The sequence below is a fragment of the Neopsephotus bourkii genome, unplaced genomic scaffold (genome assembly GCF_033783945.1).
Source record: "Neopsephotus bourkii isolate Nb327-2 ecotype Australia unplaced genomic scaffold, CSIRO-AGI_Nbou_v1 NB_1630, whole genome shotgun sequence".
NCBI classification, from domain to species: Eukaryota; Metazoa; Chordata; class Aves; order Psittaciformes; family Psittacidae; genus Neopsephotus; species Neopsephotus bourkii.
The window spans coordinates 11,583,602-11,655,690 of NW_026902105.1; the positions used below are offsets into that span (position 1 = coordinate 11,583,602).

Below are 72,089 nucleotides of genomic sequence, written 5' to 3' on the forward strand. Positions count from 1 at the left end.
CAGTTTGCAGTAACTTTTCATCCATAGCTAACCGCACCTCAAATTTGCAGGTGATTTCAGATGTTTGAGCACTGATTGCTGTCAGGTTTGCTCAGTGCTTGATTAACCTAGTTGGGCTTTGCACTGCCCCATGTAAGTTTTTATTCCTGCAGCAATTTAGTCAAACAAATGCTCTGATGATAAGGGAAAAAAATATGTGCTGAATGTTTGTCACTGCAACTTGAAGCCAACAAAGAACCTGGAAAATGTTGCCATTATGCTAAATCCTTTGTGTTTCCACTCTCGCCCCCTGGTTTGCTCCTCATTAGAGTTAATAGCACAAACTTCTATTCTAGCAGCAGAGGTTGATTCTCCCTCTGAAATAAGCAGCATATTTGTTTCCTTGGAAAAGCTGTGGTATGAAATCGTGCCCACAGAGAGCTCCTCTTGAATCAGTGTGACCAATAATTAGGAAAATAGCACAAAGCAACACACTAACAACAGTGGAAATTTGTGTGGGATGTAGTGAATGTTTCAGCTCCCCAAATGGGGTGAAATTATATCTTCAAAATATAAAAAGAGGTAATTGCAACGTTTAAAAATGAAAGGTTTCAGGTACTCTGAAATGTTCAAAATGAAAGGGACCAATTAGTCTGCAAACAGAGCCCCTTATTTCACTGCTATATAATACAAAATCTGAGCTATGTTGATTTCAGCAAGGAGGTAAGATCTGCGACAATGGAGTTTACATTTTCACCCTCAAATAAAGCCAAGCGATTCATCTGCAATGACTCTGGGCTTCTGATATAAATCAGGTTGGTCTCATTAATTCAAATGAAAAGTCCACAGGCTTTTATTTAATGAAAATAGCCTCTCAAGCTCAGTTTGGTTCTACTGATTTCTTGTCTTTTTTATTTAGCTAGGTAGTTAACTTTGGTTTTGTTTTAAGCTGAGGCACTCAAAGCCATTATCTCCCACTCCTATTCCAAGCACTGTCCAGTTTACCATTAAATAAGAACTTCTGTGTATGTTTCCTCCATTATTGTGGCTGTTTCACCAGACCTTGATCAGCAGCAAGAAAAGACATGCTGACTCCAAGGGTCATTATTAAACATTGGTTCAAGCCTCTAAAACCTTCAGAAACCTGGAAAAATTGAACTGCCACACTCCAGTGCTCAGAGATTTCATTTACACTCCTCAAGCCCTTTTGGAATGATGAACCATGCAGCTTAAAACCACACACTTTGTAAAGGGATGGAAGATAAGAAAACTGTGAAGATAAACAAAAAGCAGCCAGTCCTTTCCCCAGGTGTAAGGATGCAACTGTGCTTAACTGCCCACTTTAATCTCTCAGGAAGGCAATTGCAGGACAGCCGGCTGCTTCCCACCCCTTCTCCAAAATCTTGGGTGGAAAGGCGCCTTCCGTGCACAGCTCTGGTGCAGAAAATGGTGTTTCTGTTCCACATTGCCAAGAATGGATGCTCTGTTGAGCCCTGCTTATGGGCAAAGGAGAGAAGTCTCATCTTATTCCCACAGCTTTCCTCTCTGCAGTGTATCAGCTCCTGCCTCAACTCCAGAGCATGGCAAAGCAGAAGTTGGAGCAGTAGGTCGGGTGTGAATTGGAGACTGTTAAAGTTAGTCTTGTAATCAGATCTGTTTTCCACTTGCAAAACTTAGAACAGCGTTGGTGTCCTAGTGCATGACTGGTGTTTGTGGACCCTGACATGGAGGCAAAGAAAGAGTTTGGTGGATTGAGGCAACTGGCAACTAAGGAAGGTCTGCTGGCTATGGAAGGAAATAGGAGACCCTTTGTGGAGGGGAAAATGCTGAATGATGTTTGTAGAGATATTTCCTTTTGCCCCCCTCTTTAAAACCAGCTCCACAAAGCACAACAGCTCTTTTTCCCTACTTACAGAATAGCTGAAGTACCAGTAAAAGAGTAAATAGGGAAAGGGACAACCAGCACAGACCTGAACAACCTAACACTGTCATTGCTGTTATAAGCACTGGGAGAAGTACTTTATCTTAGCTCAGCAGCTGTGCTGCCTCCTGCCTTGGGGCCATGGGGAGTTTTGCCACCTGTTTGTTAAGAAGCAAGAGTTCACCATGTGTCCTTGCTGAGTGTCTTGACATGTTTTATCTGTGATGGCAACCAGGCAGGGACCAGGCTTCTCTTGCCTGCATCTTGCCCTACAAACGCATCTCATTCCTGGATGACTATAGTAGGTTCCTGGCAAGAACCTGTGGCTAAAACTGAGTGGAACTGGAGGAGTAAGGAAGCCTTAATGAAGCTATAGAGCCACCTTAGCCAGGCATGATCTGAAAAATGAACTCACCAAGCTTTAGCTGGGTTGGTTAGTTTTAAGCTGGATCAATTCCCCAGTCCAGTATAGGAAGAAGTGTGAGGCAGAAAAGCCCCACACTAGCTGGGGTTGGTGCTGGATTTAAGCATCTCTATAACACAGCTTGAGCACAGCTTGAGGAGAAACCCTTGTTCTGGCCAGCTCATGGATTTGCTGTTGGAAACGGGTGAGAGCTAACTAAATAAATGGCAAAAACTGTTGTAATGTATGTGCCACTGATACAGTGGGTATCCTCACCAAGTAAGTTTATGCAAACACCTTTATGTTTCTCTTAATTCACTGGAAAACTGCTTTTCATCTGGAACCTGTAGTTTATGAGAAGCTTTTATCTTTGGTCTTGTCACAGGCATAAGATTTAGGTGTGGGACGTCATTAGATTCAAAACTTAGTTCAAATTTCCTGGTTTTGCCTCTTGTCTTGGTTTGAAAAAAATGGCCAAATGTTCAGAATAAACAAAAATGGATGAAACATAAAATCAACATTTTCTCTTGTTTGCTTTCAATAGAAGTCAGAATATAACGATTTTGCTTGGAAATCAGAGCTCCCTCAAACAGCTTCTTGAGTTAAATTAGAGTTCAGCACAGAAAAAGGCTTGAAGATACACTGATTGCTTCATTTTACTTTTTCAGAAAGGGGCTCTTTGCCGGCATGAAGCTGAAGAAGAAGAAGAAAAAAGGCGAGAAAGGGTTGACTATTGCAAACAAAGATGCACTGGGTAAGGCCTCATAAATCAACATTGCAACTGGGAAGAGCAGGGGGGGGATTATATTATATCTAATTTCACGTGAACTCATTTGAATTATGTCTTAGGGCTTAGTATTGATAAAAAGGGCAGTAAACTCTTTGACACTCCTGAGTAAACAGAGAGCTAGATCTTTCTGCATTACCTGTTTCCTTAAGTACACCTTCAGATTCTGTGAGTTCAGAGCACTGTATTTGGTAAAAGTAAAACAGAAATGTCAGTCTGACTCTTACCATAGAGAGATTACATGCTTTTGAAAGGTTTTCTTTCTATTCTAGAGGTAGATAATACATTAATTAAACAGGGGAAGTTTAGGTAGATATAAGGAAAAAGTTCTTTACTGTGAGGGTGGTGAGGCAGTGGAAAGGGCTGCCCGAAGAAGTGGTGAATGCTCCATCCATGTCAGTGTTCAAGGCCAGGTTGCACAGAGCATTGGGTGACATGGTCTGATGTGAGGTGTCCCTGTCCATGGCTGGGGGGGGGTGGAACTTGATAATCTTAAGGTCCTTTTCAACCGAAACCATTCTGTGATTCTATGATTACAGGTGTATAATTTCTCCAAAACATCTTCTTCTTCTAGAAAACGTAAGAACACAACCTGAGTATGCTCTGATGGCTGGATGGGCTGTCTCAGTAAAGCTGTCACCTTCGTTTAGTAGCAATTCTCCTCTTAAATGTAGAGCAGCTATTTTATTTTCTTTTTTAACTTTAATAATTATATTTTTAATTAATTGGACACATCCATAAGACATGCAGAGTCTCCTATTTCTTTCCCTAACAGACCATTACTTTTCAAGCTAAGGACACATTTCCTGCACATCCTACCACTACCATTCTCCTATCACCACAGTCCTGCCATTCACAAAAACTGGTAGTTCAGCCACAACAAAGACTTCACCATTTGTAGTTTTATTTTGCAGTCAGTGATGGATTTTGAAAACATGGACTATTGTGTGTTTAATGCAGCCTGTGAATTACAGTGTTGTAATAAACCAGCCATGTGCGTCTTGACTCATTCTTAGGCAGAAACAGGAACACATATTTGTGCCATGAACATTATTTACCTAAGAACAATGGTCCTTACAGCAAGGGGTTTGGGCTTTTGGAACAGAGGAAACTAAAGTCCATTGAACTTCTTGCTAATTACAGATATGTTGGAGTTTTTTTTATCTTCTGCTCTGTGAAATATGCCATGTTCTACAAGATAGACTGTACTATAATTTGCTTCAAGTTTTCCATGTAAGCATTCAGATATCTCTTTATTTCATATGATTCTGTTTGAATCAATGGATAAATTGGAGTCCTTCTGCTGTACCTTCCTCTATTTTATTAATGTCTTTACTGCTGATGTTTGCAACTAGCAAAAATACAGCAAACACCAGTTGTTTCTTGTCTTCACTGGGATTTGGGCTTAGGAGGTCTATTGGGGGGATATGTATTAGGGGAATGTTGTCACTGAACCATTTGCATTTTCTGTTCCTGGATTCATACAAGGGGAATAATTCCTGCTGGTTTGTTATGCACAAACATATATATGGTTATTGAGGGGAAAAAAGGATAGTGATTCAGATTGCAAAATGTCAGGGAAATAGAGATGTAAAGGGAAAAAAGCGTGGTAGAGTTTACATCTCAACAGAAACAACATGGAACTCACATGGTGATGCCTGTCCCCCAGCTGGTGGGAAGTTTCATCTGATTTATCCTCAAAGCAAACAAAACAGACTACTACAAGCCTATAATCAAACAGCATGCACTAGAGTAAACAGGATATGGAGGGTAGTCATAGGAACTTGATGCTACACATGCAAAACCATAGGCAGACGCCTTTGCCTCAAGGACTGAAAATTATGCAATGCCTAGATGGATACAGAGACAAATTCATCTTCCCTGTGTTCCATGGAGGCTGGGGAAGAGCCATTGGGGCAGTTGAGGAGCATATATGTTGTGTGAGATTGCTAGTGGTGTAACTTTCATGGAGGTGGTTCATTCCTGGCTGCCTTGCAACACAAGCAAAGGTTGTGTCTGTCTGTGCCTGCCTGGTGGTTTTCCTCAGAGTAGGGGCTTGTGGAAGCCAGCTGAAAACCAACGTTCAGACCTGGTAAGAGCTGCCCAAATGAGTTTTACTGTACATGGATAGTCCTTTGCTACTGTCATCAGTTTCTAGACACCCCTCAAGTGACCATACCTTTGCAAAGAGACAAGGAAACATCACAACCCTTAGTTTAGTTTTGTAGTGGGAGCACAGTGCCATGAATGCTTGTAGAAAATGCACTTGTGTTTCTTTTCATTTTATGCAAGGTTACCATAGGGTATTGTTGGGCAATTTATCTTTACTGTTGCAGGCACAACTTGGCAGCTTCTAGGCCAGAAATAACTGATACACAATACAAACCACTACTGTATCACTATTTGTGATACCCAAATAATTAAACCTTCAGTTCATGCTGATGAATTCACTGCTGTGCTTCAAGTTAGCTTTTTCCTAGTAGAAATCAGAGGTAGTTTTGATTTCTTGATTGTTTTCTTCATCAGGTGATCATGGTGAAAGTGCAAATCTTCAACATGGCACTCTTGGAAGACAAGAAGAGGGAGAGGAAGACCTAATGAACAGCGATGCCTTGTCCAATGTTTTTGGATCCCTAAGCCCAAAGAGGAAAAGGTGATCCCTTGTGTACCTTACTTAACATCCTCCTAAACACCATTTTCATCCTTCTTAGGGATGACGTTGCCCTAGGATAATACATCTGCTGACAGAAAATCCATTTGCTGACAGCACTCTTCCCTGCACTCCTCCTCTCACATGACAGAGTGGGATGTACCTGTCAGCAAAATAGAATCGGTTCAAGACAGATCATCACTATATGCTATCCAGTGCAGGGAGAGATTGAAATGTATGCTGAGAGTGCCTCTACTGTGCTTATAATGAACTCTGTTAATGAAAATGATCCAAAGGGGACAGCAATCTCCATACCCAAGAGCTTGTGTAGTTGTTCTTTTCATACAGGGAAGGAATAGAGTCAAGTTTAATAGGATCAGCAAGTGAAATCCTTCCCATATATGGCAGATAGCTGCACTGGTCTGTGGATGCAAAACATTTTCCTATTACCAAGTATACAAGAAAGACAGAGATGATCTCTGCTGATAAAATCAAGCATAATATTTCTCAGCAAAGCTACCTGCCATAAACAATGCTTGCTTAGTGATGAAAAGTCCTACCAACACATGTCCAAGTACCAGCTCTTGCCTAGAAGTGCCTAATGACTTGTTCTGTCATTTAAACAGGGCAAAGCTGACGGCCAGAATTCATGAAGAGGAGATGAAATCCCAGAACTACCAGGTGAGCAGGATGATGGCCCTTATGTGCCTGTGGCATCCCCAGGCAGGCTGGACCTGAGCCCTGGAGTTTGTGTGGTGTCCTTGTGCCCCACAGATTGCCATCACCATCATCGAGGCCAGACAGCTGGTGGGTGAGAACATTGACCCTGTGGTGATCATCGAGATAGGTGATGAGAAGAAGCAAACAACAGTAAAGGAAGGCACAAATGCCCCTTTCTACAATGAGGTAGGTGCTTTCTTTTGGAGAAGTCACTTTCTTCAATGGCTCTGGGTGGCCTCCACCACTGATAGCTCAAAATGTGATGAACTAAATTTGTGGCACCCTACTGTCTGAGCAGGGAGGTCCTTCCAGGAGAAGTTTGAATTTCAAGCTCAGCTAGAACCAGCAATAGCTCCCTTGGGTTTAACTTTATTTGCTCTTTTTCTTCTCAAGCACTGTTCATCCCCTTCCCAGCACCATCCACTGCGTCCTGTCCTACTACCACTGCCTCTGCGTTTTTTCAATTGATCCATTAGGGAGCTTTGTCAAAAAGTCCCCCTCCCCCTGCAAACCTGTTTTCTTTTACCATTTCACTGTTTCAGTCTTTCCTTGACATGTGTTGGTCCCAGCTGGTGATAAATGAGACCAATACAGTTGCCCAAGCCAACCTTTGTGCTTTCTTCTGCCTTCGGTGCCTTTTGGCAATACTTTCTGATGCAGGACGAGGGCCACAGGCATTAGTGAAGGGCAGTGCTGTGCAGCCATGCAAGGAGGAAAGTAGAAAACAAATCTGGGCCACAGCAGACATGATCCAGGGAGCAAGGAAAGGGTTTTGCTTTGTGCATCACTGCCTTCCCAGTACACCGAGTGTCTCACGGGGGCTTTGTGCAATAACCCCAAAAGCTAAACCACGATGCTGACTGCGCTGGCCACCAGCACAAGGACAATGCTGATCTGCTGTCCCCTTTCCCTGCAGTACTTTGTGTTTGATTTCGTTGGACCGCAAGTGTTCCTGTTCGACAAAATAATCAACATCTCTGTAAGTACTTCAGAAAGCTTAGCACAGTAAGTAAAGGTCATTGTTGTCTGTGTGAGAAAGAGGAGGAAAAGCAGCTGGCAATGATTTGTAGAAACATTACCTGTAAAGGAATATTAAGTGTGCATTTTCAGGGGCATTCATTGCTGGGTTGGCAATCTGCAAGCTACAATGTGAAAATTCAGCTTAGTTAACCCTTGCCACCATTGTCTTCATCACTCTAATTTTCAAACTGCCACTTATTTCAAATGATTGAGTTGAAGCTTGTGGCTTGCCTCAGTTCCTCAGACAACAACTGTTTCTAACTAAACTGTCCAGGTGCCTTATCCTCAACTGGCTATAAGCATGGAGAGTGGGCTCCATGTGGCCAGTGCCGTACACCACTGCTCACCGTAAGTCCTGGTAAAGCTACATGACATCTCAGCCCATATGGGAGACATACATGCTCTTGGACTTGCGGCATTAGATAATGATTTGTAGTTTGGAAGGCCAAGTCTATGGAGCCATGCTAATTATCTCACCTAAGGCTCATCACCACATTTAGCAAAGCTGCTAAGGAGTTAAGGATGATGTCAAGAGATTCTGGACAGTGCTGTATTTTTATTATTCAGAAATATCACAAGCTGTGCCTTTCATGAGCCGTTTTCTTTGCATTTCTACTGCCAGAAGTCCTGCCGCTTGGCCAGAGAAATGAGCAGTGAGTTTTTGCCCCAGGAAAGGTTCTTTTTCCCTGAAGTACTTTGTCCATTTCAAAGGAGTACACCAGGAAGGGGTCTATGCTGGCTGTGCTTGACAGAGACAGGCAGTGGTCAGGAGCTATAGCAAAGCTCTGTGCAAAACCTCTTAGGGATGTTCATTGTGTACCTTCTTTGCTGAGGCACTAAGAAAACAACTTTCTGCAGCTACAGAAATGAAACCTGTTCATTTACACATGGACAGCTGAACAACGTGAATTCATACCTGCATAAGGTGTCTGCAGATCTGACATTCAGGTATCCCTGAAGGCAGAGTTTAAAACAAGCTGACAACGGCCCATCTTTTGCATGAGAGTGGGCATCATCTCATTGTTATGACTTATATCACAGAGTATGGCCCTGTATGTGTTTCTGACATGGTTTGTATCAGCACAGTACAGAGGAGCCAGCTCTTGTGAGCTACTGCTGCCTGGGGATGTATAGTTATATTTCTTCAAGATCCGGCCAGTCTTTCCAATCTCAAATTCATTTGACAAGGATTCCAGATATCCACTGGTGGTGGGAGGAGTGCCAGCTTCCTGAACATGATGGGGGTGTGGGGAAATGTGTTATGATTACCTGCTGTAAATCTGCATAGCTTCATCAGGCTCAGCAAATGTATTTGATTTACAGCTGGTGAAGGTGTAGCACTAAGAAATTAAAAGTCATCTAGCCAAAAAGCTACTTTAAAAACCCCAACAAAGTAACCTAGTGCAATGCTTATGTATGCCGCTTTAAACAGAGATTCATTACTTTGCAACTTCATTTTGGAGAATGCAATATATCAGGGGAATAGAAACAAATAGAGGAAATATTTGTGTGTTTGGAGTGGAGAAAACCCTGAGGGGTGGAAAGTTTTCCAGCACTTGCTTAACAATCTCACCTAAGGAGAAACAAAGATTGGCAGCCTCCATTACCAGCAATTGCTCATGCACCGAATTTGCTTAATCTATGAAGATGAACTCACCTGCATGTGGAAGCTCAAGGAAAATAAAATAGATTAGTGCTGTTGTCCATTAGTGCAGCAGTTAGTCGAGCTGCATCCAAACCCTGCATTTGAGGGGAAAATGAGATTTTCAGTTTCTCAGCACCTGGTAATTAATCGATTTTTTTTCTTCATTTATATCTTCCACTTCATTCCAGCAGTCTTGTAGTAATGCCACATTAAAACTGAGATGATGCCATTTTCATGCTAAACCTGTATCTCCAGTACTGAAATACTCCCAGTTTCACACTGTGCCAGCTTGTCCTCATTAAGAGAATCTGAAGAAAATACTCTGGTCATCTATGGAGTCAATCAAGTGTAAAAATACACAAACCTTTAATTAGATACAATGTAGATGTGATGCTCCCTCTCTAAGAAGACAAGAGGTGTTTGCTGTAAGCTTCATGCTCACCTGCTTTGTTAAAGTAGAGAAAATATGATTAAAAAAAATTACTAGGAAAGATGCAGAGCATTTAATAGAAGCAGTGAGTTATTTCTTCTGTGCTTAAAAGCAATGTGTACTACAGGGAATAGAAACCCTCAGTGTTTCAGTGGGAACAGTGAGCATTTACCCAAGGGCACCACATTCTAATCCAGCCTCATAGGAGTGACGATCTGGTGCTAAGATGGGACCTGGCGTCATTAGGGATTGAGGAAAAGCAGCACCAGTGCATGAAGCATTGGCTTCACACTGACTGCTCTCCCACATGCATGTTGCTTAATTTTTAAGCTTTAATAGTAAAGCAAATAAACCGGCTCCTTTGCCCACTCTTGATTTTTAAGCCCTAGAAACTCTTTCCATGTTGAAGTGAGGAATCACCAGGGGCAACTGAGTGTGTTCCCTAAATCACAGGGGCACAGTGACCCCAGGCTTTTGATGGGGAATGATGTTATGTTGCGAAGAGAAACCTGAGTTTTCTGGTAGAGCTTGATGAAGGTGTCAGTGATCTTTATGACTCCATGATCTTAAAGGTCTTTTCCAACCTATCTGATTCTATGATTCTGTGTATGTCTCCTCGTCTTGAAAAATGCACACAATGAAGTCACATGAAAAATGGAGTGCAAAACCGTGGAAGTCTTGTATCCCCAGAAAAGATGCACAGGTCCAAAGCCAGGGTATGATGTCTTCCAAACTCTTAAAATGCCCTCAGAAGCTTGGTTGCTCAGCTCCAGCATTTAGATGGACCTTCCGTGGATGTGAGTGAGTCTCATGGGCTTAGTTTCTTTTTGCAGTTTAGCCAAGGTGCTAGAGACAATTCAGCGTCCTTTCAGGAGCTTTCCCACAGCCAAGAAACAGGTTTCAATCTTTCAAGCTGTTCTGAAACCAGATCAGATGTATTTATTGATTTATTGAGAAATACAGTTTCAGAGCCAGTCTTTCCTTAGAAGGTGTTGTTAGACTCTGCCTTGTCTGTAAAGTGAAGCACATGCATGTATTTGAAAACCAGGCACAGAAGTAATTAGAGTCAGGAATCATGACATAGGAAAATTATTAATTAAATTTGAATTGAATTAAATTAAATTCATTACTTAGCAGGAAGGATAAGGAGACAGGCTCGCTGGGGCCTGCTTGCTTTCTCGTTTACATCTATATGACTTCTTTGATTTTATTACTATTGTGGGGGATAAATCAGAATGAAGTCTTTTATGTGCACATTGAAATTGCAAAGAAACGCTCAGCTCTTTCTCTTCTGGGTGTGCTCTGTTCTTATGGCAGTTCAGCTATTGCACAGAAAGCGATAAGATTTCTGCAGCCTAGCTTGAAACCATTTATGCCCCACGTGCTTATATTAATTATGATTTATTTATAACTGCCAGGATAAGTAATATAACTGCATCTGCTCTGAAGACACATCCATTTGATTCCTGCTGTGTATAATCCTGGGACCTGGAATGAACCTGTCTGGTTCCACCTGGATGCAACTATGTTGGCTTCTAAATTAGCATAATATGGGGTAAAGGATAGATTTCAAATGCTTGCTGTATCTTCTGTGGCTATGTACACCTGGTTTTGGATGGTGCTGGAAGTTGCTGCTTATTACCTCTGAACTCAGTGGGATCTTTGGATTGCTCTTTCTATGCTGACTGAGAAGAACAAGCATCTTTAACCAGCCTTTTTCTGACAGGTTATGCACAATAAACTGATCGGGAGCATGCTGATAGGCTCCTTCAAAGTAGACGTGGGGACGGTGTATGGTCAGCCAGGTAAGTGGTGAATTTTTTGCCTTTTTTGTCATTAAATGAGAGGTGAGGCAGGGAAGAAGAGGAGAGGGAGGTGTGCTGCTTTTCCTCTTAGATGATTGTAGTTTATGCCAATGGATAACTGCAAGGTTTTTGGAAGGGTTGCTTTCCTGTTTGAGTACCAGAGTATCAGCCAGATTTTTGGCAAAAAGTTCAACACTGAAAACACCTTGACAAGTGGGAAGCACTTACGAAGGATGGCTTTTCTTTAGGGGGTCAGAGTGGGCAGCTGAGTGTTCCACAAAACCTAATTCCATTTGTTCATTACAGAGCATCCAAAGCTCTGCTGCATGTGTTGGATTGGAAGGGGTGGAGGGAATGAGAGCTGGATTGAGTGTGGAAGAATGGTTAGGAGAGCATGAGACGAGAAGAGGAGCAATGAGAGAGAGAAGATAACAAAAAGGTGACCATGATCCATTTTCAGAACTGTCCGGTGCCTGAAATTTGAAGCTAAGAAAAGATCACCTACCCTGGTTTTGGCCTTTTTTTTACAACCATCCAAACCCCATTCATCTTTCTCTCTTTCACAATTGCTCAGGACCTTGTATCTTCTCAGTCTTGGGGAATGAACATATTTAGGCCACTTGTTATAGATGTCACACAGTTACGCAAAAGGTAGAGTCATTCAGGACACCCTCTCTTCAGGGCTCCTGCAAGGGTCAGTAGAGAGAAACAGCTTGACTGAAGTGAGCAGTCTGCTTCTTCCTTTGATGGCTGTCCACCCTCCTTCCTCCCTTTCTCAGCTGGCTGCCAATGTTATGCCTGGCCACAGGTCTCAGCAAGGGTTTTGCTAACAGATTTCCAGAGACCTTCAATCAGTTCTTATCAATAAGTTGGCCTTTACTCACAAAGCCTTAATTCAGCTGCTGAAATCTCACCCAACCTTCCACTGGTCTTTAGTCACTGACGTCGATAAACATTGATAAAAGTGAGCTTGTTCCTGATGAGCTCTAGATCAAGCCTTTGTTTGCCTTTTTGGTCACACAACAGTTTGAACCCTCTAGATGTGCCTGGTAAACAAGTGTGCTTCAGCTTGATCCTTCTGAAAGCACAGATGTTTGCAGTGCCCTTTCTGGGAGTGGAGAGGAGAAGTATTTGCAATTTTAGCATTCTCTATTTGAGTGTTTAAGTTTGTCCATCTTACAGGTCATCAGTTTTGTGACAAGTGGGCACTTCTCACAGACCCTGCTGACATTAGGACAGGAGCCAAGGGGTACCTGAAGTGTGACATCAGTGTGACCGGGAAAGGTGATGCAATACAAGCTATGCAGAAAACAGCTGATACTGAGGAGCAGATTGAAAAGTATGACAATATTTTCCTTTTTACTGCTCTCTTCTTTACTAAGTGTTCATTGCTAGTTGCAGGGGGTTTGGACTAGATGATCTTTGAAAGTCTTTTCCAACCCAAACTATTCTGATTCAGTAAGAGTCCTCTACCTTCTTTTTAGTCCTTTCCTCACTAACTTAGGGTTACTAGCAGGATAATATTGTATACCTGGATGTTCTGATGTACTCAGTGAGAGTTTTTGTAATCCTCTCAACTAAAATGAAGGACATGTTAGGGTCACATCTCTGCAGCTGATAAGGCTGACCGTGCTCAGTGGATAAGTGCCAGGTTATCACTGACAGAAGGTTCCTTTATCTGAAACAAGTAAAATATTTCTGAAATATTTCTGAAGAGCAGCGAAGTAAGACAAAGAAATAAATTCATAGAATCATAGAATAGTTAGGGTTGGAAAGGACCTTAAGATCATCAAGTTCCAACCCCCCTGCCATGGGCAGGGACACCTCACACAAAACCATGTCACCCAAGGCTTTGTATAACCTGGCCTCGAACATTGCCAGGCATGGAGCATTCACAGCTTCCCTGGGCAACCCTTTCCAGTGCCTCACCACCCTAACAGGAAAGAATTTCCTCCTTATATTCAATCTAAACTTCCCCGGTTTAAGTTTTAACCCATTACCCCTTGTCCTATCACTAGAGTCCCTAATGAAGAGTCCCAACCCAGCATCCCTATAGGCCCCCTTCAGATACTGGAAGGCCTTCACACAGCCTTCTCCAGCCTGAACAGCCCCAACTTTCTCAGCCTATCTTCATACGGGAGGTGCTCCAGTCCCCTGATCATCCTCGTGGCCCTCCTCTGGACTTGTTCCAACAGTTCCATGTCCTTTTTATGTTGAGGACACCAGAACTGCACACAATACTCCAAGTGAGGTCTCATAAGAGCAGAGTAGAGGGGCAGGATCACCTCCTTCGACCTGCTGGTCACGCTCCTTTTGATGCAGCCCAGGATACAGTTGGCTTTCTGGGCTGCAAGCTCAAACTGGAGCTGGTTCATGTTCACTTTCTCATTGAGCAGCACCCCCAAGTCCTTCTCCACAGGGCTGCTCTGAATCTCTCTTTGCCCAACCTGTAGCTGTGCCTGGGATTGCTCCAACCCAGGTGTAGGACCTTGCACTTGGCATGGTTAAACTTGATGAGGTTGGCATCAGCCCACCTCACAAGCTTGTCAAGGTCCCTCTGGATGGCATTCCTTCCCTCCAGCGTATCAACTGAACCACACAGCTTGGTGTCATTGGCAAACATGCTGAGGGCGCACTCAATCCCACTGTCCGAGGAATGAGGAAAAGCTATTCCTTCTCTGTCAGATGTGTGTTCATGGATTCTTTCCATATCCTTAGATACACCCAAGGGTATTAGCATTCTCCTTGTAAAATACAGAACTTTAAGGTTGTAAAGTATGCTGCCAGCATACTTTAAATTTTACAGGAGTAATGTTTCTGGTCTGTACTGACTTACTGGATCATGTTCACAGAGTGTCACCAAGACACAGAGTGCAGCATGTGATCTACAAGGAAAGGTGTGAATGGGGTATGGTGATGGTTTCTTGAGCCTTAAGAAGAGGAGGTTCTGGTGTATTCTGTATGAAGAGTGCAGAGCCAGACCCTATTCAGAGGAGCACAGCAGAAAGATGAGAGGCATTGGATGCAAGCTAGAACAAGGGAATTTCAGAACAGAACTTTATTTATTTTTATCATGACTGTGATCAAATGGGGAGTCTCCATCCTTGGAGATATTCAGAATTTACTGGACAGGTTCCTGAGGAATCTGGCCTAACTGGGCCTGGTTCTAGATCACGGACAAGTTTGCTGAGTGATGCTGTATCATTTTCTCATGGTAACCAGAAAATGTTTAGTGTAGATGCAGAAAGAAATTCATGCACCTTTTTGTATCTTCTCAGGATGCAAGCTAACTTGAGATAACAATTTTGTTGGAAAAAACCATCATTTCACTGTCTTAGTTTTCAATGTTCAGGAAATGGCTTCTTTATTCTTTCAGAAACCTCTTGATCCCCAAAGGTTTTCCATCTGAAAGACCATGGGCCAGATTTTATGTGAGAATCTACAAAGCAGAAGGACTTCCGAAGATGAACTCTAGCATCATGGCCAATGTCACCAAAGCATTCATAGGAGACAGTAAGGACCTTGTGGATCCCTATGTGGTGGTCATGTTTGCAGGTCAAATGGTAATTGGGAACTTCTTGATCACAAATGCAGACTTTCTTTCCCATTAGCTGTGCTACAGCAGGTGATTATGCTGATGTCCTTCAACTTGTAGTTTCATAGATTAAGTAATACGAATGTTTCTGACATCAGAAAGAAATCTGTCAGTTCTTAAATTATGCATGAACAAAGCGATGGAAACATTTAATGCCAGTTCATCCAATACCAGCCTCACAGCAGTAGGTTAGATTAAGGCAGCAGGAGGGGAAAGAGAATTTTGTAGATCTGTTACTTAAACATCAGGTTACAAGAGAGCAGATTACGTAGTGTGGTATTAGGTAAGTGGTTCTGGTCTACCTAGAGTGAAAAAAAGTATATGCAGTCTGGATTTTAGGGTAGTGTATTGATTTCTGAATTATTCTTCTGTAATTCAGGACTCTTGCAGCTTTTCTGTGGGTAACAGAAGAGGAAGCATTTGATTAGTCTCTGTCTCAGTGTTGCCTGGTTTCATTGCTCCTGAGGTCCTTTGAAACCAAACATGGTGCTACAGAGAGCTGCTGAGAGGGGCGTTCTGACTTTGATGGAAAAGGAACACAGAGGAGCTCCAGAGGCCTGGTTCCTCTAGGCTACATCCATTAAACACCATGGCAGGGAGCTTGTCTTGATTCTTGGCTTAAATAAGAATCAAACTGGAAACAATTTTAAGCCAGCAATACTTCCTGTGTGCAAGGAAGTCTAAAGAAGAACTCCAGTTAGTCCTTTACAGATGTTTCAGGCATGAGAACAAGGCAGTTGGTGCTGAAAATGTGCTTTGTTGTAAATCCAAATTGCAGAATATTCCATCTCCAACTAGTATGTATTAAAATGGTCAGATACATGCAGCTATCTTAGGTTTAATAGAGGGCTGAAGAAGACACAAAAATAAGTCACTAATGTGGGTTTGCACCCTGGTGTGTAAAATATGGGTTTAGAGTTCCAGTTCTCCCCACCAAATGTGAAGGTAAAATATGGTGATATGGGTCTGCCATCTCCTTCAGGCTACAAGAAATAACACCGGTTTCTACCTCCCTGGGACACAGGCATATGCCCAGAATGGGAGCCACAATAATCATATTTTATACTAGATAAATTGCCTCATTTAAGGTATTTCCATTAGAACATGCAGCCTGGCAGCTGTAATGAATTTAATCTTTTATGAGGCAAACTGTGCTACATTACCATTACCCAGGTATTTCAAAAGCCATTTGAAGATGTGCAGTTTGCAGCAGAAATGCCAAAGTCTGGCTTCACGGATGTGCTTTGTGCACAAGGGCCCTATTCCCGCCTCTGCTGTGTGCAAGTGAGAATTCTTCAGACATAATGTGGTCTTTTACTAGCAATGAATGGGAAAGTAAACAAGCTGATAGAAAAGCTGAAGTACTTTCAAGATAGGGTATTTGTGCTTTAAAAATGACTGGAGAGCTATTGCTAAGTGCAGTTTGTGCTATACTCGTTGCCATTCTCCAGAGTCTGATCCCTCTGGGGTTAAGTTTGCTGGACTTCATTTCAGGGTCGGACAACAGTGCAAAAGAACTGTGCAGATCCAGTATGGCACGAACAGATTATCTTTAAGGAAATGTTTCCTCCACTCTGCCGAAGAGTCAAAATCCAGGTCTGGGATGAAGGCAGCATGAATGATGTGGCCTTAGCCACCCACTTCATTGACCTGAAGAAAATATCAAATGAACAAGATGGTGACAAAGGTAAAGGGGAAAATGTTCCAGAATATGCCCTAAAGAAAAATCTACTTACCTGGAATCTGGGCATGGCTAATCCCATTTTAGAAATGCCCAGAGCTCAAGCAAACATCCATAGTTTTTGTTGGTTCTGAGAAACCTTCTCTTGCTTAATTTGAAGTTATGTTACATTGTGCTCTACCACTGGTCTACCACTGACTTTCTTGTTACAGGGCTGCTGCATAATTTGGTACTTTCTTTGTGACTGTGGCAATAGTCTAGTCTTTTATGGATGACTGATGTACATTTATAGATTGTGTGGGTTTCTGTCAGTCAGTGAAAGCCCGAAGTGCAAATCACGGGTATATTAGGCCTGTGGTTTTGATCTACCCAGTAAGAGCAAAGTGTTTAGGTAAGGCTCAGTTGGGTGTTATCACAGCCCAAGGAGGAACATGGTCAGTTACCACAGCTCAGCAAAGTAACTCCATAATTTGGCAATTTGAATGTGTATCTGAGCCCTTAATCAGAAAATAAAAGATAAATCTTATAAATTGGGTAGTGACATGGGCTTGGGAAGAGTTTTGGCATGGTGACAAAGTCCCCATTCTGCTTTCGTCATGTCTCAACCCTCAGTTTATGGGAGCAAGCTCTTTTTACAAGAGATGCAAATGCCCCAGCACTTCTGGTATGAACACCTTCTGAGAAAGAGCTCCATCCTGGCAGAGTCCCAGGGACTCTGGGACAGGGCTCCTTGGGGCCTAAGAATTGCCCTCCAAAAGAGTTCTCTATATGAGGTGGTCCTCACCTGCATAGAAATTGGTCTATGTTTGGCTTTTGATGTGCAAGAGGCAAGATTTCTTGGAGCAGACAATAAGGAGTGCATGTAACCCCTAACAGAAATGCCATAAAAGGTACTTTATCTCCAGGGTTTTTACCTACTTTTGGGCCTGCCTGGATCAATCTGTATGGTTCACCCAGGAACCACAGCCTCATAGATGACCACCAGGAGCTTAACGAAGGTTTTGGAGAAGGGGTCTCCTTTAGGGGACGTCTCTTCATTCAGATTGCTGTGGAGATACTTTCAGGAGGAGCCCGTGAGTCGAAATTTTCAAGTATTATCAAGGATATCAAATTGCCATCTAAAGATAAAGACTTCAAAGCGCCCAAAGGAAAGGACAAAACTGAGAAAGCAGGAGAGGATCGCAAGTCAGCTTCTCCTTCAGATAAGATGAACTCAACTGAAGTGGAAGTCGAGCCATTTGATGTGCTTTCAGAGGTTGGTATGAGAGAGAAGGTTGATTGACATGTGGCTGTGAACCTCCAAGGGTGGCACTGATGTGTGTATTTGGATTCAGGTCATGTAATACTGCTTTTACCTTCTTCCTACAGCTTCTACATGCCTCCATAGTCTTGGGATCTTCCCATAATAATGCAGCAAAAATGGTGCATTAATGTATACCTGTAAGGCATAAAAATATCTCAAGCAGGACTTGGTTTCCATAAAACTTAGTCTCCTGTCCTATTGTCCCATATGCATCCATGTGTTCCTACTAGAAACTCATATGATCTATCTGTTAAATGACAATATGATTTATCTGCTAAATGACAGAGGGCCAGTGGGGGCAGATGGCAATTATGAAGTCTAATTTCCTACATCCGAGAAAATCAGTAGTTTTCAATTGGGGTCAATAGGGAATCACTCACATAGGATTTGTACTAATGCAGAGAGATACAGGCTAGTCTGTTTTATCTCCTCCTTTAACCCTGCATTGTCAAAGTAGTTTTAGATTGCTACTCTCCTTAGGAGAGCGGCTGCAAATCACTTGTTCAGTCTCCACAGGAATTTAGTGATGTTACATTCCTAATTCCATCTATTGTACTGGGTTACATTATGGGAAGGTCTGTGATATGATGCTTTGAGAAAGTTGTTCGGTCGAGGCAGAGTATGTGGGTTCAGTCCCTGAGCCAGTCCTTGAGCTTTGATTCTCTGCTCCATCACATCACTTTCTGGAAGCAACAGCACATTGGTACATATGCAAGCTCAATTTTTTTTTTACCCAATAAATAGGAAGGAAAATATTCCCCTAACCATTTTTTTTTCTAATTCAGTATATCGTTGGTCAAAATTTTGGCTTTTGTAGTGGGAGTCCTACTTCAGTGCTTAAGGCACTCATATCCTTTATTAGATCTAATTCTTGGCCTTCTGACACCAACTCTACAAGTAAGTAGAGGACTAATTATTTTTTGGTCTTGAGGTCTGGCCTTGACAAATGTTCTTCCTCGACCTGTGCTCTGGCATTGCTGGTATGAGTGCTAGCTGAAAGAGGTCAAGGAGTGTGTTAGTAGAGAAACAGCAAGGGTATTTGCAAGCTAATTTTATGAACCTGTGCCCTGGTCTTGCTTTATATACTCATAAAGCTGTCTCTCAGTTCTTCTCTGAAGAACGTGATAGAGGTGACATGATAATAAATGTATTTCTATATAGATTTTCCTTGAAATGGAAGAAAACCATTATTGTGAGTGGCTCAAACACTATGGTCTTAGGTTCTAGCTAAATACTCTAGATAGAGGAGCAAACCCTGCTGTAACACCAATAAATATTAAAAGTAGCAAAAAGGTTTTATCTCTGGCTACTATGCCTCACTTTCAAATACAAGGTGAATAAAAGGCAACAACATAATACAGTGATGCTTGATATTCTTTTGATTTTAATATTCAACCATGTTTCATGCTACAGTAGACTCAGTAATTGTATTACAACTCTCTGAAAAGAAAAGCAGGAACTGAAGGCATTACAAATAAGGTGAAAAATGTCTCATAGAGCCTCTGAGACAACAGAGGCATATTACTCAGCCCCACAGCACAACTTTATTGACCCATTCTGGCAGCAAGAAGATATTAGACATCTGCAATTTGCTTTCTTTATAATGGAAGATAGATATGTGTGTCGTAGTCTCTGAGCCTCGGCTTTACTAGGCATCCTGTACTTTGGGTTTATGTTCAGAATCATTATGGTGCAGGGAAGCTAAAGCTACTCTGCTGCTGCAATCTCTTTGTGGTGTTAGCTTTGATATGTGACACTGCTAATCCATTCACCGAAGACCTATGCTGTTTTACAGTCTGTAGCAGAGGTTTTTCAAAATTAGGAGATCATGGGCTCTGTCAAAAGCTGTTTCTGCTTTGCAGAAGTCGGGGAAACAAATATTAATTCACAGCTATGTTTTATTCATTGCCTCACTCAAACAAAAGTAGCTAGTACTTATCTTGCCTAATGGGCTTCAGTATGCTGATGTCCACGCTGCGAAAAAAGTAGGGTTTGCATTGGAGAAACTGTGGCAGTCACAGTATAAATCTGGGGAGAACTCAAACCATAAAATGTATCTCCTTTGAGCTTAGTCTTTGTTTGGGGCCAATAACTTCTTCCATTGATGACTCAAGAGCGCTAGAGGTGTCAGCTGGCTTCCTTGAGCGGGAGTGTGTGCCAGGGACAGGGAGACACTGGGTCTCCAATAGATTTAAACCGAGTCTAGCAGACCCATGAAACTCTACAAAAGGTCTTTTCACTTCTCGACACTTGCTGCTGTGCTTACAAATTCTGTCAAAAGCTGAAAACAAGGTTACTGGACTATTGGTTTCTGTGCTGTGATGCCAGGGAAGGCAAAGAGAAGAAGACGGCTCCCCACCCCACCTTTGGGCCTGTGTTTTAAAACACAGTGGGATAAACAGCTTGGCTTCAGTAGGCTTTTGCACAGGGCTACCATCTAAAATGTGAATACCAGAAATCTTTGTGTCTTACCGGTGTCGCTGGAGGCTGAGTGTCAAAGTCTTGACTTTGAGCATGGTCAAAGTCTTGATAGTACAAACACATGGGCAGTAGGTTCAAGTCACCCTGGGGAAAGCAAAGCTGGGCAAGCGCCCCCCTCCCTGGATGCATTACAACGGCAACATTTACTATTGCAATACAAAGAGAGACTACTGCTACAATCACTGATGAATGACTTATACCAGGATGGTGATGTTTTGTTGCTGTTGCACTAAAAGAGTGCCCTTGAATTGCCATAGGCGTATAGTTTGGATGATGGTATAAGAGTATGTGAAGATGCTGAAGCCATTTAATAGTGAGGCAGAGTATGACATGAGGGGTAGTGACTTCTATGTAGTTGATTATGATCTAACTGGACAATATTGCAAAACCAAAGTCATACAGGCTTATCTCTTTTTCCAATCATATTACTTTCTCAGAGAAGAGATATTACTTCTTCCTGCAGATTGTGCCTCCATGGAGTGATGTATCTATGACAGTAACACAGCTGCTAGATACTTACAGAGCCTCCTCTGTGCTGTAAAAAAGAGTAGAAGGTGAAATAAATGCTTTTTTTTTCCTGACCCCTTCTTATCCAATAGGTCTATGAAGAGAAATTTGAGGAATTCATTCTCTTTGGGACATTTTTTGAAGCCACGATGATTGATAGGAAGCTTGGGGACAAGCCAATAACCTTTGAGGTTTCTGTGGGTAAGTGTAGATTGGTAAGCTCTTCTCCAAAGCAGAGAGGGACTGTCAAGAGCAAGGGAATGCTACGTGTTATTGGTGACTGTGTCTCAGTGTTCAGGAGTCAGCTTCAGAATGGGACTTACATTTGAATAAACCCTTGATCTTCATTTCTCTGGATAGCAGTCAAGCTGGGCATACTGATACCTGGCTGTCTCTACTCTCAGATGCCCTGTATTAATACAAATCATCTCTCCCACTATATTGAGCAACTCACTCAGCATTTAGCCTCCTAAGCTCTTGGCAGACAAAACTCAAATAATTTACTTCAGGGCAGAGTTCATTCTGTGGTGCCCATTGAAGCTGTGAAGGAGTCCCTTTGCAGCGAGAATCCATATGGGCAGTCTTGGCCAACCCTGTTTAGCTACATGTGGGTCTGTATGTGTAGCACGGGGGTCCTGTAAAGCCAAGCCTCAAAATGCATGCACCAGCTTGTGCTCTAAGGTCCTCCTGGTTAAGTCCTGTTGTCTTTCCAAGTAAAGCAGGTCTGTAGAGTTTGAGGGACCTCCTCATGGTGAAGCTGAATTGTCCCCAGGAGCAGACTGAAGAGAAAATGAAGACATTTTCATGAATGTTGAGTGGATAGTTTCAAAGCTATTCAAAGTTTCAACTGTAACGCTATGTGTGCAGGGAGAGATGCCTGTAACAAAAAGGGCAATCAATGAGTGATGCTGATTCCTGCTGAAACTTAGGAAGCAGAGCTGAGAACGTCACTAAACTAACTCCTATAGTTGGGCAAGAAATTCTACTGATTCTTGTCAGAATTAGTACTAAAGATGAATCTGGCTTTCAATTCTGGCCTTGAATATCTACCAGCTACCTGGTAGTTGAAATTTGGATCCAAATTTGGCAAATGGCCATTATTACATGGAAGGCTGAACCAAAAGTTCAGATCAAGATGTTGTATGGGGCGATTTAGCACATCCTTCTCCTACAGGGAATGTTTTCTGCCTGTCTCCCATAAAGGCTGTAATTACCAGTCTGATGGATGAACCTCATTCCTAGTGCTAATAATTGCCCTTTAAGGAAAAATCCTATCAGAGAAAATGGCTGTGTCATTAGCAGAGTTTTCTGGCATTAGTCTTGAAGCTGAGGCCTCAAAGCATTGTTATTACTAACTCTGCAACTCTGTTATGCAATTTGCTTGTCTGAAAATGAGCTTTAGCACTTCTGAGACCAGACTTTGAAATGATCATCCATATGTTGCAAAGGAGACATACGTTTACTGTGTAAATCAAACATGTACTGGGGCTCCCAGGTCTAGAAATTTCACCAGCAGTATTGGTTTTGCTTTTGAATTTCTTCAGCAAAAACAGAAGGTCCTGGGGTCTAACCACCTGGGACTGCATCACTTAGTGACGTGGGGTAGTAAAGTAGGTATATATCTATATTTCACACAGGGCAAATAAGGAAGCACTGTCCTGGAGTCTGAAAAGTCACCGAGACTGACATACCTTGTCAGGACCTTTATAAACTGTGGTATGGCCAGAACAGCTAATGAACAGGGAGAGACAAGTACTTTCCACTGCTTTGACTGGTCATTCTGGGTATTCTTAAACCTCATTTAGTTTTATCCCTTCCAAACTAGTAACCTCTTCACTTGTAACCTGGTGTCTCTAGGTAACTTTGGGAATATCACTGATGGGGTGTCAGCAGGAGCTGGAGGGAAAAAGAAGACATGTGATGGAGAAGCAGAAGAAAGTCTGCTACCTGAGGGGGAGGATGAAATTTCTCATGACCTGGGAGTACCCCTGATATCAATCACACCCCCCGAGAAGCCACTGATCACAACTGGGAACAGGTAGGATCTGTGTTTCAAAAACTCATCATGCAGGACTCTGGTTCCTATTTTATAATCCTGTGGGACTTATTAATGAGCTCTGGCAGCACTAAGCAAGTTGTGTGAAACAGAGGCTTTAAAATCCGTAATTACATCTTGCACAACAGTAGATTTTCTAAGCTCCAGTGAAGTGAATGAGCTCTGAGCCATTTTACACTCGTCTTCAGATCTTGGCATCATAGGCTTTTGAACTTCTGGTGTTTGTAAAAGGGGTGTGTTTACCAAGTGTGCATTGGAAGGTTTTAGGAAAGTACAACTCCTTCAGTGTTATTCCTGGTCTAGTGCTATACTGTGATCACAAGTAACATCTACCCAGTGACCAGCTGTGCCTTGAAAAGCTGATAAGATTTTAAGCCTTCTTTTTCATAGAACCACAGACTGGCTTGGGTTGGAAGGGACCTTAAAGATCACCTAGTTACAACCCCTCTGCCATGGGCAGGGACATCTTCCACTAGATCAGCATCCTCCAAACCCCATCCAACCTGGCCTTGAACACTTCCAGGGTTGTGGAATCATCTGGATTCCCTTGTTGCTTCCCAACATTAACAGTATTTCAGAGCTTCTCTGCATGCCTTTTTTTGCCTGGCTTTTCTCCCACCCTGGAAAGTGCTGAAATTAGATCCACTGACTTTCAGGGATCCTACAGATAGCATAAGTGATCTTTGTGTTTGTTCTTCCTCATATTTACTGGGAAGAACCATGGTTGGTTAGCACATATGAACATGTCCTGTTGTGACTTCAGTTTCTGTCCCATGAAAGAGCCCAAACAGTTTTACTTTCCTATGACCCCCCCCGAATTCTGCTGTCACCTTTACGATCTGTTTCATACTTTGTTCTCACAGGAACTACCAGTACCTGCCGTACAATGAGAGGAAGCCCTGTATCTGTGTTAAGAGCTACTGGGGCAACCAGACCTTCCGTCTGTACTCTTCCAACACTCTGGAGAAAATGGCAGATCACTTGGTATGTGGCAGCCACCTCCCAGGCTCAGCAGAGTATGGCAGTGAGAGGTCAAGCTCCCAAAACAGGCCTTCAAAGTTTTCCCTGGCTGCTCGCTTTGCTGTTCATTCTGTGAAAGAGTAACTGATACCAATCCCTTCTCTTTTCCTTTCTTCCCCCCCCCCCCCCAAATTGCTTTGATCTGTTAGAGTGAGTTGAGTATTCCTGGCCACAATTTGTTAATTTCTTTTTAGCTGTCAGGCTGTTTTCTTTTCTCATAAACATTTCATTCTTTGCAAGAACAGTCAAACAAATAAAATATGAGATATAGAGTAAATCTATCTCCTATGGCTCTTGCTCTGATGTCTTCTTACCCAAGTCACATGGTTTAACCTGTATTTATGCTGGAGACTCTTTAAAGGACATTTTTTAGTTTCCTTAAAACCACTGTTAGAGATAAAATGTCATATCATCTCATGGGCCATCAGTGTGATGCCTTAGTCATAGTGTTTTCCCATAATGAAGTTTCTTTCTACCCTTGTTTGATGACTATGAACAGTCTCAACAAAGTAGTAATCTCTTGGGTTTTCTTAAGTGACTTCTAGTGTAGAATATTTTAATTTGAGGCACTCAGATTAAGAGTCCAATATAGCCTTCCTTTATCCTTATACACCTCAGGAGCAATAATACTGAAGACATACTTAGGCAAGGTTGTATCATGAGAAAGCTTATAGGTCAGCATTTCAAACCCAGGTAATTGAAAATTAAATATCTAAATATCTATATGGATAGATATGCTTGTCAGTGTACCTGAATACCCACAGATCTTGCTGGAAAACCAGCCACTTGTTTTTGGTTTGTAAGAACACTCAATTACAGTAGGCGTTGAAGTAGACCTTGCATATGGACTCAAGTGCCTACTAAAGTTTAAGAAGTTAACTCCAGCAGCTTGATAGATTTAAGCAGCGGGGCTGGAAACAGAGCCAAGAAGTACAGTTTTAACTCCTGCCTAGTGGAGAATGTTTCCCACTGATGGGTCTTGGTCGAAGAATCGAGAAAACAAAGCTGCTCCAAGCAGTGGTAGCTTGGGCTAGTAGCTGGAAAGACTGGGGAAAGGTCAAACTAAATTATACTGCTGGAGTCCTCTGCACTTCAAGCACAGTGATATGTCAAAGGTCTTGTTCTGTCAGGTTTCAAAGTTACAGATGCCTCCCTTATTCTTGCTAGCTAGCAGTGGATGTGGTCTACCTTGACTTCAGCAAAGCGTTTGACACGGTCTCCCACAGCATCCTTGCGGCTAAATTGAGGAAGTGTGGTCTGGATGATCGGGTAGTGAGGTGGACTGTGAACTGGCTGAAGGAGAGAAGCCAGAGAGTTGTAGTCTATGGGGCGGAGTCTAGTTGGAGGCCTGTATCTAGTGGAGTGCCTCAAGGGTCAGTACTGGGACCAGTATTATTTAATATATTCATCAACGATTTAGATGAGGGAATTGAGTGTACTATCAGCAAGTTTGCTGATGACACTAAGCTGGGAGGGGTGGCCGACACGCCAGAAGGCTGTGCTGCCATCCAGAGGGACCTGGACAGGCTGGAGAGCTGGGCGGGGATAACTTGATGAAATATAACAAGGGAAAGTGTAGAGTCCTGCATCTGGGCAGGAACAACCCCAGGTTCCAGTATAGGCTGGGGAACGACCTGTTAGAGAGCAGTGTAGGGGAGAGGGACCTGGGGTCCTGGTGGACAACAGGGTGACCATGAGCATCCAAACCGACACTGTGCCCTTGTGGCCAAGAAGGCCAATGGCATCCTGGGGTGCATTAGAAGGGGCGTGGTTAGTAGGTCGAGAGAGGTCCTCCTTCCCCTCTACTCTGCCCTGGTGAGACCTCATCTGGAATATTGTGTCCAGTTCTGGGCCCCTCAGTTTAAAAAGGACAGGGACCTGCTGGAGAGAGTCCAGCGCAGGGCAACTAAGATGATTAAGGGAGTGGAGCATCTCCCTTATGAGGAAAGACTGAGGGAGCTGGGTCTTAGTTTGGAGAAGAGGAGATTAAGGGGTGACCTTATCTAGTTTATAATAAATATAAAAGGGGGAATGTCACGAGGATGGAGCCAAGCTATTCTCAGCATGAAGGACAAGGCGCAATGGGACAAACTGGAACACAAGAGGTTCCACTTAAAATCTGAGAAGAAACTTCTTCTCAGTGAGGGTGATGGAACACTGGAACAGGCTGCCAGAGGAGGTTGTGGAATCTCCTTCTTTGGAGACATTCAAAACCCGCCTGGACACGTTCCTGTGTAACCTTATCTAGGTGTTCCTGCTCCGGCAGGGGGATTGGACTAGATGATCTTTTGAGGTCCCTTCCAATCTCTAACATACTGTGATACTGTGATACTGTGATATAGTGAATGATGGTATTATAACACTGGCAGAATGGCAAAGTGCCCTCCTTTATGTAACAGCTTTTTCACGTGTTTTTCACAGGAAGAATCATTAGAGCAAGTGAAGGAGCTGATCAAGGTTTCAGAGATTGCATCTGAGGAGAAAATGAGGATAGCCCTAAACAATTTTGTCAGTCAAAGCAGGTAACTACATTTACTAAAAGCATACAGAATATCAACTTTTTATGTTTACTGTAAGTCTGGAGCTAGGCAAGGAAACTGATGATAACAAAAAAAGCTGCAGTAAACTTACTGAGACACATATTTTATTTATTTATTATGCTATAAAAGCAAAGGTTTTCCCAAAGTGTGGTTTCTATTTATACAGCTAAAATAATTTATTGCTATTTTCAGTATTCAGTATTGACAGTTGACTGCTGACAATCACTGTCATATTATTTTGGCTTTCTGGATTCTAAGCATAGAACATATACGGGATAAGTAGAATTTAATAAAGTGTGTGATAAATATGCTGGACAAAGTTAAGATAAAAACAAAGGATTCCATATGCTGGTATAAATCACCCAACGAGCTCTGTGTCAGATTTGATTTGGCTCAGGATAGATATAAACCCTAATTTCTAGATATTAACCCTGTTTCTGTGACACGTGGTGCAGAATTTTTGGACTCTATTCTTTGATTCATAGAGGTGCTCAATATTTATTTTGGAGAATATCAGCATCTGTGTCTTGTGGTTGAGGTACTGCAGCAGACAGAGAACTTTTCATACCCATGTATTTTAGCAGCTGACGTTAAAAATATAGCACATGTAAGGCTCTGTTATTCTTGTGTCTTAGGGCCTTCATTACCATTGCTGAAAAGAGGAGAAAAGGGTCTAACTACACTGCTTTGGACAAAAAGAGACTCATGCTGTTCAAGCAAGAGCTAGTATGTGCATTTTTCATTGATACTATGATGTTAACTGAAACCACACTGGTTGTATACGTTTTAATTTCTATTTGATTTCACCATACTGGAATGCTTTGTAGTTAATGTAAATATAATATCCAAGAGCATTTTGTTTATTAATGAACCCTGCTGTCCTTACTAAAGAGCTGTAAAATACCCCAAAATAATTCAGAACCTGGTGTTTTAAAATACAGATAAGCCAGTATAATAATGAGCTGATTTTTCTTTTCCATGCATCTTACAAGGGGATGATGCTGAGTTCAGTGGAAAACCACCAAATTAACACTGCTGTTAGGCATTTAATTACTGCAGTGTGCTGAACTTTAAGCCTAGTAGTCTGGCATTTGGACCTAATCACTTCCAACACAGACCCAGTGAGAAGAAAAACTAGGTGGAGGTTGTCTGAACGTTTATTAGCTTTATTTACTGTTTGTAGCACTGCATTTGTCTATGAGTTCTTCCAGGACCAAGGCCTGATAGCTCTGGGTGGTAATCACATGTCTCTTGGAACTTCCATACATGCAGTACACATACAAAGAGAAAATGGGGAGCATTCGCGTTTTAAGCTATTCAGCTCCAAAGAGTTGATTGCTTTCTGTTGTGATAAAGACGGTAGTTGTTACCTTAAACCAACTGTCTCTATCTTCTCTTTTAAACTGGAATCAAAGACTATTCTCTCCTTCTGTGTTCAGTTCAAACTACTCGATAATGCGTAAACAAAATACATAGTGTCTTTCCTGACTGCAGGAAGCAATGTCCAGTGATGCCAAGGGAATTGTTCAACAGCAGAAAAAGAAGATGCCACTGGATGAAATGATGCGTGAGACTCAGAGCTTCATAGATAAAATTAGATTCTTGGCTGATGAGGTAATCCACACCGAAATTTTAACTTAAATAAGTTCATCCCATATGTATACTGGTGTCCTGGGCACAGCCCACTTTCTGACCTGAATTCCTGTCTGCATTTGTGTGGACATAGCAATTTGGGCTGGTATGAGATATGGGGTCCCTATATTATTCTTCGCTGTGTGGACACTGCTTAGACATGCTATTAAGCCTGAGAACAGACATATTTGGTCAGGCAAAATCCAGCCAGTGCAGCGTTGTCCCTCTGAGAGCTGCCTATGCTAGCAAACTAAACAGGGCCATGACTATTCCCTGGGTCAGAGAGCAAGTGGCACAGCCTGGCATGGTTTGTAGCCTATGCCCAGATTCTCTTCCCTCCCAAAAGAGAGTGATCTTGCTCACCATGTCTCCTGGGAACAGCCCCTGAGCTGTTTACTGCTTTACTGCCCAGGCTTTGCTTGAGGAAATGTTATTTGGACAGGGCAAAGTGATGCCATGGAGCATCCTCACAAGCAGAAGAGATGATTGTATGCCAGTGCTGAAGTCTGCTCCTGCTCCTTTTTGGTGTGCTGGTAGAGATGAAGTTGATGGTATTTCCATGGTAGGTACTTTTAGCTTATGCAGTCTGTGGGTAAGTTTCTGAGATAGTACCAAGGTTTTTAGTTTCAGTTTCTCCTGAAATGATTAATGGAGTGGGTGCTCCTTAATCTCTCTATAAAGCTCATTACCTTCAGCTGTGCTTAGGAGTAGAGGTTAGGGCTATAAAGCATGAAGTGACAGCTTCTTTTAGTCTGGGTGCACATCTGTCAGTCCACAGGAGCCATGAAGGAATCAGCTCTTGGTAGAGAGTGTTTTAACAAAAACAATAGTGGTGGCTTATGGAAAGAATTCAGTTTGAGTTCAATATTCCTCATCATTTAACAGCCGCAGAATACAGTGCCCGATGTATTCATCTGGATGCTCAGCAACCACAAGAGAGTTGCATATGCAAGAGTCCCAGCTAAAAACATACTCTATTCCCCAGCGAAAGAACAGAGAGGCAAGGACTGTGGGAAGATTAAAACCCATTTCCTGAAAGTAAGTCTGGGGTGCTCTGCAAATACAGGTAATGCCAGGGGACATTTGGTATTCAGATTTCTCCCAGGGATTGTGTTTTACAGGCTCATCTTTATAATGTACTAAAAAGGTGTACACGTTTATATCTGCCATCTATTGTTGTTTGCTTCTTACACTTATGCTTGTCCTTTAAACCCTGTATCACTGCTAGGCTTTCAGTGTACGAGTAATTAATTCTCTTGCTACTTGTTATGGCAAGAATATAGTGTTATTTATCTATAGCTGTACACATAGACAGAAGAGAAACAGCCTCCTTATTGGAAAAGATGCCAGAATGCAGCACACTGAGAGAAGACTGGGAGGAGATCAGCACACAGCAACTCAGATAGCAAGGAAACCTGGATATTCAGAGGCAAAACAGCAATTATTTATGCTTGCCATTTAGAATGTGCCTAGGCTCGTGCAATATATGTCCAAAATACTGTTAAGGTTTTATTAATCTTGAAAGAAAGTCTTAGTGGACATACTCCTATGAATGGAGTGTGACCAGGAGTACCTGGCAGAGGAATATTATGCAGTGTAACTGTTACTACCACCATCGGGGAAAAGCCCAAACACACAAGACAACAGTAACTTCGTATAATGACTTTTCAGTGCTTTTTTCACCTGAAGCTGCTGGGAGCACTCCCATAAAGCACAGCTAAAGAGCAGCTAGAAGTATGTAAGCTCCTGATAGGTGCCGTAGGTACTTGGTAAGCACAGTACTGTTTGCCTGCATGAACAAAAAAATGCCACAATTGACTCTCCAGCTCCTTCAATGTCAAGAATTACCTTAGAAACAGGTCATACTGAGCACTGAGCTTAGCAGAGCTAAACGAAGTGGAAAGGGAGAGGAAGGAAATAACAATATTGTTCATCAAGATTAATACTGGAATGTTTTCTGACCTGCCCAATAGAGTAATATTTTTAGTAAAACATGGGACTATTGGAGACAGCAGAACTGCATGAAATGGAAGCTGGGCTGATGTCTGGGAAAAATAGAGTATCAGCTGGCACTGACATTCTTGCAGCTCTTAGGCAGCCAGCACAAACCTCTGCATACTAGGCAGTATGCGATTTACATAGGCTTTCAAAAGAGCATTTTGTCCCTAAGAATCACAGAAGTTCCTTGTGCTAAATGAGTCTTAGGGCCACTCACTAGGGAGAAATGCCATTTATCAGTGTATCAGTTCAGGGAATTCTCCTTTATTTTAGTCTGGGTTGGTAGGATTCAGCATCCAGCCATCTCTTTCTTGTGGATTTGTTGGTGATGGGTGGATTTATTTCTTCAGTTACCAGGCAAGCGCCCACTGGGCTGGACTGTGCAGGCAAAGGTGGACATCTACCTATGGCTTGGACCTGCCAGCTATGCCCACAGTGTCATGGAGAATTTGCCTGTAGGATATGAGACTGAATTACCATCGAGCACCAATACAGGGCACAGTGCGATGCCCTCACCTGCCTGCCTGCTGTATAAAAGTAAGGCTCTGCTTTTTCTCCATGTTGGCAATTAAGAGACACGGCCCCTAATGCTCTAATTCAGAGGGCAGCAATGTTTATAATTTAAAGTAACTGTTCTAAAATGATCATGGCTTAGCACTTTTTCATTAGAAAAAGCTGGGTTTTTTTTGCCAAGTCATCAGTCCTCATACTTTATGGATGTCTGGGAAAGAAAGTATCTGTCCACTTATAGTTTCTGTTCTCCACCCCATTAGTCTGTCTCCTTGTAAGGAGGAAACATCCTTCGCTTTTCCTGAAGCTACTGTGTTGAATGGTTAGTAGATAAACCAGTGATGAGATTAAAACTCAGAGTTAATAACTTTGCAGTTACATTGGATGTTGATTTTAAGTGAATACAGAAGTCTTGCACAACTTCTGAGTGTCCCAGGTATCTCTTCAGCAAGACTGCTAGCAAGAGTTGCTGTTGTCAGATCCTGGTTGGACAGCAGGTGATGAATCTTCCCTTCCTACCTATGTGCTGCATCAGTTCCATGAAGCTGACATTACTGTTTTCTTTGCAACCCAGCCCTACATCTCTTCCAGCTGAGAGCCCATATGTACCAAGCAAGGGGGCTCATTGCAGCTGACAGCACTGGACTTTCCGATCCTTTTGCAAAAGTTACTTTCACATCACACTGCCAGACCACAAAGGTAAGTTCCAAAGTCCCTTTCCGTAAATGAAAACACGTCTTTTTCCAATAAAGCCATGAAAATGAGAAGTCTTCATTTTGCAAGGAGGCACCTAGGAGGAGGAGTCAGCTGCCTGCTGTTTAAGGGCAACTCCTGAGGGCTGACTACAAGCTAGACTAAAGTGTAGGTGTAACCAGCTACTCTAACATGAGGTTCAGTAGCGCTAGTTTATTTTAGCTCAGATCCTCTGAGGCTACTGGGACATTGCAGCAAGTGAATTACCTTTCTCTACATCTTTTTCTATATGTTTGAAGTTCGTGCTGTTGTCATTGCATGGTATGAGGATGAACCCTCATGGTTTTCTTTTCCCATAGTCTATGGTGCAATGACTGAGCAGAGAATGAAGACATTTATATGGCTTCTGTAGCCATGTTAGCCTCTGTGATGGAATTTGCCAAAGCACACTGATGGCTTTAGAGTGGCAAAGTTGAAATGAGCTGAAACCGGAGAGATGTGAGACTTTCTGGACCACTTAAATGCTGCAAAAATGCAGCCATAGGGAGTGGTCTCACGTCTTCCTCAGACATCTCCAGGGGGCAAATGGACAAAGTAGAATTTGGCTCAGGAAATAATAGGATTTTATAGGTACAGGAGTGTTAAGTTTATTCACTGCCTGAATAAAATATTGCAGCCAATAACTTTCATGTTTTTAGAAGGCTGTCAGCGGAGTACCAATAAACTGTAGTCAGGAGCCTTATTACCATTTGAAAGAACAAAGCACATTATGAGTCATTTTGTAGTTGTCATATTTTTCCTCTTTAAATGTTATCTTTGTTAAATAAATTTCCTGCCAAGACAGTCATTGTCTATGATGAAATGCCACAAGCATCCATATAAGCTGAATTACAGCAAGTTAAAAATTATTGATTTATTAGGAGTGGTTCATTAATTATTTTTTTCATAGTGTTGTGTGTCATTACACTGAAGAGAAAACAAGTTTGAATAAACAGACCCTGGACAAGTGAAAATTGGACTCGGTTTAGGACAAAGGCTTTATTTTAATAGTGTTGGACATGCGCCTGCTCTCCTAAACCAACAGCTTTCCTCTAAGTTTCATGCTGAGCTTTGCCTATACAGTCTAGTGGTCATGGATCGATATGCTTGTGAGAGGTGTGTGAGGCAAACAGGGAAGTGGAGAAACTGGAGATACCAGACTGAGGGTGAAAGAATCCTATTCTTCTGGCTGGGAACAGCTGCTGAAAAACGTGGTGTCCCAGGCAAGGAATTGTTCAGTCTGTGGGAAAGGACGGCATCAGCAGGTCAGCACATCCTGCTGAACGACTCCTAACCAACCAGTTCATGGCTCGTTGACCATTTCCTCTCTTTCATTAGATCATTTCTCAGACGTTATCCCCCACCTGGAACCAGATGCTGCTCTTCAATAGCATTGTGCTTCATGGTGACAGAGAGGAGATTGCTCAGTTCCCACCAGAGATCGTCATTGAGCTGTATGACGATGATGCTGTGGTAAACTCAAAATCCTTCTCAGTAAAAACATAGGCTTTTACATCATTGCCAGTGTGAAAGCAAAGCTGTGTTATTAAATGGATGATCTTGCTGAAGTGAGCTCAGTGTTACAACAGTTTGCAGTTTACTATCTGAAAACAGCCTTGGAGCTTTGAAAAGCTGTGACCATGTATTTCCCAAGTGAATCTTGCTCCCAAAGACAGGCTTAGGGAAATCAGAAACATCTTGCCCCCACCTCCCTGGTACACAATTGCAAATATTTTACCTAAGTCTGAGAAGACACAAATTTATCTCTGACCATGCAAACTCTGTCACCGTCTCACTAACTGAATATTGAGGTCCGAACTTGTGGATGCTCTGAAGAGGTAATAAATACCCAGTGTTTCCATTTTCATAGTTGCCTAGCAGTCCACCTTGATCTTTCCTTCAGGAGAAGTTGTTTTCTTTCACAAATACTAAATTTAGCATCATCCTGGCTCCTGTGATAGCTGTGAAATTCAAATGAATTTGATGCCTGTATTCTCCTTCATTTAGGGTAAGGCAGAATACATTGGTTCTACAGTGGCTGCCCCTGTGGTGAGACTTGCTGATCAAAACTATGAACCACCTAAACTGTCTTACCACCCAGTGTATTGTGGAAATCTTTCCGGAGGAGACCTTCTTGCTACATTTGAGCTTCTGGAGGTAAACCAGACTTTCTTGAACATTAGACTTTTACAGCCAGGGCTCAGAAAAGCAGCCCATCAAGGCCCATCAACCTGTTGAGTTACTGTGGATTGCAACTGGATCAGGATCATTCTGCTATTGGACCTTATAGTCCCCATACAACCTCTGTCACTCCTTTCACCCTGCCAGTGGCCATTGTCCATGCACACACCACCACGAGCCCCTCAGATGTTTTGAGCTTCATTTGCCCATCACTTGCCAGTAAATTGGACCCTGGTGTGAGAAACAACTGACTGACAATCCCACCACCCCTGCAATAACCTGTTCTTTGGAGTAACACATGGCCCTGAATTTAGCAACCTCAAAGCTCTCAATACTTCCATTACTCTTAGGAAAAGGAAGTGGTGAATAATAAGAATTGGATCAGAGAGACTGAGTTTTCAGATAATGAGTTTTCAGTTTAGAGTGGGGTGTATCATGCCTGGGATTTCAGGGAATTTCAGTGGAATTCACAGAGCCACCAGTTAGAGGACACATCTCCCTGATGAAAACCTGGAACAGTTTATTCTGAAATCTGAAATGGGAAAAATGTGGAACTTGGTGACATTTTTTACAGATATTCCCAAGATAAAACATGCTTTTAAGCATGATGGGCTAATTATGTTCTTTTCTGAAACTTGAAATGTCCTACCATGTGGAACATTTCCTCATTATGGTGCATACATAGGGGATAGAGTCTAGCACCTTACCATAATTTCCCCTCTTTTTAATTTGAAATCCCCTCTTTAGTGAACGAAGAGAGCATTGTATTTTGTTTTGCCATCTTTTGGGACAAGGGAGGCAGCACTGCTTCTGGAATACATGCAAATATACCCCTGAGACTTCTCTATAGAGCTGACAAGAAAGTGTGTGGTTTAGCTGATGTTTCTGTCTGTTTACCAGCCTTTTAAAACCAGAGTCAGATCTGGAATTTTCCTGGGTGAAAGTCTTCTAAGCAGATCTGCTCAGGATTTTTGTTAAACAGAGTTACCAAGCTTTTCATTTTTAGTAAGTGGAATTACCATGCTTCTAATGCATGTCTTTAGGGCAGACTGTGTCCTGTCAGGACAAAGGAGCCTTCCTGCCAAATCCTTTAGCATCACCGCAGGACAGATAGCAATCCAGGTCACATTCCTCTCATGGCACAACCTGTGTCCTCTGCAATGTGTCTTGTAAAACTGCATTAAACTGATTGTTCTATGCACTATTCACAGATAATTCTGATACTGTTTTGTTCTTCAAAAGGAAAAAACAGCCTAAGTTTAAGACTGTTTAATTTTTCAGATTCCTATGTCAGACCCAGACAAACTTCCCCCCCTGGATCCACCAGATGCTGGCCAGTTTTACCCAGTCCCAGCTAACATCAGACCTGTTTTAAGCAAGTATAGAGTGGAGGTAAGTTACTTAGACTATTTCCATTTCCAAATCTCAGCTTCAATTTATTATCTTATCAAACTGTAACAAGGGATGATGATTTTAAAATCCCAGTCAAAAGGAATCATTTAAAAATAGCATCAGGATCCCAAAATAAATGTGGGAAGCTCAGATCAGATAGATTCTCCAAGGCTGGGCATGCAAGGCAGTGTTTCCAGCTGAGGCTAGAAAGGGGACATAACAGTCCTGACCTGCTGGGAAGGGATTTCTCCCATGGGAGAGTGTAGCTGATGGACCTGTGCCTTGTGCAGCACAGGGAAGTGTCTGCAGGAGATGGAGAGCTTCCCCTTCCACCTCAGCACAAGTGAAGGTCAGCATCCGCCACCTCCCATGCTTTTTCTCAGTCCCAAACTTTAGCCAACCCATGTTTCCTCCCTGCATACAAACGCTTGCACCTTCTCTGCCCTCCTTTCTTATACTGTTTGGGTCCAAAGTCCCCTTATGCCCTTATGTTGGAAAGTGGGGAAATGTGGTAGCTTTTCATGTCAGTGTAATGCCTGGATGCTCCCCAGCCTCACCACTCCCTGTTACTCATCACACAGCTTTCACAGTACCTGCTTATTTGCCCCTTTTCCTGTCAGATCCTGCTTGTGTTACCTGGTGGCCTTTCCCCAGAAGCAGTTCCAGCTTAGCCATCAACAATCAAGAGATTGAGCTGCTGAAAAGGAGACAGCAGTTATTAGCTCTGCTATATAATTTAGTTAAGCAACTGTTCTCTGTACATAGGAAAGAGTTTTTGTAAGCAGTATTCGCCTTTTACTCCTGACATTGTGAGGTAAATAAGCCCATGAACTACTCTGCTGATGCTAAAGGGCAACTGAAATCCTTAAGTGTAGGTGTTTCTCTGAGTATTGTGCATTCTCGCTGCCCCTGCAGCATGATTGCTTTGTGCTACTCATGCATTTTCTATTTTACACTGCTGCGATATTCATTCCAACCAGCTCTGAGGCACCCAGCTTATAGGCACCCTCACTGCAGGCTTCTTGTTTGGACAGCTGATTAGAGCAGACACCTTCCCAAAGTGATTCAAATCTTGAATGGATTTTATCTCTGTCTCCTTTGGTTCTGGAGGGAGACCAGGACAACTCCACTCCTCAGTCTGATACCTCAGGCAACTGAAAATCAGGGAAACTGCATCCCAATCCAGGGAGTTTAATCAATATGAGAACAGGTTTATAGTTGAAATGCATGTGTGTGTAGGGAAATATGAACTCTGGAGGGTATCCAACAAGGAAATAAGACAGAATGCATATCACACAACTGTTCGTTTAAGATGTTATAAACTATATCTGGTGGAAAAGGCCATGGAACCATTGTAAATATAAAAAAGTGCCCCAATTTTAATCAGGGACCTCTGGCAACAGAGCAGAATCTCACTGATCCTCATGCCCCTCTAGTGCCCCTTGCCGTTCCCCGACTCACACAAATCCCAGTCCTGACCAGCGTTCAAGTTGTCGATGAAGCTCCCCAAGCTCCTTTTTGGTCCCAATCTTCATTTCAGGTTCATAAATCTCACAGCTTCCCTCACCAGCTGTAAGTAACCATCCCTTGGTGCCGCAACCCTCTCCTTCAGGGCCTCCCAGTGTGTGTCCCATAAAGTCCCATTTTTCCCGCAGATCCCTATTTTGCACACCCAGTCTCCTTTTTGTCCTTCAGACCCGGTGCATGGTCTTTTAAAGGAAAGCTGCTTGGAGACCTCCCACCATCCATTGCAGACCTGAGGGCTAGCTCAGCTGGCAAACCTCTGTTAATCACCTCTGCTCATATGGGATTTGTTAGCTCTTTCAACAGCTCTGACACTTAGAACAAACTGAGCCCCTGCTGTTTAGATGAATAGTCCCTTTGCCCTGCTGAAAAGACAGCTTTTGCAAATGTGATTGTTATGGCTTGCTGTTGGCAATAACTCCTTGATAACAATTAAATGTTATTAAATGTTTTAACTTCCACCATTAATCCTGGTGTTTATTAGATATCAGAGTCAAGTAGTTTGTTTTTTCCTGGTAGTCCTGCATTCCCAAATGGACATGAGGTGATGCGATCCCAGCAGTGGCTTCTAGACTGAGGGGCCTCTGCAGACTACTGATGTTTCTCTTTGCAGGTCCTGTTCTGGGGTGTTCGAGAGCTGAAGAAAGTCCAGCTCCTCTCTGTAGATCGCCCCCAGGTCCTCATTGAGTGTGCAGGAAAAGGAGTGAAATCCTCTGTCATCCAGAGCTACAAGAAAAATCCCAATTTCAGTGGCTTTGCAGACTGGTTTGAAGTGGTGCGTACAGCATGCTGCTCCTTGCCTGCCCATTCTCTGGTTAGGCAAGGTGTTAATTACTAATTTCCTTCCTTTCTTGATAAATACTTTCCTCTGTGTCATGATTAAACACTAGGAGACATCACTTCTTATGCAAAAGCTACTGATCTGAAGATGCTTTAAAAGACTTCTGCTACAACCACACGATAAAAGAAGATGATGTTCCTCATGTTATGTCCCAATATGTCGCCATCAGATTTATACTGATAGGTTGGAACTTGTTGACAGATAACAGGCCTATTTTAAATACTTTTTCCTCTTCCTTTTCCTTTTTAATGGGTAGTGCTCAGTTTCCTCCACTTTCTTTCAATTCTTTCAGTTTTCATGTGTGTGTTACTGGGCTGTTAAGGGGATTGATCATTTCTGGCTCATGAGCTCTGGACTTTTTCATATTGCTGTTACAGTCTGGGAATTTGTCAGCTGAGTTATAAGAGTTGGTACTTTCAGCAGACAAAGATCAGCATCAGAAAAAAGTAATCTGTTCAATTTGGCCTAGTTGCTAGCATCAAAAGGGAAGAAGTTTATTTATAATACAAGAGGACATCAGACCACTAAACTGGATACCAAAGTATGGTTGCTGCAGTATTTTTGGCTTTCATTGTACAACACATGTCCAAAGAGCTGTTTTGCCTTTTGTAATACACCCCGACCACCCAGTGTCCACACCTCATGGTTGGCCAACTGAGGCAGATAGGGTTAATGGCCTCCAAGAAAGCATCAGTGGCATTAAGACTTACAATTTCCAACACAGTGTTCACTCCTTCTGAACATTACTGATTGTCCCAGTTTATTCTAACAAGAGATGCTTGTATATGACAACATGGGACTCAACTCAGTAGCACAATCTGCACAGTCCATTCTGTATTCCTAAGGACAAGGCTTTCTCCAGACTTCTCAGAAAACTGTGGACAGAACTGTATTGCCTATGCTGTACGTAGTTTGCATTTTGAGTATGTTAACAGACGAGAAGTAGAAGGGAGGGAAGAGTAAAGCTTCATTGTTGTGCATAACAAATATTCTACACATATTCTATATTTATAATTCTCATGCTGCTTGCTGTTCTTCTCCACTAGGAGCTGCCTGAAAATGAACTCTTGCATCCACCACTAAGCATCTGCGTGGTTGACTGGAGAGCATTTGGGAGGAGTACTCTTGTTGGGACACATACCATCAATTGCCTTAAGCAATTCCTACATAAAACCGAGTTGAGTCCTCAAGCCATGCCAAACAGACTACGCATTGTAGAAACTGACAAAGGTAAATGTCCAGTCCTGATCCCAAATAAAAAGACAAAGGACCTACTAGGAGGCTTAATACTAGGCACGTACATAGAAGGTATGCTTAACTGTGTAGGGTCAAACTCTTAACTCAGGATCATTTGATGATTACCAAACATGATGATAGCATCTCTGGCAAAAATATTACCTAACTTGCAAAGTTTCAGTTTCAGCTTCATCTGAGACATCCCAGGCTGCTGAGTTATTCCAAGAAGAACCATTTTTAGCTGATCATACCTATGCTGAGGTGGAGCAGGGTCAATGTACAGTGCTGGAGCCAGACCCATATCTTGCAACAGTTCCTACCACTGACCCAGAGCACTCTGCCTCTGAACCAGGGAAAGAAAGAAAACAGAAGGTGGGTGTACCTGGAGCTGCCAGCTAACTCTTTGTTGCAGTCTTACAGACTTCAGCCCTTCCTTTTAAAATAATATTCTCTTACTTTACTCAGGATTAAAGATTCTGGGTATTGATGTTACTTGCTACACTATCTTGCTGGCCCTTGAGAGAATTAGTTAGCAATACACCTTTGACCCCACATCATTTCTTTATTTCTATTGATAGATACTTCCTTTCATTCCTTCTGTGCTAAGATTGTAATCTCACGGGCAAGTACTACTAGGGTAGTAGGATTTTTTTCTTTTACTGGCCTTGAATGATCTACTTAACTGTGAAAGTCTCACTGTGAACGACTGTTTCTGTGTCTATGGCATTTAGGCAGGGATGAAAGCTCCCTTGTGTTAGATGCTGTACAAATGTGGAGCAGAAACTCTGTTTCCAAAAGATATTATGGTCAAAGTATAAAACTGGTGTCAGTCTGTGGATAGAAGATAAGAAAGTACAGGAAAACAAAGCAATTCTGGTGAGCATGGTGTTTACAAAGCAGTATGTGCTCTAGACTGCCGTGATTTTTTGTTCAGATGCGCATACTCCCCCTTTGTAGTTTCACTCATCATACTCTTTTATTAGCAACAATAAAAGAAGAGGCTACAGGACTGAGCTGTGTTTCAGAAGCGTTTCTGTAGCTACGTAAAGCATACCTCTATAAGCTTTGATGTTTCAGTGGTCAGATGTTCCCTGCATCCTTCATAATTAGGCTGTCAAAGAAACTGCAGGACTATCATGATCCCTAGACGTACACACCAGACTGGATCTTTCATTTGGTACAGAACAGTTTTAATGTACAACAGCAAACTATAGTAAGAAAAGAGTCCTCAAGTGAACCTGTAATTCAACTATCTGTGTTATATTAATTATCATTCCCACTTGTCTAGGTATCATTCCCAATGATCTGCCTTTGCTCTGATCTCCCCAGCCCAACTAACAACTCTCTGCAAGGGCATAGGATAAAACACTCTTTAACAAGGGCCAATCTTTGGACAAGAGTGAAGTTAGTAAGGTTTGCCACATGATGATCTTCAGCATCAGATTTTAGCTTTTTATAAGAAGAGAACAGCTAAACTGCACAACTTTCAGAACTTTGTTCTTCCAAAAGGCAATAAAGTAGTAATGGGAGTTCTTCGAATACTTGCAGACTTAAGTGGGAGAAACCAATTTGTATCTGAATGTTCACATCCCTTAAAACACCATTACCTATTTCTCTGTGTAGATTTGCCTGTTTTAGTGGCTCATCCTGTAGCAATATCTTAAATGTTTAAAGTTCTGGCATCATCAGTAGGCAATACAGAAATAGCTTTAATAATATGATGATCATCTAATTGAAGATGTCCCTCCTCATTGCAGGAGGGTTGGACTAGATAACCTTTGAAGGTCCCTTCCAATCCAAATTATTCTATGATTCTAAGATTCTATGATGAACTGTCTAGCAATAAAAGACAGAGACATATAATTCATAATTCATTTTATTCAGCTCTTAGAGGTTGAAATTTTCTTCATATACATCTATTCATGCTTGATGTCATGATTCAGGTGATGAGTTTTGATCAGTTCTAAAGTTCAATAGTATTTTCCCCATGCTTTGATAGGATATGAAAAAATCCATCCGACGGTCAACAAAGAGGAGAAAAAGAACAATTGCAGACGAATCAGCTGAAAATGTTATTGACTGGTGGTCAAAATACTATGCTTCTGTGCTCAAAATGCAAAAGGTAAGTCACCCAGAATGGCCAAAACTCTCATGGGTGAATAATGTTGTAAAAGTAGATTTACTGATGAATGATTCCTTTTTGGCATTACATGCATAATGAGGAGTTTGTCCATCATCTTTTTCTTTTGAAAGGCTAAAGGAATATTTTCCAGTGAGGGAAAACCTGAAGAGAGTGAGTAAATTGTTTGCATCTTTCTGTTATTTTGCAATACCAATACTTTACTTCTCTACTATTTTACTGTCAGCACTCAATGTCTGGTAACAGAGTACTACCAGATACTGGGTTCTTTCCTCCACAGCTCATCAGAATTATAGTATCTTCCCATGCCAGAGCTGACTGCACTTCACCAATGATTGAGGTGATTTCTGTTTTAAAGGAGGAAGCAAGGAAGGAGTGATACACATCACTAGTGATGGTCCACCAAGCTTATCATTGAAGACAGTTAGCCACAGAGAGGATAATATGACACCTCTCTGCCTGGGAGGAGTGGTGGGAAAAGAGAAGACTTATGCTTAGCAGTAATAAAATGAATAGAGAAGGAGCGAGGAGGAGTGAGTGTGAAGCACTTCATGTGCTTTGCTAACTAAAACCCATGATGTCATGAACTCTTTACAGATAACCAAACTTCTGACCACATTGCATTGATCATAGAAGAGGAGCCAGACAAAAAGAAGAAGGAAAAGGCACTGAAGAGGAAACAGAAAGAAACTCCAAACTTAGCAACACTGCAGGTAAGGGAGAAGTAAGTGAGAAGTAAGACTGTTATTAGTGTCTTCCCAAAGCTTGGCATCAGCAGCTGAATTTAGCAAACCCTCCTTACATTTATTTCAGAGACTTTAAAATGAATAAAACCCACAAAATGATAGTGATAATGCACTTCAGCACATTGGGGCCCAGAGGAAACCAGGGCCTCGTACAGCAGATGTGGCCAGCTTGGCCTCAGACCTTCAATTGACCAGTATAAGCATACCTGGGGAGACTTTAGTGAAAATTCAGTTTTGTTGTTTGCTGGTAAACCACTAAATTTGGAAATGCCAAAATTCATGTTGGAAATATTGCAGGCTACTAAGAATGACTTTAAAAAGAGTATGGAAGGCATTGCTGCCATTGCTTGTGCATCCTCCTCTTGGGGAGGTAAAATTCAGCTTGCATTAGAATTTGGTTGTGTAATGATAGGAAGAATTCAAAGAAAACTATGCACGTCATACAAAATCACAGGAGAGATGAAGAGGTTTGAAAGGATTAGGACTGATGGATTAGACTGTAGCTGAATAAACGGGAATTTGAAACTGCCATTTCCATTTTTTAAGAGATGGCAATAGTCCACAGAATAACACTTGATAAATTACGGGAAGGAAGTATTGAAAAAAAAACCCCATTATTTTAAAAATTATTTGGTCTTTTTGCCTATGCTAAAGCTCTGTCCCCACAGGACTTTATTACTGTCTGCTTTGCTCTCATGTTGTGACACATTAACCTAACAGAATGGATCAGTACATCAAGAAGTGCATCTACAGTGCATTGTAGAGATGAAACAGAAGCAAAGAGCAACACATCCAGTTTTTCACCCACACTAGTGCTTGCAAATGCTCATTCCAGCCACCCCCCGCAGAGATACTTCTACCTGCTGATTTAATGTGCTATTCCAGTAGTTGGGAGGGACTTTGGTTAAGGACAAAACTGTTCCTGTTTTAGGTGGGGAATTAACTTTTTTTCCTGAAGGACTTTGCAAAACCTTGGTTTTATTAAAATCTGTATTTTGAATCAAAATGGATTTCTAGGCACCCTGTAATAAAAAGTTGCTATAAATATATTCACTACATCACAAAAAATAAGCATTCTCCTTTTTTCAAAGATTTATGAAGGAGACTTGGAGAGTGAATTTAATAACTTTGAGGACTGGGTGAAAACTTTCCAGCTCTTAAGAGGAAAATCCAATGATGAAGTTCATGCTGACTCTGAAGACAGAATAATAGGAAAATTTAAGGTGAGCTTTAACATTGATTAAATGGGCAATAATTTGGAGACTTTATGTTTTCATGCATATTTTGGATAGACAAAAGATGAAAAAAAAGACATTGACAGTCTATTGTAAATAGAATTATCTCTTTTGTTGAATCTAGAGTCATATTTTCCTTTCCTATTATTTGATAGATGAAAGCAGCATTCAGCATCACGTGTTCACTGCTGGTTTGAAACAGTGAATTACAAAAGAGTTTTAAATCACAGAAGAAGAAGAAGAAGAGAGTTCTTATATAATCAAAACTGTGCTAACGCAACTTAGTTACTGCAGTATCAGCTACAGCGTCTTATATGTACTTTTCAGTAATCTAAGTGGAGGCCCTTACAGCTACTCCAGTTGGAAACACTTGCACAGCCTGATCCAGGGCACCATCAGGCAATCTGAAAACACAGTTCCAAGCACAAATAATGTTAATAGGATTTCAAGAACTTTGTAGTTTAGAGGAACTGATTAAACTCATTGATACTTCAATTAGTTTGCAATGCAAATTTCTGTTCAAATGACCTGCTAGTTGCTTTCAGGCAGTATGAGCTACTCAGTGTGAGTTAATATTGATTTATGAGTTGTAGAGTGGTTGCGAAAATACAGTTGGATTCCATTCGCACTGCTGTGAAACTCACTCAGTGGAGTTACCAATTTGCAAATCTACAGTTAAGGGCAAAATAGTATTTTTTAGAATATTAAGAAAACTAGATTTAGAACACCTGCAGGTGTTAGTGCCTTTAAATAAGAAACTAGAGAGCTAAGGGCATGCAAGTACTTCTTGCAATCATAGTGATTGTACCATGATTTGATTATAGAGCAGGAGCATTTTAAAAGATGATGTTTATCACACTGAAGTCTGTGGTCTCTTTGAGTGCTGCCATAAAAGGACTTGTGTATACGTCTATACTGCAGTGCAGGCTGCTTCAATGATGTTTTCTTTGCGTTCAGAGAGTTGGCTTCATATTGAACTTGGTCTGTTTTCGAGGGAGATAAAAGACAATGTATTGTCTGTTACAATATGTTACCAGGGCTCCTTCTGCATATACCCAAGTCCTAAGGATGACAGCTTGCTGGACAGAGGGCAGCCCCGCATCCTGCAAGGGATACCACCAAATCACTCCGTCAAAGTCCTCATCAGAGTTTATATTGTGGCAGTAAGTAGGCAGATGTTCTTTTAACCTTGGAATAACTTGGGTGTTTCTTTTCAACTCAGTTTACCTCCAGTGTCTTTGCAGTGAAGCTTCTAAAATCCTTACCTATGTGGTAGAAATTTTTTGGGTCATAATTCAGGCAATGTTTTGTGTTTTAGAAATGGGTGTCCAGAGTTGACAAACTTCTTGAGGACACAGTCTTTCTCCCTAACAGGCATTTAACCTCAGCCCAGCTGATCCAGATGGCAAGTCAGATCCCTACATTGTGCTGAGACTGGGCAACACAGAAATTAAAGACAGGGAAAACTACATCCCCAAGCAGCTAAACCCAGTTTTTGGAAGGTCAGTGATCTCTTATTTTCTTATTCAGGGATGATTCCTGCTTTATCACTTGCCACCACTATTGATGTTACGATTGCAAAGTGGGTTTTATATACTGATTTTTGCCTGTTTGGATGTTTTGTAATTCTGTTGGTTAAAATGTTGAGAACTGTTATCATCCTGTGTGATAATAAATGCTTTAATTTTCACACCAGTCATAACACATCACAGAATGCAAGCTGCGAGAGGTTTTGCAGAACAATGCATAAGAGGAAATGAGGCAACAAATGATCTTGCCTGTGCTAATTAATGCAATTGTTGAGTTTCAAGGGAAATAAATATCAGCCCATTGAAGTGTGATTTCACAATCTTTGTTGCTGTTTCAGGTTGAATAAATGCCAAATAAATCTCATGATTTTAGAACTAGGACAAAACCCCTAGTTTTTTGAACCCGCAGAGCCTTCTGAATGGGTAAGCCAGGGGCAAGCTGTCAGTAAACACCAACTTTGTGTTTTCAATATTTAATGCTTATTTATATTGTTAATGTCAATGGCTGTGTTTTTGCCAGCAAGTTCCCTATTTTAAGAAGCTTGAAAATGTTTTTGAATTGGGAGGGAGTTATTCTTTTAGAACACTAAGACAGAGAAACTATACTGGGTTGGACTGAAAGTTCCCTTGGCCAGGGTCCTCTCTGCAAAAGCAGAGACTCAAAAAACAGCATAAGGAGAAAAGACAAGAGTAGAGCAGTCCCTCCATAGCATGCCATCTCAGTTTCTATGGTTTAATCTCCTTAGCAGAGGTTGCAGCCGAACCATCATCATGATAAAACACAGGCAGTATAGGTGTGTATACATGGAATGGGAAATCACCATTATGGTTGCTTTAGAAAACGTTAGGAATGAGCTGTTCATTTGTATAGTCCTTGCTGCTGCCAGTGACAACACTGGGGTGATTGGACAAGCAACTTCTTCACAACAGTAGCATCAGTCACAGTAACTACTGCTTGTCATCCTAGAAACCCTGGTCAGCATGGCACCACTGACCTCCAGCAATCCCAGACTGTTTTCAAACATCTCTCTTCTCCAAAAACTGCTTTGCTCTTGCTAAAATATTGATTTTGGCCCCTAGGAGAATAAGGAAAGAACTCATCCTTCAGGAAACAGATCTCTTTTTTGCTTTGTAGAAATCCAGAGCCAGTGTTGTGCTGCTGAGGATGTCCCATCTTCCACTAATTTGTCAAGTCTCTTTTAAATCACTTTTATATTTTCAGCATCTGTAACATCTCAGCAACGATTTCTATACCTGGAAAATGCACTGAGTGAAAAGGGAGTTCTGATCTTTGCTTTTTTGACACTTGTTTAGAACTTTTGCCTGATCATTTTAGAAAGTGACCCGAGATTCCATTATTCAATATTTAATCTGGGGATTTTGATAGGGAAGCAGGAGAAAGAAAATAGTTTTGTACTGTGTGTTTCCAGTATGTTCAGGTAATTAATTGAAACAAAAAACCCACTATCAAACTCCCCCTCCGTACTGGTTATTCAAAGTGACACTGTCCACACGTTGTTTACTCAGTATTTTTAACTTAACCTTTTAAGCTTCAAAACTGATTTGACTGCACATAGGTCTCAATTTTTGCCGTAGATCATTTGAAATCCAAGCTACATTCCCCAAGGATTCCTTGCTCACAGTCCTGATCTATGACCATGACTTCGTGGGAACAGATGATCTCATTGGAGAGACTAAAATCGATTTGGAAAACCGTTTCTACAGCAGGCATCGAGCTACCTGTGGCTTACAAAGTCAATATGAAATGTAAGTACCTCTTCAGACAGCAACAGCGCACACAGCGAGTCACTTGACTGGAAGAGAAATTCCAGATGTGCCTATGTATTATACTTTCTTCAGCACTAAAGCATCACAGGAGGTATTTTAATTCAAATTCACCCAAGAGATTAACAGTGGCTTTGGGCAGCTGCCAGCCTCAGTAGGGAGTGGGGATTTTAAAACTAACAGCACTGTTTGTTCACCAGGTATTTTAGATAGTAACCAGCCTATGTGTAACATATACCTGCTTAATAAATTGCCTTCGGATAGGCATAAAAGGGGAAGTGATAAAAAACCTACCAGAGAAGTTATGACAGGACTCTACTTTGTTCTCCGTTACTCAGCTGCGATTGGAGTGATTGGAACAGGGCTGATGGGGCTGCGATGGGCCTGGGGGAAGCAGGAGCAGAGAGGGGATGCTGGCATGGCCTCTGTAGCAGAGATGAGCCACAGGGCAGTGATGCTGAGCTCCTAGTCACTGCCATATGGCTGCCTTCTCAAAGGTATTGCAGACAAAGATGAATTAATGCAAAGAAAAGTAAAACTAAAATAGCTCCACTGGCCTAGGGCAGAGCACTGGCCTGGGACATGTGGGTTTGGGGTTCTTCTCCTATGGTTGTTTCTTTATTTTACCAACAAACAAAAGGCAGGCAATGCAGAAAAGAAATCCAGGAGCACAGACAAAACCCCAAGGCTTCCTTTGCCAGGTCAGTCTCCAGTGTGATGTATTTCCTCATGAGCTTGTTCCAGGTCCCAAATATCAGCTTCTCCTCTGCATGTGGGAGCCACAGAACACTTCTCCTTAACTGCAGGTGGAACATGTAGCTTGAATCCTTTAGGTAAAACAGGGAATGAGCTCTGGTCCTTTTCTTTTTAGGGGAGCATGCCAATGCCTGGGCTACTTCATCTAAGCTATGGGTAAGGCTGCTTCAACCTGAGCAGGCAGAGAGGGTGTCTCAAATAAGAGCTAGTGCTGGACAACCAAGGGGAAAGTTTGGCCACTGACCACAAAGCAAACCTCCTCATGGGAAGTCCTGATTAGTCAGTGCACTTTGCTAAATGCAAACTCACCCATTTCTTTTCACTCTCTGTTCCCTCCTTGCAGAGAAGGGTACAATGCATGGCGAGATGCTACCAAACCAAGTGAGATCCTCACTAAGCTGTGTAAGGACTACAGAATCAGTGGACCGTTCATGCGGCCAGGGGAGATACAAGTAGGAACAAAAGTCTTTAAGGGACAAACAGTCTTCACAGAAGATGAGAATGGTAATGAAGTACTTCATCATTCTTCAACTGCATTGTAGCAGTACCAACAGCCTGCAAAGGCTGTAGCTGTGGCCATTACGAAGGGTTTAATACCAACTCTTTAAATCCCAAACAAGCCTTTTGTCAACTACCAAAACCTCAGAGATAGCACCCACAGGAAAACTCATAACAGTTTCCTGACACAGAGAAGTCTTAATTTGCTTCTTACCTGTGTATTTCTCTCCTAATCTAGAAGACACCCCTCCTCAGTAATCTGTGTTCTTTTGCGTAGAGCCCACACAAAAAAGGAGGAAAGAGAAGCTCAAGAGCTCAAAAGGCTTTCTCTGCTTTCCAGTATCCTCCCTGCTTTCAGTATTAGCATTGATCCTTCCTAGAGGTGCCATTCTCTGGGGTTTCACTTCCTTCAGTGGCCAAGCTGAGCACATCAGAAGGTGACATGTTCTTGCCCATGGACTTCAACCCTCTTCCCTTGAGGTGTGATTTGGTTCTCCAGGGGGGTCTTTGCTGTTGCCATCACAAGGCAAAATGGAGTGTAGATATAACTACTAGTGCCTATTTACTGCCAGCTCCATCAAAATCTAAGTTTCCTTGTCTTCTGTGAGCTGCAAAAAAACAGATTTGCAGTTTTCTGTAAGAGCAGTTTCTCCACCTTCCTGTGAAAAACTGCTGGTTGTAATAGTGAAATTATTTGCTGTGTTTTACAGATAAACTGCTGCCTAAGTTCCAATACTCCAGTTATCCTTTGGGTACCCTTATTTACAAGAATCAAATGTATTTCAAGACCTCTCGTTACTTAGCTGGAATAATTCGTAAAACGTTTACTTTAACTAAAGCAAATTTTTAATGACCATCTTTAATAATTAATGGAACATTTTACCAAGGGATTCAACATTATAATTCAGCTGCCTTTGTTCTTTTTGTTTTACTTTTTGCTATAGAGGAGCCAACAGAATCGTATGAACACCTCTCCTTAAAGGTTTTACATACTTGGGAAGAAATTCCTGGAGCTGGGTACAAACTGGTCCCAGAGCACATTGAGACTCGGCCTCTGTACCATAAGGATAAGCCAGGCATAGAACAGGTAGAGCCGCTCAGAGGTGGTGGTGATGGTAGACCCAGGAGCAGTTTTCTTTTCCTCCAGTTATTGTGGTTTTTATTTGCATCTGCAAACGCACAGAAACAGCATCCAAGTGTTGTACTATACATGTGATTTTGTACAGTATCAACCTGGAAACTGTCACACATGTATGTATAGAGCCAGTTACTTAAATACATGGTGATCACACAAGGTGCAATCGCATATTTTCATGCTTTTAAATGCTTTACTTTATTAAGTTAACACAAACTCTGCTTGTATTTAGACTTATGGGGCTCTTTTCTGTTCATCACATACTATTTTTATATGGAATCTACCTTGAAATTGCCAGTGTTTGAGCTCAATTTCAATTTCACCAAATTCCTGAGAGATTGATAGAACAATAGCATGGAAAAAAAATATTTTATAGTAAGTTTATAGATTAGATCATAGTTACAGGATAGTGAGCTGGCTGGTGCTTATAGAGGAAGCAGTGGTTTTTGGATGTCAAAACTACATTTAAATCCATTTAAAGTCTCTCTAAACAGGGTTTACAGATATGTTTATCTTTTTGCTTTCAAGGGTCGTGTACAGATGTGGGTTGACATGTTTCCTAAAGATATGCCCCTGCCAGGACCCCCAGTGGACATTTCACCAAGAAAACCCAAAGGGTAATACTCTGTACTTTCCTTCCAGCACAGTGGCATAAGTCTTCAAAGACTGCGTCTTCCTCAAGTGTCTAGAAAGAACTATGGAAAGAACTATAAAAAGAACTACCACAACAAACTGCTGTAATCCTGAGAAAAGTTTCCCTAGGTTCACATGACTTCAAGTCAAACCAGAGCATCTAGTTCAGTCTCCTCCATTAGACAACTCAAAGAACTGTTGGTGATTTTTTCATCAAGGACTATCACAAATCTCTCTTAGAAAGATATCCCTTTTTTTCATATAGAGATTGCAAGTGGCTGGAGGCAGGAGTCCCTTAACGTGTCTGATGTTATCATCCGCTTGTTGAGCTGAAAGAAGTCATTCCAATTTCACTACCTCTTTCAGCCAGATAATTTACTTGACCCCGGTTGACGTCTTGCAATGGAAATGCAACCTATCGCATTTCCATCACTTTGTGCAAAGACAAGACCAAGGAACACATAAAGCAGCAGCAGATAGAAGAGATACTTTTAGAATAACCTCTCAGATTTCACACAGATACTTATGCTGCTTTATATAGAGCACTACACATGGTCCTTCATTCTAACTGGATGCAAATGAAATACAAAAATAAGCAACAGAGTTCTCAGCCTGTCTGTATCAGCTTTATTCCATTACTTCAGCAAGACCTTTCCTGAGAATTTTATGTCTGAAGCATCATCAGGTACTATTCCTGTATTTATGTTTGAACAAGAAACAACGTCATTAAAAACTTATTTATTTTCCTTTCCTTTGACATAAGCCAAGGTTTGGCAAAAGTAAGAGTCCTTGTAACAATTACTTTCTTCAGATCAGAACTGTCTACAAAGCTCCTTAACAAGAAGAATTGTCCGATCCAAGTAGCTTTAAAACCAACCATACCCATGAAAACAAACTGTTGCTGCCATTTATGTAGTCTACAAAAGCAGGGAAAAGTTTTGTCAAACCATTTGTTATAAGAAAGTAAACATGCAAGGATGAGTTACATATTTTGCTGTGAAATGCTTATTTGCTGCAGCAGAACAGGCTGCAGGCTCCAAAAGACTTTAAACACTCTGTGGAAACATTTCTGGTTGACAACTGAACAAGGCTCTGATGGAGCACAGCAAATGAAGATTTCTTTGCCCAGTGTGTGGAGGCTTGGTTTTCGTAGTCAACATGTCCTTAAGAGCTGGTCTTGGCAGCTGGTCTTGGTCCTGGGGTAATGGTTGGACTTGATGATCTTAAAGGTCTTTTCCAACCTAATTGATTCTATGATTCTATGACATAGGGTACTTGGTAACTTCTAAGGCAAACTATTTCACACTTGAGATTGAGGCTATTATGAAGACAACACATGTCGTATCAGAAAAATCATTCACTGGTGTTCTCAAACATAAGTTTGGGGATCTTTTCATTTTGCAATTCATACAATGACTCAATGCATACCTAGATTTTTAAGTATAATTTTTTATGTCACCTGCAACATCTGTATTTCAGTTTAAGCTTCTAAAGCTTTGTGTGGCCCCTATAAATGTCTGTATATAGGGAGTGAAAAAGATGGGAAAATGTCAGTTCCTTTTACCGTGGCTTGCTAAAGATGATTGTACTTGTTTAAATGAAAATATCTCTAAAGACTGCTTCTCTTCCCTTTTAATACACTGGATTGCACCAAACACAATGTTTTTAGGCATTTCTACTGAAAAGCACCTCACAGGTTGCTCTGGGTTTTATTAGCAAGATGCTCACTGTTTTGCAGACTTCTCTGGTGATGTTGTTCATACCAGTTTTGCTTTGTTTCACTGCAGCATTTCTGTGGAAAGAAATGAAAAGGAACAGGCACATAAAAACCAAGGAATTTTCCATCCCTCCAAAACTGGCAGTGACCCTGCTGTAATCCAGCACACTCCAAGTGCTGAAAGGAACCACATGCTCACTCTATCACTAGACTTTTGTAAACAGAAGAAATCTGAGGCTGATACTATTTTAAGAGTTTTGCAAAAATACAACATTTCTCACTTTTAAAAGTATGATTTGATAGGGGTTTACATTAGTGTCTGACCAGAGCTTGAGTGTATACAGGGCTACTTTGTTTTCTTTTTCAGCTATGAACTGAGGGTAATAATCTGGAATACAGAGGATGTAATTCTAGAAGATGAAAATATCTTTACGGGACAAAAATCAAGTGATATCTATGTAAAAGGGTAAGTTTTTCAGGACTTGTCTTCAAGAGAACATGTAATATTTCATTCAAAATTCAGACAACAAAAATGTCATGAGAATATAGGTTGTTTCTGTAACGTTGGTACTTTGTTCTAAATGGCTGCTCAAATTACTCATTTATATTTGACACTGCTTCTTTTTTGGCATCCTAAAATCCAGTAACTGAAATGACACTGGTCGTTACTTACTGTTCAAGCAGAGATGGCACAAGATGAGAACCAAGCCAACAGCTGAGCAGAGATCACTTACAGGACCTGCACTGTAAAAGCTCACACAGATCCAGAGAGGTTTGACATAATCAGAGAAAGGGGAATGATGACCACATTAAAAACTAAAGCAGGTGTTTGCCAGCCTACCTCTGTTGGAAATGTTTCCTGACCTCGTGTAGGGAATGTGTGGGTGAATGACCATGGCCGTGCTGAGAACACCAAATGCGGGCTTTCTGCTCTTCAACTTCTTCTTGCTGCATACTAAATGCCTATCACAGCTTCACAGATGTTACTGGGATAAAAAGTAAAAGATAAAATGAAAAGAGAGAATGAAAGGGGAGTTTGACACTCGAACCTTGGCTCTTTCCTGAGATTGCAGCAGGTTATTTCTTCAAGTTGCTTTCCTGTTTTGGAGTACTGCTCTGCACTTTGAGCTTCTGAGCAGTATCTGAATAAAGGTAGCAGACAGACTGGGGGGAAATTATGGCATAAATAAGAAGCATTGCAAATCTCAGGTCTGAGACTGGTGTTAGGTTTCTTGCTGTTTCCACTATTAAAGAGTGGGATTATATGTTAATACGAGTTGCATCATTGTGGAGTCCTGGAAAAATCTGAGTTTGTAGGACACTAGAAATATGGCAAAATGATTTTCCCTAAAAACCTGTTGCTGTATTGCCACTAACCACTGAGGGAAGCACTGGGACTAACGGGGCAGAGAAAAGAGGGTATTTTCCATTTTGCAGGTTCTGGAAATCATGTGAACGTCATAACAAATCCAAAGGAAGCATAAGGACAGGGCAGCCTGGTAGCAGCTCTTACTCCTCTGTAGGGTATATCTACACACATTTTAGTAGGAAAACTTGAGTTAGCTCTGACCAAGCTGTGTGGGGCACCACGAATGGTACAACTCCTTTAAAGCAGGTGAAATTAGCCCAAGTGAAGCACGCACTAATACAACCATGTAGTCCTCAGCATGCTGCAACTGCAGTTATTGCACACACTGGCTGAACAAACCTCCCCTTGCAGTTCCCTGAGAGGAGCTATCAGAACACCACTGGAGTTCACAGAGATATAGCCAACTCAGCAATGAACTAAGGTGTCCAGAGCAGTAGCAGAGTAGCTCTGAGTTTGAAAAATTGAGGAAATAAATAGGAGCCAGTCCTTGTGCCGAGCTGTGTGACAACATGAGGACATCACTACCAGTGTCAGAGCAGTCTGACAGGGAAAGGCAGGAGGGGAAAACTAACTGCTTCTGTGTGTTAATGATGAGGACACAAATCTCATTATGTTCAGGCAGTGTACATGGCACAGAATCTGTCATGAAGCATGGAATTTCACTGGTGCAGTGCTGTGCTTGGTATATTGTTACTGGTTTTCCCAATTCCCTTTTGAAATAATGGGGCTTGCAGGGGAAAAGCCACTCTTTGAATGCAAGCACAAAATGTTGATCTTTACTCAAGCTGTGATAAATCATCTTCAGAACTAAAACACCTAGCTGGATCATAACCTCAGTGGAGCTCTTCAGAAGAGAAGATTATGTTGAGGAAAGCATTGTCCTTTTGTACCATAGCATTGCACATCAGATGTGGTTCATATTGTAGCAGAAATCAAGAGAAAATCACAAGGAAAACTAGAGACTTTTCCGACCATACTTATGCCATGTTTGTACCCCCAAACAGCAACTGAAAACAATTTAGATTCTAATACTGAGCACTGAAATCAGTTTTGGAACATTGTCACAGATTTATTAGAGTGGCACAACATGAATACAGGGTGATTACTAGTGGGCAAATGACTGATGCTGTCTTGCCTGTCCCAAGGAAGACAAAGATCTTGGCCAATAGCAAGTGGCCAGCTGATTGTTGGTGTGTGTAACAGTCCTGGATGGTGTGTTGCCTCCTACTGATTAGGTAGGAATTAGTAAATGATCATGCCTGTAACCAATGATAACCACAGTTCAAGCTCCCCGGCTGACAGCAGTGCTTGCCATAGGTGGATAAAGGGCCTGGAAGAGGACAAGCAGGAGACAGACGTACATTACAACTCCTTGACAGGAGAGGGTAACTTCAACTGGCGCTTTGTGTTCCCGTTCCACTACCTCCCAGCAGAGAAACAAATGGTGGTTAGTAAAAGAGAAAACATATTTTCCTTGGAAAAGACAGAGCACAAAATACCTGCTGAGCTGGTGCTTCAGGTGTGGGACTTTGAAAGACTCTCTTCAGATGATTTCTTGGGTAAGTATGTAATGGAACTGCCTGAACTTCACCTGAGGTCTCATCAGACCTGTGTATTGTAGAGGTACATACAAAGCAGTGTATGACCCAACTTTTACTTGCCCTTCTCTGAAGCACCACACTGCAAACTTACACATTTCTTGGAGCTGCTGCTCCATGTATCCCACCTAGGAGCTGCTGTCTGAACGCTTCCATGTCTGTCTGGTCTCTGAGAGTTATCACACCATTTCTCCCTCCAGGCACTCTTGAGCTGAACCTGAATGGATTTCCTCGAGCAGCAAAGACATCCAAGAGCTGTGACCTGGGCATGGTTGTGGCAGCAAGTGAAGAAAACAAGATCTCCATATTTCAGCAGAAGCGTGTCAGAGGCTGGTGGCCTTTCATCAAGGCTGGGGAGCTCACGGTAGGCAGCTTGCTACAGATGAGTAGCTTTTCTCTGGGTCTAATATGCTCTGCTGAGATCCTGAGACAGACACATGCTGATTTTGGATATGGCATCTGCAAAACAACCACCACTGATAACCCATGGGACTCATCCAAAGTCCAAATCATCTTTACTGGTTCCCCATAGAACCCATTCAGATAATCACAGAGCACTCTGCACTTTTTCTTTGCGTTCTTTCACTGTTCATATCCCAGCACACTGGATGGGTAGAGTGGAAATTAGGTGGTTCCAGCCAACTTTCTGTCAGCTGAGTAAGTCCTGGGAGGAATTTCACCTGCTTCTTTATTTCTTTACTGTTTATTTCTCACTTCAGCCAGGGCAAAGAAACTGATTTTGGAGTCTACCGTTTTTCTCCTTGCTAGTGACACGTCTGAAATAGAAAGAGCACAGTCTTCTCTTTTTGTTGAAGAGTGCTCAATAAGCCAATATATTTTGGTTTAGTGACAGGGTACAATTGATATAAAGGAATACAAAGAAAAATGACAGCTTCCCTCAAACTCTACAGGACTTGTTACATTAGAAGTATTTTCCTAAGAAGAACATAAATGTTGATATACACATTTTCACCTACCTAAAGCCTCTAGTGTAACAAGACCTGCAGCAGGGTGTAAATCTCACTCAGCATGTACATAGCCATTTATCTCAGGGTTTGCTGGTGCAACTTCTCTTCGTAATGTTGTAGTGCTCTCTGTGTATAATATGGAGCTATGCTGAAATTCTCAGTATATAACAGAACTTCTCCATTTTACCTGTCTTTAATAGTCCTTTGTACTGTTGCAGCAATTTAGGGACAATCAGGGCAAATGAACGACAACTCTGATCCTCTGTTTCGTAAGTGGAAGGCATGTATCTAGGCATGAAGTACTTACTGATAGGTAACTCTGAATACGGTCTTGGGGGCATGTCTACATGAAACAGCATGAAACAGAGCTGTGTGAGCTAATGAAGACAAACCCAAGCTGATGTGCTCACATGGCCACAGAGAACTTTGGGAGCTTGAATTTGAACCTGGGCATCATTGCAGCCCAGTTCTGGGATCAGTGTAGTTGGAGACCAAGAGCTGCAAGCCACCTTCCCATAGTATAGCCCTCTACAAATTCACCTGCTTTGACCTTTTTCAGGGGATCTCCCTGTCTCTCTCTAGACTTCCATTGATTCTCCAAGGGTTTTCGTAAATCTCACCTTCTTTCATATTTCTGTCCATTCCAGCAGGAATAATGTTTTAATAAGTGTCAACTTTAAGTTCATTGCCTTCTTCAGATTGAAGGTGATTGTGTACTTCTTATGGATTTAGTGAATAGGCTGCACTCTCAAATCCTGCTTTAGCTCCAATTTCTCAACTCTCATACAATTGATTCTCTTTCTCCCAGTTCACTTCCATCTCTTGGTGCCCCTGTCTTCCACAGGGATGCCTCACGTTCCTGGAGTGTAAGTCAGGGATTTGGTGTCTGGGTTTTCCTTCATGATTTCTTTGTAACTACAAAGGCTTGGTCTTATTTTGTTTAATCAATTTCCTTTTATTTTCTCATCTGGTTTCATAATTTTTCCACAAGCCAAATCCCACTGGGATTTGCTGAAAATAATCCAGTTTTGGATGCTTACGTATGATCTCTCCAATCCAGGGCAAGGTGGAAGCTGAGTTTCACTTAGTCACAGCAGAAGAAGCTGAGAAGAATCCAGTAGGCAAAGCTCGCAAGGAGCCTGAGCCTTTGGAAAAACCCAAGTGAGTAGGGGCATATTCATTGAACAAGCTGGAATAGGGCCATTCAGCAGGAGACAGTCTCCTATTTCCTTATCCTGTCTTTATCCTAAAACGTATATATTGAACCGACAAAATTAAACACACAGAGAAGCAGAGATACTTTTAATTAAGAAACAAAACAATTTCAAACCCAAAATTATCTTCTAGGAGCTACTAGACAGTAGCAGACTCTTTAATGTACCAGAGCAAAGGTAGCAAAGGTTAAATGTCCAGGAACTAAAGAGAAATATGCAAATGAGAAATAAAGTGCAGCGAGTCTAATTTTGTGCTGGCTAAAGTTATCCATGCAGTGATCCATCTCTTCATCTCTGCCAATCAAGAGAGGGTGCTTTTCCAGACATACTCTATTATAAGAAATGCTATGCTCTTACCAGTACCAAATCCTACTGCCTACATTGCAAAGAAAAAATTAAATGAGCAACAGTCTGGCTTTTTTTTTCTCTGTCTTTAAAGATTATGAAAAGCCCTTAAGTAGTTGGAGTGTGCAGACCAATGGTTTTGTTACTCAAGTCTGTGATTCAGTAAATTTTAGAGTATGCAACTCTAAATAGCTGGATCTGCTTTTACATTTTTCTTCCTCTTTTTCTTTCTTCCCCTTTAGCCGACCAGACACATCCTTCTCTTGGTTTGTAAACCCTTTCAAGTGTTTGTATCACCTGATCTGGAGAAATTACAAGAAGTACATCATCATCGGCATAATCTTGCTCATTCTCGTCGTCTTCCTGGTGCTCTTCATCTACACGCTGCCAGGTGCAATCAGTCACAGGATAGTTGTAGGATGAGAATAGGTTATGGTTCTCATTGTAACCAGTCATATGTAGACACTTCAGTTAAAAGTCAGGCATACAGAATTAATCAACCTGAAACACACTTCACTCCTTGTAAAAAGAAATCACAACTATTTGCATCAGAAACTGGAGATCTAGAATATTTTAACGTCGTCTTTGGCTGCTTATTCAGATCCAGCTTATTATTAATATAGTGGTGCAGCTTTATTGGCAATTAAAGTTTGATTCTGCACCTAAAACTTAGTTAAATGTAAATTCCTCAGTGCTATACAGAAACTGATTTGTCAGTCTCGTATTTATTATTACAGGCAAATTGTTAAATATTAAGAGCAAAACATGCACCAAGTTAAATGAATAGTTCAGTCTTTGTGTAGTTTTGTAATTAATTATTTAAACTGTTATTCAATGAACTTATAACAATATGATTATTTTGAGCTAAAAGGTATATTAAAAAAAGACCTAAGGTAAAATTGTCTCATTTGGTTTCATGTGCAGAATTCATCCTGAACCTCTCAGTAGGAGTTCTATGCTCTATAAAGAAATCTTACATACATCGATCCAGGACCAAGCCTTGGCTCTGGACAACAGCAGCAGCAGCAGCCCTGCTAGGACAAGATGACTGAAATGACCTCCCACTTATAACACCCCAGCCCATCACAAAACCCTCAGGAAAACTCAAGCATAGGCTTCCCTCAACAGCCACCACAACAATGGAGCTTAAACTACCACAAGAAAAACAGGGACTGGGGAAAAAATTATAATTTCTAATTCCCCTTCCATGTCTATAGAGTGAGACAGGCAAAAGCAGCACTTGATTCCCTGCAAGGCAAGCTCCTACCAAGCTGAAACACCCAGCAGAGGCAGGACAACAGCAGCATCCCAGATAGCCCTGGCTCCGGCAAGGTGCAGCTCTGAGGCTGTGGTGGAGGATGAGCTTTCAAGCCCAGCCCTGTGCTGTGCCAGCAAGGACACACTCAGCATCATCTGAAAAGTCATTTCTGCAAAACTCACCAGACTCATGCCATTTTTTGTGTGTTGTGCAGTTAGTCTGTATTTCATATGGCAAGGTAGCATCCCAGCAGTGTGTAGGACTGGGCTGGTACAATGCGCTGTCCAGATTTGCTACACTCACATCTGCAACTTAGCATCCTTTCCAAAGATCTTCTCTGGAGGTCTCTTTTCCTTTCTTTGCCATGTAGCCCCTTGGCCCTGGCATGGACCCATTGGCAGCAGGAACATACTTCTCCTGTCTTGGTGTGACCTTGGCAAAGGGCTGATTTGCTTCTGCTGTGAATGAAGCAGCACATCTGCCTCCCTCCCAAAATACATGTGCATCAGTCAGCAGTGTGATTGTACAGCTGTGGGCTGCAGTGTAGCAGCTCCAAAATGCTAGAAATGCCACAAAACAGACAGATCAGAAGGTCAGTCCAGGGGAACTGTGATTAATTGAAAGCAAATTAACCTATCAATCAGCTTGTATCCCTGAAATGCTTCAAGGAGAATACAGCTTTTGGGATAAACCAGGCTTAGCTTAAGAGGCAGACCAGTCCTTTCCTACACAAGGGACATAACCACATGTCAGGCCAGGTGCTGGCACTTGAATTCTCCTGTAGAAAAGCACCACAAATAGAGAGATCTGACACCATTTGCTGGCTCTGCCATGGACTGTGCCTTTTGAAAGGGCACAGAGAGGTTTTCATGCAAACCATGAGAAGCACCAGTAAGAGGTTAAATCTGTAAAAATTCCCATGTACAGACACCTAACTTAACAACCATTGTGATAAAGATGAAAGCAGAGCTTTCAAAATGGGTCCTCCAATTTTCAGGCTATAAGGAAAAGATACTTCTTTTTTTTTTTGAAAGCCCAGTCTTTTTACTTTTTTAGCTTCTTGCAGACATTTAGAAAAGGGAAGATAACAACGTGACTGGTAGAAATTGTGTGCAGCATACTCAGTTTTGGTGAAATTACCACACTGCGAGTGGACATTCGTAGCTAGACTGCATTAATATTCTATTGAATTGAATTTGTGGATTGGCAGAACAATTTATGCTACAAAGCAAAGGAATAGGGGAAAGCTAAGCTCCAAAACACACTATATACATGCTTATCCTGCAGCTATCATTCTTCTCAGGCAACAAATTCAACAGCTCTGTGCCTCTTGGAAGACTTAATTCTTTGGGTTTTAATGTCCAATAAGAAACAGCCTCTCCTGGATTTGGGGAGTTGGGTATTTTTTGTTTAGTTTTGTGGTTTGCTTTGGTTTGGTTTGGTTTTTTCCCCCAAATTTTGCAAGTTAGGATTCTGGACAAAGAATCTCTTTACAGATTTTACCTGTAAAGAGATTTTTTTCCTACTCAGAAAAGGTTGAAGGCACTATGATTGATGTTCATGTGATCATAGCTTCAGACATTAGTTGCAGAAATGGCTTTTAATTGCCAGAAGCTCCTCATATTCTGTGTGCCAGCTGTGAAGTCCAAAAGGGGTATTTATGGGCTTAACTGAAGAGCCTGCTTGCCTTCAGCTCCAAAGTACAGACTGCTGTCTCTTTCCAGACTAATTTGTACATTTTTTAATCAGTTATTTGTGACTGGGGAAAAGCCCAACCCAAGATCTGGTTCCAGGTTCCCAGACATTTGGTATATGACAACCACCTCTCGCTCGCACTTTCTAATGAAGTCTCAAAAGCAAACAGATAACAACTTTTCATAGGTTTCTAATGGAGAAAGGAGAATTTACAAAAATCTTCCAGACTGCGTCTCTTTTAATCACTTCTGCGAGCAGCTATGGAAACTCATCAGAGCTACATTAATTAGCAGGAACTCTGCGTCTGCTTCCTGGATGCCTCTGCCAGAGCCCCAGCACTCCATGGGGGTAACAGAGGCCATCGTCATTAAGAGCAATCTGGAAAGATCTGTAGCAGTTCCCTGTCTCCTGCTGACTGAAGAGTGGCCCTGGCTGAACTCTCTCTGATGACACTGACAGCTAATTAATGAGCTAATTCCAGCACCCTGCTCTTTCAGAGTTACCTGCTCATCACAGCACAGAACTTGCGCAGCCCCTCAGAAGGGCACTGTTAGACCTGCCAGCACAGGAGGACACTGTTACCAGCACTGCCTCCCCCTTTTGCTGCACTGGTGCCTAGTATTCCTTCTGCAAGCAGCTGGCTCCTGCCAATGTGCAAGGTGGAAAGCAGCAATTCCATTGCAAGCAAAGTCTGATCCAGAAGCTGCAATAAAAGGGAGGCCAGTGAAGGGGAGGGAAACCATATCCAGTTTACCATATCCAGCCACATCCTGCATTTTCCCTTGCCGTTCATGGCAGACCTGCAGGTGTTATAAAACTTCTTCTCCAAATTTCTTTTGATAAAGGCAAGTAGACAAATCTGGCATCCATTGGTAGGCAAAACTGAGAGTCATTTGAGACTGGGAAATACTGTAATGTGCATAATAATACATTAACAATACTAGACCAAGAACTCTTCAGATCTCTACATTGCTAAGTGGCAAGCTTGAACAGTATATATACTGCCATCATCTTTCTCTAGTGGTTTCCTTTTACTCTACTCCTTTGTTATTCTCTGCAGTTCTTGTCCAGAAGCATCTCTGTACACCCTCAGTCCCTGAACTAGGGCAGTTGGACACCCTGTAGTACCATACCTCAGACTGATTCCTTAACCCACTTTTGCTACCTGCAGCCAATGTGATGACAGCTGGTCCAGCTACCTTGTTCAGAAGCCCTGCCTCACAAACCTCCATCCTCCAACAAAGCACCGTGCACCCATGAGCAGGGTTTACAGCTGCAGCCCCCACTGGGCTAAGGGACAGATTCCAGGCACAAGGAAATCCAGATAGGTTTGTTGCGCCCAGGGCATGCTGAGGCTTGCAGATGTGCCCTGCAAGTTACGTGCCAGATATCAGGAAAACACAAGAAAAAGAGCCAAGTGCAAAAGCAACTCCAAAGGCTGTTGGCATGAGAGATGTTGTCAGAAAAGGCAAGGATTTATTTTTTGTTTACTTATTTTTCAGTGATGTTTCTTTTCCCTGACAGATAAGCAGTAGTGAATCCACTCCAGAAGCAAGCACATAATTCTGATATACTGACAAAGCATTGGCCTGTCTATATGGCTGTACAGCAAATAAAACTTGGCTGCATTTGGTTCACGAGATGAACTTTTAATTAGCCGTTGCAATAAAACCTCACTGAAACGCTAAGCAAAGCAATGCTCAAACACCTGTGGCCTTTTGACACCACCTTTATGTTCTTGACTCTTGGTGTGTGCATAACTTCACCGAAGAGAGCAGCTCTGCCTTTGACCAATGGCTGTCCAGAGCTGGTACCCAACAGTACAGATGGATGCACACAGCTTGTGTGAAAGTGCAACACGACAGCAGCTTCAAAGGCTGTTTTAGAGCCTTGGAACATAACTGGATTGAATACTATACAGGAAAGTCAACCTATTAAGCAAGATAAACCTGTTAATCAGAGGATTAGTGAGAGCCATGCTGCTCTGCTTCTTCAATATATTAAATTCATCCTGACAAGTTTAGCTGGAATGCTTTGTCAGAATTTCGCCCCCCATAACATCTGTGATGGGACAGGAAGGATGTAAAGGCTGAACACTTTATACTGACTCCACACATTTTGGTCAGGGCCTTTTGGTTTGTAAAACCAAAGATTGTGCAGGCAGCTGAAAAAGGAAAGTTTGGGAACAACTACATTTGTAGCGCAAATCTCATTACAGCCATTAAAGATTCCTGTGGCTGTAGAGCCCTTTCAGCACCATGGGTTAAGAGCCAAACCATCTTTATTTCCAAGAACATCACTTTCCCCAAATCACCTCTAATTTTGGGGCTGAATTTTATAGATTGGCTTTAGTGCTTCCATTCATGTTCAGTGGTTTGAGAAGTTAGATGGACTTATGGATAGGGAAACATGGGATGATGAAAATTTTGGGGTTGCTGTATGAGGTTGGACCATGAGCCATGGAAACCAGCTAGCAGGGACAGTGGCAGAGCTGTGCACAGGGCTGTATGACGGCATGGTCCAGGCTGAGTTCTTGCATCAATCCTTGGGGGCCTGCACCACAAATACGCTCCAGACTGTGAGATCCTGAGCAGCTGAACATGCCCTTGGCAAAGCCATTTCTTACTACATCAGCCAAATTACTTTCCAGCAGGTGTTAGGTTATCCAAGGTGTTCTTCCCATTGGACCCAAAGAGGGAAGCTGCACCTGTAAATCACTTGCACCTGTAGTCACTGGGGTGCTGACTGAATTCCCTGTGGGATTTGAGCATGTGTCAGACTCCACTGCTTATGCCAGGCACAAGACCTATTTTTAGGAAAAGAATAAAAAAGGTCTGGCTTCTGCCTGAAAGGTTGTTCCACTTGGTTAGTATTCAAATATGCTAATTTATTCATGGCAAGACACTTATCTTGGGGCACACAAAACTACACACTGACACCTTTCAGTACCTTCACAAAAGGTGATGGGTTTGACTCTGAATTTACTCCCATTCATTTTGCTCCCCCTATGAGGAAGGTGAGGCACTGAGAGCATCCCAAGGACCTCTCAGACAGGCTGCTTGGGAGAGAAATATCAGCTCATTAGCTGAGTCTGGTCTTGGAAAAGCTGTAATTTAACAAGCCCTGTGGACCATGCCTTGCTTTGTTAATTGATCCCATCCAATAGGGCTGAAGGTCGAACAGGGTATGCAATAGAAATCCTACCTGTAAAGTACCTTTGGGCCACTCTCTGCTTTCAGACCTCTCTTCTGCATGCTTCATGGGCACAAAGCTTTCCCTGCAGTCCCTAATCATGAGACAACAAATTTCCCAATCAGCTTTCATTCACTGCTAAAATTAAACATTCACTATTGCCAAGTGCTCAGCTAACCCCCCTGTTTGTTTTCCCACCGTGCCACCAGTCACCAGTGCTGCAAGAGCAGACAAGTAATTCTCTCTTTGGAAGAAAGCAACCTCACAGGTTCTTCTTTCATTTTAAATACCAGTGGAGCAAGCTTATCTTCCAGCAGCAATGAAAAGTAGATGCACACCTGGTTTAAATGGGCTCATCCTTGCATGTTGTTTACTGAGCCTGTGATATTGACTTTTTAGGTAATTGGCTGTAAATTAAATGGTAAAAGCAGGTGGATCGCATCTCTGCATCTCTTGGGACTGGGAAACATGCAGCTTGCCTGGAAATAAGTGAAAATGAGCTACAGAAAGTGTATTTTACAAGAGGGCTTGGCAGCACAGATCAGACCTAGTGCTGGAACTCAGCTCCTGTGCATCCCAACCCACAGCAGGAGCACCAAGAAGGAATCAGTTCCAAATGTCACAGCTGGTCCTGCTACCTCCAGGTTCCAGAGCAGCTTGAGCATGACAGGAGCAGACTTACCAGCTGGACCAAGGTACCCTGTGGGATGTGGGCAGGCTCCAACACTGCTGAGGCTCCTCAGTGCTGGTCAGGATCAGTGTCTGAGAGCAGTAGCCCACCCCTACATGACCTGATCTCACCTCAGCTCTCTGGGTCCCATGGCATTTCAATGCTTTCTGGAGGTCTTCGTTCACATTTCTGACAGTCTGCAGCTCAAAACCAGTGGCAGTTTCTCTTGGAGTCAAGCAAATGACGATCCCTGTCTCAGAAGCACAGGTAATATTGTTTTGTCAGTGCTTTTAAGGGGGAAAGGCAAATTTGTCAGTGAAAAATGTTATTTTAACCTGAGGCAGCTTGCAAGTACCTTATATGTGAGAGCTTTTTGATTGCACTTCTTATGATTACATTAACTCCAAGCTTTCAGTGGGCTCTTGACTTATGAATATGTATAATCATGATCTCCATTTTCAGTCCTGCAAACCCCATCCCTGTGTCATAAGGTCTTTTTTACACAGTAAGCCTTGCGGGTTGGTTTTATTCATTACCACATACCTCACTGAAAGGAAGGCAAACTCACTGTGGCTCCAAATGCTGTGCATGCAGTTGCAAGTCATCCACTGAGCTGTGAGCAGCTGGTGTGCATCCTGCTCACATCTTGCAAAGCTCTCATGGTGAGACTCACCATCAGAGCTGAGCTCCTGAAACACCGGTGTGCCAGAGCATTCATGCTCAGCTCATTACCAATCAGACAATATGGTTTGTGTAGTCAACCATCCCCAGCATAGTTTAAACATTAATCTGAAATGGCTCTGCCAGTGTTCAACTCCTGCTGTAACAAAGCATCAAATGGGAAGCAGTTCTGCTCTCACCAAATATAGTGGGAGTTTTGTTTCTGATTTGTGCAGGGCTTAAGATTGCTAAACTTCATATAGTCAACAATTTGAAAGTAAGTGATTTTGCTGCTGAAGGATTTGGAAAGGAACCTTCATCAAATGTGTGCTTCTGATAATTTTGTATTTTAGAGGAAAGTAAGCACACAGTAAAGAAAGAATCACTGTGATGAAACACTCCATTATAAAAAAGTGCTAGTAGCTTCAGGATTTCATGTGTTCAGTCTTCTGTTGTGCAGGACTCAAGGCGAGGACTGGAGATAAAAAAACCATCAACAACAAATGTCTCTGCAGAAAAAGCTTCTCTAAACTCCTTCAGTCTGACTGCAGCCCTGGAGATCGATTTTCCCCATCCAGGATCACTGGATGCAGTTCTGAAGCAGTGGGTGGCGTGTAGGAACATCACGCAGAGACATCAAGGCAGGATCAACATCAGATGCTCATATACATGGGTATGGTGGCACAGGTACTGAGGCAGAGCAGAAGCAGGCCAGTCAGCTGCTTATGCTCACCCCACCACCCCTCACTGCATCACCTGATGTGAGGACCTCCCCAGCCTGGATATGAGCTATTGTTGCAAGTAACACCTTAAGGGACATACTGAGATGGGACATGAACATTTTTAGCAGTCAGCGGCTGCAGAATTGAATCTTCCTAGACAAGAGCATTACAATGCTGGAGAAAAGGAACACACAGCACACATAGGGCAATTTGGAGTGAAGGTGGAGAGAGATCTCCTGAATTCAGATTGCTTTGCACCAGGGACCTAGAACAAGCTGTTTCGACAGACCTAGCAATCAACCAACCATGAGATGGTGCTGGGTTAGTAACCGGAGAGTACAGTAGAGCAACGCTGGGCCAATAGACCAAACTTCTGCCTTTCCTATTTTGCTTGTTTCAGTCCTTTATTGCAAAAGGTGGAAAGGAGTCCCATTAAATAATTTCTCAGCTGTAGCAAAAGAAGGGTAACATTTCAGTTTGAAAATTAGTAGAATAGAGAGTATGAATAAAATGAATGAGGTGGAGAAGATTCTAGGAAGTCAGTTGTGATTTTCAATTACATCTACCTTTTCCACTACATTTTTATTGGGATGACAATTTTCATCCAAAATCTGTGCTGTGCTTTCACTGTTCACCTCTTAAAGTTGACCAAAATGTAGCAGACTCATGCCAGAAGTCTCTCATCTAATCATAAATCCCTGGAAATTTATATATTGGCTTGCCATTGCACAACTGGTAAAGCATTGAAGGGCAAAATTTGAGGCACCTACCTGGAGTATTGCCATCTGTCCCTTTTTCCTCATTTCCTGTTTGTACAGTGCATAACTCACAGTTATATGCAGTTATATTTTTTTATTAAGTCCTTAAGCAGAAAGGCTGTTACGCAAGTGCAGTCACCATGCTGCAGAGACTCTAAATTCACTTGGCCTAATGAGGATGTTGGTGATGCAAGTGCGTCACTCCCTACTCTGCAAGCTGCAGCACTGAGCTCAGTCTTTTTGACATCCTAAAGTAAATTCCCATATAAGTATTTCTTTAAAGAATATAAAAATTATCAAGTCAAGACAAGATATCTAAAGACTATCTAGCCAATTCCTTACCCACTGAGTGGTCCATTTGCTGAATGCATGCCGCTCTGGGTTAGAGACAAGGGTATTGTGCAGGACAGTATCCTTTGTACAAGTCCAGGTAGCACGAAGCTTCACAAGCACATAACAGCAAAGTTGTCATAGTTTGAAGAACTTTGTATCAGACCATCACTGAAGGAAATGTGGTTGTTACCTCTCAAGTGGAAAGATAATAATAGGGATGGAGAGAAAGGTGCTGAGGTAAATATTGCCTGAGGAAATAGAAGGCCAGATAGTTTAGAAAATGTGGAGACGTTATCAGGGAGAAGGAAATCATGTACTATAAAAGCAATAATGCTACAGAGGCACTGGTTTTTGGTATACAGTAAGGCATGAATTTTAATTACCAGGTTCATGTTTGCCAGAAGTTTTGTAAGTTTCCTTAGTTCATTTTTTGAGAGAACAACTGGGAAGAGTTTGGATTTTAGGAAGATTTTTTGAAGTCTTTATATAACAGTATACCTTAACAGGAATATCCATCGTATACTTTGCTACTGCTTGAATGTCACATCTATTCAAATAACATCTTCCCATAACCAACCATACTGTCTTCAGACAAGACTCATATCCACTCTGGATATGAGGACATAGCTGGGATGGTGGGTTGTGCACAGTGTCCCTGTTTGGCTACTGGGAATGGAAGTGGCTGCTTTAACCTTGGTGGAATCAGACTGAAAAACGTATCAAGCCTATATGGTTATCTTTGTACCTGTGAGATTGTTTAAGGACTGAGAGATTGTAAAGCTGGGAAAGGGTATTCCCAGTGAATTGCCTTCCTGATATGGGCAAAGGGGATGGAGACAGGATTTCAGGGAGCATAGACCACTGTATGGAAATCCACTTTTTGTGAGCTATTTTTTGAAGAAAATGAGAAATTTGCTGGTGGGACATAGTTTTCTAGAGAAAGGGCCTTCTGTAATTGCTGCAGAGGGATGGGTTGCTCCCAGGCAAAAGAAGAATGACCAAGTGTGGAGGAACCTCAGTGTCCTGCCTGCTCACATCTCTCACTATATTCACAGTAGGCTCTATGTACCCTCATTAAGAAGCTGTTTGTGGTCCCTTTGAAACAGAATTTAAACTGTGATTAACATCTCCCTTCTTAGGACCTCTTATGGCCACACTGAGGCTTTTCCTCACCTTGTGTTTTCTCAGCAGGTACTTGAGCCTTGCTTTGAGATGTCTATTTTTATGGGGATGCAGAAGCAAACAGTCCCTGTGCTGTTCATGGAACGGGGAGACCTTGTAAAATGAAGAAATGATTCTTGTACGTTCTTTGTGTCTTGTTCTGTTACTGGGTGCCACTGGAAGATCCTGGCTCTGTCTTGTTTATTCTGTCTCCATCAAATGTTTATACATATCAGTAAGATCCCCAAAGCCTGGTCTTCTCTAAGCTGGACAGTTCCATCTCCAGAGAGATGCTTCAGCCCCTTAATCATCTTCATGGCACTTTGCTGGACGTGCTCCAGTATGTCCCTGTCTGTCTTGTACTGGGAGCCTGTCTCTGGGTGCAGCACCTAGAAGAGTCACCCATGCTGAGCAGAGGGAGGATCACCTCTTTCTGCCTGTTGGCAGCTCAGGATGCTGCTGGCCTCCTTATTACTTATCCTCACAACTTCTGTTTCTATCTGTAAAAGGGACATTTTGTCAGAGAGGTGATAAAACTCTTTAAACAATTTGAGGCACTCAGAAAGTGCAAGTGGAGCCCTTCATAGTTATTTAAACTGAGGAAAAAGTTTTGCACCCTGGTAATGACCAAAGTAATGAAAAACCCTTCAGCTGCTTCCCCCATATCCCATGGCACAGGAAATAAAAGCTGACTTCCCAGCGAGCCCTCTGTGAGAGGAGTGGGGGCAGTTTGAACAACTCCATCTTCTGCATTACTGATGTAGCTCCTGGCCACTGTGGACAGATGAAGCTCAGTAGTACCATGAGCTGCCTACAGTGTATGTACAATAAATGCACCTTACAATGTGTCACTGCAGCAGAAGGAAAGTCCCAGCCAAAGAAGACTCTAGAACTGAGGGGACACCTGGGAGGACAAGGTAACTCCTGTTACATTTGCATGTTATAGCTCCAAGCCTGTCTCCAGAAGACATCCCAGGGGAAGGCACTAGATCAGAGGGTCTCATGTAACAACAGTCCAAACCACCAAGGCTTCCTTCCTGTTACAGGAGAGAACAAATAGGTGGAATTCAATTACAGCTGGGAAAGGAGGCGCATCACAGGTAAAAGGAGCAAGAGAAAGCTCAGCCACAGCTACCCTGGGAGGGATGGGGAAGGTGTTTGGTCAGGGCTAAGGTCTCAGTGGTAGAACTCCCTTAGGGTTCTGAATAGCACTGAATAGCAACATGCAGGGAGTCGAGTGATGGTGCTTGAACTCCTTTCTGCTCTCCTGCCTGAAACAAGCCTTAGGGCATCTCAGGGACTACCAGGGGTGGCTGTTTCTGCACAGGTAGGATCTGAGTTTGGCTTCCTTTATTCTGCCTCTCTCTTCAGTAATCTTTTTATTCTGCCTTCTCTTTCTGAAATCTTTGTTTGAAATGCAGCTACCTATCCTTTGGTTTGGCTGAAATAAACTTGTCACATTGCCATCCCTTGCTTGCCTGGTGTTAGAAGTCTTGGAGGAGCAAGAAGAGTGTTCAGCAGTAGCAAAGTGAATTAGAGAAATCCACAGGCAGCACTGCTGCTGATCTTGAAAGGAGTTTCATTGGGCAGTTTTCCCACCTTGCAGTGAGAAGTCCCTCTCCAGCAGCTTCCAGCTCTGGGCACCTTTCTCTCTTTGTCTGTTCTTGTCACATACCTCACTTGTCTGTCTGAAGGAATGGAAAGGCTTATGCAAAGCAGTCACCAAAACCACTTGGATCTTTTCTGCCTCAGCAAGGCTGCCCCAGCAGGTATGTTTGTCTCCTCACATGGACTGCATTGCCTCATCTCAGCCAGGGCTGGGGCATGACCATATCTGAGACAATCATGAAGAAAGGACGAACTACCTCACCTCCATATTTGACCAAGTGAAAATACCATTATCCTGCTATCATATCATATCATATCATAGAACAGTTACGGTTGGAAAGAACCTTAGGATCATCTAGTTGCAACTCCCTGCCATCATGGCATTTATCCATCAACCTCTTTAAGAAAATATGTGAAATCTGTTTATTTTTCTTCAAATGATGATATCCTTGCTGCCTTTTCAAAACTGTTCTAATACAGACATTGCTTGTACTCCTGCCTAGGGCTCAGGATACCATTGCTGTTCTTAAGTAATCAGCAGGAAAATCATGCAGAGACTTCAGAAATCAAGTATGCTCTTCCTATCTACTAATTACTATTGTTAAAGCTGAGGAATTAAACTGTGCTGCAAATAGGTGTTTGATCGAAAATAAAAATCCAAAACCCTCATTACACTATGAAACCAGCCAAGAAGCTGGATGCTGGTTCCATGAATGGCATGTTCAGAAAGGGTAGTAGGATCTGAATGACCCTTTTCCTCTGAAAGTATTGCCAGGCTGCAGTTGAAGGTGCAAGAGCTTTGTGCAGCACCGCAGCAACAAAAGCAGTTTGATCTAGTGACCCTGGCAAACTGACATCAGATAGATGGCAAAGGCTTGTGCTTCATCTCAGTTTCCAAATTCAATGACAGCATTTAAAGTTAGCAGAGATAAGGGATTGAGATAGGTCCTGTACCAATTCCTGGAGTGGCAGCCACACTTGCCTCACTTTTTCATTTACCTTACACAGGTAAAAAAGCTGCATGTGAAACATTAAAGGCATCTTGTGAAGTTTCCAGATACTGTGAAAAGCAGCAATAGAAGGAACTTCTCCATCAAACATCACTTATTTCAAGAGCTGTTAGGGGCCGAGCTCAGTTCCCTGAACATAGAACGTAGTCTTTCTGATTGATAACTACAAAATGAAATGTCGCTAATGGATATGTACATATGTGCAAAACTGGGTTTGGATTGAGAACAGCAAAGACTGCAGTTTAAGTCAGCAATAGAAACTGAAACTTTATCGCTGCTTGGGCTGAAAGTTTCACTAAGCCTTGGGTCTAAGGAGATTTCCTGCCCTGGGAAATTTCAGCTCAAACAGTTATAACTGAGCAAAATTACAAGTGATGGGAGACATGATTATAAGGCAAATCACAGGACTAGAAAGATCCTGCCTTCAGGAGAGGCAAGTAGGTCATTCCTCATCTACTGATCTCATAGAAAGTATTTTCTGCTCCCTAATCTGTACCTTCCTCCATGTTTCTTTGATTACTTCTTATCCTGACTGTCATGGGATGGAAATGAGGATTACTCTTTTATATGCCGAGCCGATATGCTTGGGTGAAAGGTGGTGAAATCAGGCAGGTTCAGTCACTTACTCTGTTGTCTGTGTTTTGCAGGCATATACTGCAGCCAGTCTGGAAAAAGAAGGAAATGGTCAAACAAAACTCTTCATTTTCCCTATCATTAATCTCAGTGGATTTATAAAGCTGTTCTTAAAATTTTCCATTGAAAGGCACTTGGGGAGCATAGGAGTATAAGAGCAGATGTGGAAAATACACTGAACTGTAGAAGATGCCTTACTGTATGAGGGCACTTCTCAATCTTTTTTATTTCAAGGTATCATTATATGCAGAATAACCTTATGGAGTATTAGGTGCAGAATCTGAGCACAAAAGATAGCAAGAAGAAAGCTCCTGTAAGGATTCCAAGAGCCCATGGACATCACAAAAAACAAGAGCAGATATGTAGCTTATTTATTCTATGGCTTACCCTGACTTCAGATCAGAATTATTAAATTATTCTAAGTTATTAATTGACTTCGTAGAACAGACACCAAATGTACACAAAACTGTCTCAACACAAACTCAACCTCTGCTTCTGTTGGATTATTTGTGACAGCCCAGGCAGAAAATTGATTATTATTATTATAAATCATTTCATGAACCCTCTTCCGGTGCAGTAAAAGGCAATGATTCAGCCAACCAAAAACCGGTGAAGAAAAAGAAATTAAGGACTCAGTTAAGAGTAATTCTAGATCAGAAATTGGTTGATGGAAGATTGCTGAATCCTTTTAAAGTTCCACTTGGTTATTTTTAGTTCTGTAACATAACTCAATCCAAAGTAAATCAGTTCTAAAGCTGGTAGAACTACCCCAGCATTCCACAGCGTGAGGCTGTACCTTGGCTAACCACAGCCAGTAAAGATTTTTTGAACAGCTTATTTCTGTTTTAATGTATTCTTTTGTTTAATAACATTAATATTTTCCCATGTTTTCTAGAGAGCACTGCAGTTTCTTTATCTGTGTCAATGCAGCATGAAAATATTCCAGAGGCTGGAAGAGGGGAAATTTGTAAGAGAAACTGCTTTCTGCTAGTAGAAGATATTAATGTACTGTTTGTAAAATGGATGCTATGTTTTCTAGAAGGAAACTTGAAGTGGATATTAAAAGGCTATACATACATATCAATTCAGGTTTAGAGGGTTAGACACAAAGTATTTTTGAGGAAGAAATCTAACATGACATCAAGCAACACCTGGTAGTGACCCACTATGGAAGAGTCTTAAAGATGAATGAGCAAGGTCCATGAAGGGAACCGACATCATGCAGCATCCCAGCACCAGGACTCAAGCCACTTAACCTCATCTCTGAAGCCTGAGTCCTGAGCTTAACACCTAAGCTGTCAGTGTGATGCATAAATCACATTACACAAATGCCAGAGGACTAAATAAGAATGGTGCAGCCCCTAAGCCACAGCAGGGCAAGTAACAGGGAGGAGGAGACAGGTTAAATACACCTTTTTCTATAGAACTTTCGCTGGAGCTAATGCTTCAGTCAGGACTATCCTTTTTCATAGAAAATGGTGGAAGAAGTTGTTTGTGTACCATCACTCACTAAATGGAGCAATAACCCTGTGATGACAGCACTTCAGTTGGGGAAGGCTGAGGTATAAATCCTGTTTCTTTCTCTTTTGTAGCTGAAAATAAAATCTGAGTTTTTCCTTTTGCCTGGTTTCTCAGTCATAAAACAATCTCTTGTTTGGTTCATAAAAAACACCACTTCTATAGGCTTGAATATAGCTAAAATAATGCATTTTGTGCATGCAGGCTCCATGTAGTTTAAGTGAGCAGGTGACATTAATTTGCATTACTGTTGGTTTTGTTCTCCTCATACATATAGAAAATGATGTAAATTCAGTCAGACCCCTGATTGCTGTTGCTGGGATACCATAAGCAAATACATGTGAGACAAAGTAAGATAATAGATGTGATACTGCAAATAACAATGGACAAATCACCAGATGTAAAATTTCTCAGGAAAGGACCTACATGGTACATAGAAATCAGTTCATTTCATTTAGGATTCATTCATATCAAGGCATTTAAACCAACCAACTGGATGTTAATAACATTTTAAATTGAAAGGCAACCACAATAAACAGAGAGACTGGGATCTGAAGATTGAGAGACCATCAAGCACGTTATAGGGATTACCCTCATCCTGTGGTCAGAGGCTT

General features: G+C 42.0%; 1 protein-coding gene across 1 annotated transcript; it reads left to right on the top strand.

The window, feature by feature from the left end:
- The first annotated feature begins 1,703 nt into the window (after positions 1-1,703).
- Positions 1,704-57,436, top strand: FER1L6 (fer-1 like family member 6). The gene is made up of 41 exons (XM_061373540.1): positions 1,704-1,814; positions 2,922-3,057; positions 5,617-5,743; positions 6,367-6,421; positions 6,515-6,646; positions 7,377-7,439; positions 11,282-11,360; positions 12,543-12,699; positions 14,737-14,923; positions 16,450-16,642; positions 17,542-17,891; positions 21,020-21,128; positions 22,785-22,965; positions 23,847-23,967; positions 26,425-26,525; positions 27,179-27,269; positions 28,038-28,157; positions 29,061-29,213; positions 30,524-30,710; positions 31,258-31,382; positions 32,754-32,888; positions 33,423-33,572; positions 34,878-34,988; positions 37,126-37,287; positions 38,400-38,583; positions 38,771-38,961; positions 40,589-40,711; positions 40,843-40,882; positions 41,327-41,442; positions 42,567-42,698; positions 43,748-43,873; positions 44,085-44,212; positions 45,836-46,006; positions 47,124-47,284; positions 48,223-48,365; positions 48,942-49,030; positions 51,131-51,229; positions 53,450-53,691; positions 53,931-54,094; positions 55,759-55,859; positions 56,500-57,436. Exons 1-41 carry the CDS (start codon positions 1,704-1,706, stop codon positions 56,678-56,680), a joined length of 5,727 nt encoding a protein of 1,908 aa, XP_061229524.1. The 3' UTR covers positions 56,681-57,436.
- The last annotated feature ends 14,653 nt before the right edge of the window (positions 57,437-72,089 follow it).

Bases quoted from the DNA above. Each gene is read 5' to 3' on its own strand.
- FER1L6 (XM_061373540.1), top strand. From the start codon at position 1,704: ATGGAGGCAAAGAAAGAGTTTGGTGGATTGAGGCAACTGGCAACTAAG. The intron at 31,383-32,753 runs GTAAGTTCCAAA...CTCTTTCATTAG, and splicing joins CACACTGCCAGACCACAAAG to ATCATTTCTCAGACGTTATC. The intron at 42,699-43,747 runs GTGAGCTTTAAC...ATATGTTACCAG, and splicing joins GAATAATAGGAAAATTTAAG to GGCTCCTTCTGCATATACCC.